Source organism: Xylocopa sonorina, unplaced genomic scaffold (assembly GCF_050948175.1).
Source record: "Xylocopa sonorina isolate GNS202 unplaced genomic scaffold, iyXylSono1_principal scaffold0273, whole genome shotgun sequence".
Classification (NCBI taxonomy): Eukaryota; Metazoa; Arthropoda; class Insecta; order Hymenoptera; family Apidae; genus Xylocopa; species Xylocopa sonorina.
Genome location: NW_027490344.1, coordinates 470,029 through 534,878, shown reverse-complemented (window position 1 = coordinate 534,878; position 64,850 = coordinate 470,029). Strand labels below are relative to the sequence as shown.

At 37.4% G+C, this 64,850-nt stretch overlaps 2 protein-coding genes and 1 pseudogene across 2 annotated transcripts; 1 reads left to right on the top strand and 2 right to left on the bottom strand.

Moving 5' to 3' along the window:
- Positions 1-23,232: 23,232 nt before the first annotated feature.
- Positions 23,233-23,841, bottom strand: LOC143432452 (uncharacterized). The gene is made up of 3 exons (XM_076909120.1): positions 23,730-23,841; positions 23,298-23,653; positions 23,233-23,244 (listed from the first exon to the last, which is right to left on the bottom strand). The coding sequence occupies exons 1-3, from the start codon at positions 23,839-23,841 to the stop codon at positions 23,233-23,235; spliced, it is 480 nt and encodes a 159-aa protein (XP_076765235.1).
- Positions 23,842-30,521: 6,680 nt separating this feature from the next.
- LOC143432453 (5S ribosomal RNA) lies at positions 30,522-30,640 on the bottom strand (annotated as a pseudogene).
- A 30,571-nt stretch (positions 30,641-61,211) lies between these two features.
- LOC143432451 (histone-lysine N-methyltransferase SETMAR-like) lies at positions 61,212-61,946 on the top strand. The gene is made up of 4 exons (XM_076909119.1): positions 61,212-61,269; positions 61,327-61,370; positions 61,416-61,760; positions 61,824-61,946. Exons 1-4 carry the CDS (start codon positions 61,212-61,214, stop codon positions 61,944-61,946), a joined length of 570 nt encoding a protein of 189 aa, XP_076765234.1.
- Positions 61,947-64,850: the final 2,904 nt, after the last annotated feature.

Genomic DNA, 64,850 nt, shown 5'->3' with positions numbered 1-64,850 from the left:
TCTTCAGACTACTGTCAATATACAAATTTTAACTATTTGTTGAAATCTTTTTGTCAAACAAACGTCAATACACGAATTATAATACTAGGTTGGAATTTTTTTCTCCAAACTATCGACTATATACGAATTTTAACTCTCGATGGGAATTTTTTGGCAAACTACCGTCAATGTACGAATTTTAACTCTCGGTGGGCACTTTTTTCTGCAAACTACTGTCAATATTCAAATTTTAAGTCTTGATTGAAATCTTTTTGTCAAACAATCGTCATTATACGAACTTTAACTCTAGGTTGGAATTTTTTTCTTCAAACTATCGGCTATATACGAAATTTATCACTTGTTGGTAATTCTTAGTCAAACTATCGTAAATGTACGAATTTTAACTCTCGGTGGGAATTTTTTTCTTCAGACTACTGTCAATATACAAATTTTAACTATTTGTTGAAATCTTTTTGTCAAACAATCGTCAATACACGTGGGTTAATACTAGGTTGGAATTTTTTTCTCGAAACCATCGCCTCTATACGAATTTGAACCCTCGATGGGAATTTTTTGGCAAACTACCGTCAATGTACGAATTTTAACTCTCGGTGGGCACTTTTTTCTGCAAACTACTGTCAATATTCAAATTTTAAGTCTTGATTGAATTCTTTTTGTCAAACAATCGTCATTATACGAACTTTAACTCTAGGTTGGAATTTTTTTCTTCAAACTATCGTCTATATACGAATTTTAACTCTCCATGGGAATTTTTTGATCAAACTACCGTCAATGTACGAATTTTAACTCTCGGTGGGAATTTTTTTCTTCAGACTACTGTCAATATACAAATTTTAACTATTTGTTGAAATCTTTTTGTCAAACAATCGTCAATACACGAATTATAATACTAGGTTGGAATTTTTTTCTCCAAACTATCGACTATATACGAATTTTAACTCTCGATGGGAATTGTTTGGCAAACTACCGTCAATGTACGAATTTTATCTCTCGGTGGGAATTTTTTTCTTCAGACTACTGTCAATGTACAAATTTTTCCTATTTGTTGAAATCTTTTTGTCAAACAATCGTCAATACACGTGGTTTAATACTAAGTTGGAATTTTTTTCTCCAAACCATCGTCTATATACGAATTTTAACTCTCCATGGGAATTTTTTGATCAAACTACCGTCAATGTCAGAATTTTAACTCTCGGTGGGCACTTTTTTCTGCAAACTACTGTCAATATTCAAATTTTAAGTCTTGATTGAAATCTTTTTGTCAAACAATCGTCATTATACGAACTTTAACTCTAGGTTGGAATTTTTTTCTTCAAACTATCGTCTATATACGAATTTTAACTCTCCATGGGAATTTTTTGATCAAACTACCGTCAATGTACGAATTTTAACTCTCGGTGGGCACTTTCTTCTGCAAACTACTGTCAATATTCAAATTTTAAGTCTTGATTGAAATCTTTTTGTCAAACAATCGTCATTATACGAACTTTAACTCTAGGTTGGAATTTTTTTCTTCAAACTATCGTCTATATACGAAATTTATCTCTTGTTGGGAATTCTTAGTCAAACTATCGTAAATGTACGAATTTTAACTCTCGGTGGGAATTTTTTTCTTCAGACTACTGTCAATATACAAATTTTAACTATTTGTTGAAATCTTTTTGTCAAACAATCGTCAATACACGAATTATAATACTAGGTTGGAATTTTTTTCTCCAAACTATCGACTATATACGAATTTTAACTCTCGATGGGAATTTTTTGGCAAACTACCGTCAATGTACGAATTTTAACTCTCGGTGGGCACTTTTTTCTGCAAACTACTGTCAATATTCAAATTTTAAGTCTTGATTGAAATCTTTTTGTCAAACAATCGTCATTATACGAACTTTAACTCTAGGTTGGAATTTTTTTCTTCAAACTATCGGCTATATACGAAATTTATCACTTGTTGGTAATTCTTAGTCAAACTATCGTAAATGTACGAATTTTAACTCTCGGTGGGAATTTTTTTCTTCAGACTACTGTCAATATACAAATTTTAACTATTTGTTGAAATCTTTTTGTCAAACAATCGTCAATACACGTGGGTTAATACTAGGTTGGAATTTTTTTCTCGAAACCATCGCCTCTATACGAATTTGAACCCTCGATGGGAATTTTTTGGCAAACTACCGTCAATGTACGAATTTTAACTCTCGGTGGGCACTTTTTTCTGCAAACTACTGTCAATATTCAAATTTTAAGTCTTGATTGAATTCTTTTTGTCAAACAATCGTCATTATACGAACTTTAACTCTAGGTTGGAATTTTTTTCTTCAAACTATCGTCTATATACGAATTTTAACTCTCCATGGGAATTTTTTGATCAAACTACCGTCAATGTACGAATTTTAACTCTCGGTGGGCACTTTCTTCTGCAAACTACTGTCAATATTCAAATTTTAAGTCTTGATTGAAATCTTTTTGTCAAACAATCGTCATTATACGAACTTTAACTCTAGGTTGGAATTTTTTTCTTCAAACTATCGACTATATACGAAATTTATCTCTTGTTGGGAATTCTTAGTCAAACTATCGTAAATGTACGAATTTTAACTCTCGGTGGGAATTTTTTTCTTCAGACTACTGTCAATATACAAATTTTAACTATTTGTTGAAATCTTTTTGTCAAACAATCGTCAATACACGAATTATAATACTAGGTTGGAATTTTTTTCTCCAAACTATCGACTATATACGAATTTTAACTCTCGATGGGAATTGTTTGGCAAACTACCGTCAATGTACGAATTTTAACTCTCGGTGGGAATTTTTTTCTCCAAACTATCGACTATATACGAATTTTAACTCCACATGGGAATTGTTTGGCAAACTACCGTCAATGTACGAATTTTAACTCTCGGTGGGAATTTTTTTCTTCAGACTACTGTCAATGTACAAATTTTAACTATTTGTTGAAATCTTTTTGTCAAACAATCGTCAATACACGTGGTTTAATACTAAGTTGGAATTTTTTTTTCCAAACCATCGTCTATATACGTATTTTAACTCTCGATAGGAATTTTTGGCAAACTACTGTCAATGTACGAATTTTAACTCTCGGTGGGAATTTTTTTCTGCAAACTACTGTCAATATTTAAATTTTAAGTCTTGATTGAAATCTTTTTGTCAAACAATCGTCATTATACGAACTTTAACTCTAGGTTGGAATTTTTTTCTTCAAACTATCTTCTATATACGAAATTTATATCTTGTTGGGAATTCTTAGTCAAACTATCGTCTATATACGAATTTTAACTCTCCATGGGAATTTTTTGATCAAACTACCGTCAATGTCAGAATTTTAACTCTCGGTGGGCACTTTTTTCTGCAAACTACTGTCAATATTCAAATTTTAAGTCTTGATTGAAATCCTTTGGTCAAACAATCGTCATTATACGAATTATAACTCTAGGTTGGAATTATTTTCTCCAAACTACGGTCTATATACGAATTTTAACTCTCCATGGGAATTTTTTGATCAAACTATCGTCAATGTACGAATTTTAACTCTCGGTGGGAATTTTTTTCTTCAGACTACTGTCAATATACAAATTTTAACTATTTGTTGAAATCTTTTTGTCAAACAATCGTCAATACACGAATTATAATACTAGGTTGGAATTTTTTTCTCCAAACTATCGACTATATACGAATTTTAACTCTCGATGGGAATTGTTTGGCAAACTACCGTCAATGTACGAATTTTATCTCTCGGTGGGAATTTTTTTCTTCAGACTACTGTCAATGTACAAATTTTTCCTATTTGTTGAAATCTTTTTGTCAAACAATCGTCAATACACGTGGTTTAATACTAAGTTGGAATTTTTTTCTCCAAACCATCGTCTATATACGAATTTTAACTCTCCATGGGAATTTTTTGATCAAACTACCGTCAATGTCAGAATTTTAACTCTCGGTGGGCACTTTTTTCTGCAAACTACTGTCAATATTCAAATTTTAAGTCTTGATTGAAATCTTTTTGTCAAACAATCGTCATTATACGAACTTTAACTCTAGGTTGGAATTTTTTTCTTCAAACTATCGTCTATATACGAATTTTAACTCTCCATGGGAATTTTTTGATCAAACTACCGTCAATGTACGAATTTTAACTCTCGGTGGGCACTTTCTTCTGCAAACTACTGTCAATATTCAAATTTTAAGTCTTGATTGAAATCTTTTTGTCAAACAATCGTCATTATACGAACTTTAACTCTAGGTTGGAATTTTTTTCTTCAAACTATCGTCTATATACGAAATTTATCTCTTGTTGGGAATTCTTAGTCAAACTATCGTAAATGTACGAATTTTAACTCTCGGTGGGAATTTTTTTCTTCAGACTACTGTCAATATACAAATTTTAACTATTTGTTGAAATCTTTTTGTCAAACAATCGTCAATACACGAATTATAATACTAGGTTGGAATTTTTTTCTCCAAACTATCGACTATATACGAATTTTAACTCTCGATGGGAATTTTTTGGCAAACTACCGTCAATGTACGAATTTTAACTCTCGGTGGGCACTTTTTTCTGCAAACTACTGTCAATATTCAAATTTTAAGTCTTGATTGAAATCTTTTTGTCAAACAATCGTCATTATACGAACTTTAACTCTAGGTTGGAATTTTTTTCTTCAAACTATCGGCTATATACGAAATTTATCACTTGTTGGTAATTCTTAGTCAAACTATCGTAAATGTACGAATTTTAACTCTCGGTGGGAATTTTTTTCTTCAGACTACTGTCAATATACAAATTTTAACTATTTGTTGAAATCTTTTTGTCAAACAATCGTCAATACACGTGGGTTAATACTAGGTTGGAATTTTTTTCTCGAAACCATCGCCTCTATACGAATTTGAACCCTCGATGGGAATTTTTTGGCAAACTACCGTCAATGTACGAATTTTAACTCTCGGTGGGCACTTTTTTCTGCAAACTACTGTCAATATTCAAATTTTAAGTCTTGATTGAATTCTTTTTGTCAAACAATCGTCATTATACGAACTTTAACTCTAGGTTGGAATTTTTTTCTTCAAACTATCGTCTATATACGAATTTTAACTCTCCATGGGAATTTTTTGATCAAACTACCGTCAATGTACGAATTTTAACTCTCGGTGGGCACTTTCTTCTGCAAACTACTGTCAATATTCAAATTTTAAGTCTTGATTGAAATCTTTTTGTCAAACAATCGTCATTATACGAACTTTAACTCTAGGTTGGAATTTTTTTCTTCAAACTATCGACTATATACGAAATTTATCTCTTGTTGGGAATTCTTAGTCAAACTATCGTAAATGTACGAATTTTAACTCTCGGTGGGAATTTTTTTCTTCAGACTACTGTCAATATACAAATTTTAACTATTTGTTGAAATCTTTTTGTCAAACAATCGTCAATACACGAATTATAATACTAGGTTGGAATTTTTTTCTCCAAACTATCGACTATATACGAATTTTAACTCTCGATGGGAATTGTTTGGCAAACTACCGTCAATGTACGAATTTTAACTCTCGGTGGGAATTTTTTTCTCCAAACTATCGACTATATACGAATTTTAACTCCACATGGGAATTGTTTGGCAAACTACCGTCAATGTACGAATTTTAACTCTCGGTGGGAATTTTTTTCTTCAGACTACTGTCAATGTACAAATTTTAACTATTTGTTGAAATCTTTTTGTCAAACAATCGTCAATACACGTGGTTTAATACTAAGTTGGAATTTTTTTTTCCAAACCATCGTCTATATACGTATTTTAACTCTCGATAGGAATTTTTGGCAAACTACTGTCAATGTACGAATTTTAACTCTCGGTGGGAATTTTTTTCTGCAAACTACTGTCAATATTTAAATTTTAAGTCTTGATTGAAATCTTTTTGTCAAACAATCGTCATTATACGAACTTTAACTCTAGGTTGGAATTTTTTTCTTCAAACTATCTTCTATATACGAAATTTATATCTTGTTGGGAATTCTTAGTCAAACTATCGTCTATATACGAATTTTAACTCTCCATGGGAATTTTTTGATCAAACTACCGTCAATGTCAGAATTTTAACTCTCGGTGGGCACTTTTTTCTGCAAACTACTGTCAATATTCAAATTTTAAGTCTTGATTGAAATCCTTTGGTCAAACAATCGTCATTATACGAATTATAACTCTAGGTTGGAATTATTTTCTCCAAACTACGGTCTATATACGAATTTTAACTCTCCATGGGAATTTTTTGATCAAACTATCGTCAATGTACGAATTTTAACTCTCGGTGGGAATTTTTTTCTTCAGACTACTGTCAATATACAAATTTTAACTATTTGTTGAAATCTTTTTGTCAAACAATCGTCAATACACGAATTATAATACTAGGTTGGAATTTTTTTCTCCAAACTATCGACTATATACGAATTTTAACTCTCGATGGGAATTGTTTGGCAAACTACCGTCAATGTACGAATTTTATCTCTCGGTGGGAATTTTTTTCTTCAGACTACTGTCAATGTACAAATTTTTCCTATTTGTTGAAATCTTTTTGTCAAACAATCGTCAATACACGTGGTTTAATACTAAGTTGGAATTTTTTTCTCCAAACCATCGTCTATATACGAATTTTAACTCTCCATGGGAATTTTTTGATCAAACTACCGTCAATGTCAGAATTTTAACTCTCGGTGGGCACTTTTTTCTGCAAACTACTGTCAATATTCAAATTTTAAGTCTTGATTGAAATCTTTTTGTCAAACAATCGTCATTATACGAACTTTAACTCTAGGTTGGAATTTTTTTCTTCAAACTATCGTCTATATACGAATTTTAACTCTCCATGGGAATTTTTTGATCAAACTACCGTCAATGTACGAATTTTAACTCTCGGTGGGCACTTTCTTCTGCAAACTACTGTCAATATTCAAATTTTAAGTCTTGATTGAAATCTTTTTGTCAAACAATCGTCATTATACGAACTTTAACTCTAGGTTGGAATTTTTTTCTTCAAACTATCGTCTATATACGAAATTTATCTCTTGTTGGGAATTCTTAGTCAAACTATCGTAAATGTACGAATTTTAACTCTCGGTGGGAATTTTTTTCTTCAGACTACTGTCAATATACAAATTTTAACTATTTGTTGAAATCTTTTTGTCAAACAATCGTCAATACACGAATTATAATACTAGGTTGGAATTTTTTTCTCCAAACTATCGACTATATACGAATTTTAACTCTCGATGGGAATTTTTTGGCAAACTACCGTCAATGTACGAATTTTAACTCTCGGTGGGCACTTTTTTCTGCAAACTACTGTCAATATTCAAATTTTAAGTCTTGATTGAAATCTTTTTGTCAAACAATCGTCATTATACGAACTTTAACTCTAGGTTGGAATTTTTTTCTTCAAACTATCGGCTATATACGAAATTTATCACTTGTTGGTAATTCTTAGTCAAACTATCGTAAATGTACGAATTTTAACTCTCGGTGGGAATTTTTTTCTTCAGACTACTGTCAATATACAAATTTTAACTATTTGTTGAAATCTTTTTGTCAAACAATCGTCAATACACGAATTATAATACTAGGTTGGAATTTTTTTCTCCAAACTATCGACTATATACGAATTTTAACTCTCGATGGGAATTGTTTGGCAAACTACCGTCAATGTACGAATTTTAACTCTCGGTGGGAATTTTTTTCTTCAAACTACCGTCTTTATATGAAATTTAACTCTTGTTGGGAATTCTTAGTCAAACTATCGTTAATGTACGAATTTTAGCTATCGGTGGGAATTTTTTTCTTCAGACTACTGTCAATATACAAATTTTAACTATTTGTTGAAATCTTTTTGTCAAACAATCGTCAATACACGTGGTTTAATACTAGGTTGGAATTTTTTTCTCGGAACCATCGCCTCTATACGAATTTTAACTTTCGATGGGAATTTTTTGGCAAACTACCGTCAATGTACGAATTTTAACTCTCGGTGGGCACTTTTTTCTTCAAACTACTGTCAATATCCAAATTTTAAGTCTTGGTTGAAATCTTTTGGTCAAACAATCGTCATTATACGAATTATAACTCTAGGTTGGAATTATTTTCTCCAAACTACCGTCTATATACGAATTTTAACTCTCGATGGGAATTTTTTGATCAAACTACCGTCAATGTACGAATTTTAACTATCGGTGGGAATTTTTTTCTTCGGACTACTGTCAATATTCAAATTTCAACCATTTGTTGAAATCTTTTTGTCAAACAATCGTCATTATACGAATTTTAACTCTAGGTTGGAATTTTTTGGCAAAGTACCGTCAATGTACGGATTTTAACTCTCGCTGGGCACTTTTTTCTTCAATCTACTGTCAATATTCAAATTTTAACTATTGGTTGAAATCTTTTTATCAGACAATCGTCGATACACGAATTTTAACTCTAGTTTGGAATTTTTATCTTCAAACTATCGTCTATATACGAATTTTAGCTCTCGGTGTGAGTTTTTTGTCAAACTATCGTCGATATACTAATTTCGACTATCGGTGGGAGTTTTTTGGTCAAGCTATTGTCAATATACGAATTTTGACTCTCGGTGTGTATTTTTTTGTCAATCTATCGTCAATATACCAATTTTGACTCCAGGTCCGAAGTTCGCATTTTGCTGTCAGTCTCGAGCGCTATTCTTTACTAGCCGAACCCAAAGCCGTATCGTCGGGTACTTGACTGTGAATAATGCGACTTGTACAACGGGCACTTTGTATTACCCGGTCTAGGTTTGGTTATCGAAGTACGCAGCCGCCGTTGGGCGGCCGCCTATGTTTGAGCATGTTCTTCAGTTCTCTTTTTTAAGCGTGTTTTTTCTGTTCACGCTGTTGGCCGTCTATTTACAAAATGCCGACGGTGTGTTGCTTTCTCCATGCGCGTCTGTTCCGACGTGACGATCGTCTATTTTCCAAGTTCCAGCTGCGTACTGCTTTGCGACGAGTTGTAAATGAAGCCGCTGGCACTTGGGGTTTAATATTAGTATTATTAAACACCAACTGCCAGCGGCTTGTACTTCTTTTTTTTTCTTTCTTTCTCTCGCGCTATGCGCTTCCTCCTTCCTTTTACTTTTTTTCCGTTTAACTCTCTCTTTCTTCGGGAGAGTGGTGAGTGGAGTCTCGTTTAGCTTACAAAACGAATCCCCAAGCATAGGGCTGAGTGTCAATTAATTGCATCGTGGCAACTGCTCTACCGAGTACAATACCCCGCCAGGGACCTAAGTCTTCTACAGGCGATTCCATGTCTCGACGTCGAAATTGGTGTACCCGTGATCAATCGTTAGAGCGCCGTGGCCATCGTTCGGCGAAATCCCGACGACGGATCCAAAGACGCCCGTACGACAAATTCGGGCTCGTACGATGATCGACCGCGCGGACACGACCGACCACCTAGTAGATTCACATTGTTTTGAGCCTTTCGACCCACTCGAGAGTCCTAGAGATATCGTTGCCTCCTTTGACTAGAAAGGATACGGCCTTAGAGGCGTTCGGTCATAATCCTACGGATGGTAGCTTCGCACCACCGGCCGCTCGACCGAATGCGTGAACCAAATGTCCGAACCTGCGGTTCCTCTCATACGGAGCAGGATTACTATCGCAACGATTAGTCATCAGTAGGGTAAAACTAACCTGTCTCACGACTATCTAAACCCAGCTCACGTTCCCTGTTAGCGGGTGAACAATCCGACGCTTGGCGAATTCTGCTTCGCAATGATAGGAAGAGCCGACATTGAAGGACCAAAAAGCGAAGTCGCTACGAACGCTTGACCGCCACAAGCCAGTTATCCCTGTGGTAACTTTTCTGACACCTCTTGCTGAAAATTCTTCAAGCCGGAAAATTCTTCAAAAGGATCGATAGGCCGTGCTTTCACAGTCTCTATGCGTATTGAGCATTGAGATCAAGCCAGTTTTTGCCCTTTTGCTCTACGCGAGGTTTCTGTCCTCGCTGAGCTGGCCTTAGGACACCTACGTTACTCTTTGACAGATGTACCGCCCCAGTCGAACTCCCCGCCTGGCAATGTCCTCGAATCGGATCACGCGGGAGTATAATTGACGATCGGTTGTAGACCACACGTCACTCGTATACATTTGACTCAAGAATTCCGTGACAACCGGGTTGAAACACCAGCGCACGCGCTCCGCCCAACTGTATAAGTAAAGAAACGATGAAAATAGTGGTATTTCACCGGCGATATTACCATCTCCTACTTATACTACACCTCTCATGTCTCCTTACAATGCCAGATTAGAGTCAAACTCAACAGGGTCTTCTTTCCCCGCCAATTTTTCCACGCCCGTTCCCTTGGCAGTGGTTTCGCTAGAAAGTAGATAGGGACAGGACTATTATAAATCCGGCCCCGGAAGAGGGCTCGAATATGTTACCTCGTCTACTAGGGCATATGCAAAATCTTTCAACCTGGACCTACCTCTCGGCTAGCCAGAGCTTCCAGTAGGGGCCAGGACATGCACCACATTTTCGTCATTTGCTATAAGCCATCTCTTATAACATCCGCCCATGCACTGAGTGTGTTCTCCATCAACACTTTAGCAGTGAGAAGAAGATCTTTTCTGTCTTGACTCTGTGTCAATTTTGTTTTACGATTTGAATGGATTAGTGTTGATAGTGTTGCGCCCCCGGGAGAGGGCGCGAGTCTGTTACCACGCCACAAGGCCATACGCCGAGCTACACCATTGGAGAATCTGGTCAATAACTTTTTGACCTTGATTTTCAATTTCGCGTCTACTATTACCGCCCAGGAGAACGATGAAATCATCCGCGTAGGCGACAAACCTATTCTCAACTGTGGTCTCGAGTGACCGCAGGAGCAAGCAGGACCGAGGACGGAACCTTGCAGGCACCGCCTCGTCGCCCGCTTCGAAATCCGTTCAGAATCTATGGCGATGCTAGCCCGCCAGAGGGTACTGAGTACTCTCCCGACTCGGAGTTTTTTCGTCTGGAGTTAATATACGAGACTCCAGGGCCCCGATTTCCCGTTCGACGTTACAAATTGCTGTCAGCTTTCGAGTTTCGTCCGCTTCACCTTCCTAATGTATTCTCGCAAAGAAGTGTGATATTTTCGTAGTTTTTCATAACGACGGATCTCGTCTCTTTCCCCCTGGAGAGCACAACGTAGACGGTACACGAACTTCTTTAGTTTCCTTAATTCGCGGGTCCACCACGGGTTGGACTTCCTAAAAATTCTTTTTCGTGGCATTGATGCGGCACAGGCATCGGAAATGACTTCTGCGAGCGTTGCTGCCATCCTTTCGACTTCTGCCATAGACTCGAACCTTAAGGTTTCGAGCCTCGATCAAGACTGATCGGTCAGGCGTTCGGAAAAGAGCTCCCAATCGGTCCGACGAGTGTCGAACCGAGTGCTCGCTTCACCCCGTCCCGCCGCATCGGCTCTCGGCACTCTCAGCCCGCTATTTATGGCGTTATGATCGCTGTTTACCCAGCCGCTCCTGACCCTCCAGCCCTGGACAAAGGGGAGCATGGATGGCAACACTAGAGTAACATCGATAAAAGACGAACCCCTGGTCAACCAGTAGGTAGGCGGCTGTTCAACGTTGTTCACAACTTCCATGCCGAACGCTCGAATGAGCTCCTCGAATTGAGCTCCCCTATCGTCTGTGCTCTGTGGCCCCCAAAGTAACGACCAAGAATTGGCATCTAACGAGACTAAGAGCCTCTTCCCCCTCAGGGAACGAAACACCACTTCGTGCCTGAGGTGCCCCTCGATATCGCACCTCCGCGCAAACACAGTGCGGGGTGCTAAGCTGCGAGACAAAGACCATTTCAGCGTATTTAGTGTATTACAATTCAGCGTCTCAAAGTAAATAAACTGCAATTTTCTATGCATTGCAATATGCTTATCTGCTTCTACAAAGGTATGTTAATTCTACAGTTCCTTGATACGGTAGGGCGCTTCATAATATCTGCGCGTCAAAGCAACGGAGTTCCAATGCTCCATGCTATGCGATGGTGTATCCCATTGCAATGTTTTGAAGTAAGATAATTGTGTAGAATTCACATACATTTAATGTGTAGACGCAGATAAGTGTAATGCTATGCATTGAAGACTACAGCTTACTTTAAATGGTGAAATGAGATGCGTCACCGCATTGCATGGAGTAATGGAACTCTATTGCTCTGACAGGTAATCTGTATGGAGTGCCATCCCGGTGCTAGGAACTGTAGAATTCACTTCTTTTGAAGTGTAGAAACCGATAAGCATAATGCTATGCTTAGAAGTTTTCAACTCAGTTGCTTTGAGACATCGAGAAGAGATGCGCCATCGCGTAGCATAGTGCATTGGAGCTCTATTACGCTGACACGTAGACCCTATGATTTGCATGGAACTGCAGAATTCACATTCTTCTGAAGTGAAGTAGCTGATAAGTATAATGCTATGCATAGAAGACTACAGCTTACTTACTTTAAATGTTGAAATGAAGTGCGTCACCGCATTGCATGGAGTATTGTATCTCTATTGCTTTGACACGTAGAGACGACGAAGCGCCATGCCGTTGCATGGATCTGCAGAATTCACATTCTTTTGAAGTGTAGAAGCATAAAAGCATAATGATGTGCATAGAAGTGCTGGCATCTGGGGTCTGGTTTAAGTCATTGCCTGCTCGTCTTGAGCGGGTGACATAAAGCAGACTCAAGTGCGCGTGGGAAAGAGCCCACACGGAAGTGGGGAAAATTTCTCCAAAAGGACACGTTTTTCCTTAACCGTGTCCTCTTGGGTAGTATACAGTTGGCAGTGAAGGCGATTACATTGGAAAGGAAAAGAGCAATAAAGACTTTGAAACTGAACGTCTTCCTAAATCACCTTCCACAAATATCGGAAGTGGGATTCGGACAAAATTTTGGATAGTGCGTGAAATTTTGAGATTTTTTCGTCACTCTCAACTTTTGAACATGCGAATTGTTACGTTTTGTTTCGTGCGACTTTTAGTGTCGTTTGACTAAGGAGATAACGTGGAAATGACGTTCTATTTAGTGGACTGTGTTTAGTCGCATTCGTGAAGTAGCTTCTCTAATTCATCATGGTGGGTAGCAGGAAAGAATTGTGCGATTTGACGATGGTTGAGCTAAAAGATTTTTTAAGAGCCAGAGACTTGAAGGTGTTTGACAGTAAGAATAAGTTGACTAACCGTTTATTGATGTCCGATCCAGGTATCATGACTGCCATCCAAAAGCAACTCGAAGAAGAACATGCCGAGGACATGCCAAGTCGGAATCTAACGAGCGCCGAACGTTTAGAGCGAGACAAATCACCTACACCCAGTTCAGGCACCTCGCTCATGGACAGGGAGGTGAAAATCCTCCGATATGAACGCGATCTGTTGCCGTGCGAATTAGAACTATTAAGAAGGGAAAGAGCGTTATCAACGACACCGCAGTTGGTCGAAAGTAATGCCAACGTCAGGTCTACCGCCAGCATTCGTATGGTTGCAGACTTGTTGAACGAATTTTCGGGAGCAGAAAACACGTTTAAAATTTGGAAACAATAAGTGAAATGTTTGAAAATCATGTACCACTTGGATAATTGCGTGACCTCGACTATTATCACCTTACAACTCCATGGCAGAGCCCTAAAATGGTTCCACTCAAAACCAAGTCTGATGGAATTATCGGCATCAGCTTTATTGGATGAAATTAGAAAAATGTTTGACCATCGCGTGGACAGATTAGCTGCCATGAGAGAGTTCGAAAGGCGAGAATGGCAGAAGAAGGAATCATTTGCGGATTACTACCACGACGAAATTTGTTTAGCTAACAGAATTTCAGTTCCAGACCCTCGGTTAAGGGACCAGGTCCGTATGCAGCGGTTGGAAGCGGCCGATGAATTACTCCAGGCGTTTAGAAAACTGTCATTTAGAGACGAACGGGAAGTCAGGGAGCCTAAAAAGTCGAACGTGGCGAAACAAGCAGCCAAGAATGGTGGGTAAGAAGAAAGGATTCGTTCCTTTAATTGCAACGAGACGGGGCATTGGAAGAAGAACTGCCGGAGACCGAAGCTGGATTGGGGTTCCTTCTCCACGATTGAAGAAAAAACGCACCGAGCAAAGGACTCTCCGCAGCGACCCTCGATATCGCAGGTACAACGACCACGACGAGCACCGACATCCGCACTAGCCCCGACTCCGACGCAAGGCACCACGACGGCATACCTTGTTCAACCGGATGCAGAGACACTCTATTTGACGACGATGACCTGCACAGTCCAGGACAATTGCGAGATGATAACCAATTTAGCCGTGACAGCAATTCTCGACTCGGGATCGTCCATTAGTTTAATTAAGGAAAGCCTGCTGCCCTCCTGCTACTCCTCCTTTCAATTAGAACCGGTCAAACTAAAGAAATATTACGGTATCAACAATTCCGTAGTAAATATAGTAGGCGCAATGACAACCGTTGTTTGCATAGATAAGACAAGGGTAGCGATAAAATTTCACGTTGTACCGGACTCAACAATGACCTACGCCGCATTATTAGGCCGAGATTTTATTCATTCACCAACAATCTCGGTAGTATTCGGGAAACAGTCGGTAGAGGTTAGAGTAAAAGAAAATGAGCGCTGAGACTCAGGGATGAAGACTGTTATTAGACAAATACTACAAGTAGAATATCTGGGAAACCCAACTTCAGCGAAATACGAACTGCAGACTGATCCTTAAGTAGACAGCGATAGTGCTAATACAATAAAACAAATAAATCAAAATAGCTGCAATGAAATAAACAGGGAAGGGCACAGTCCATGTTCAATCGAGGCCGTAATTGCATTAAAAATGTATAAGCCAATTAGTTTTAGACCACGGAAATTAGCTTCTCCGGACAAAGAAAAATTGCGGACACTTTTAGATGATTTGTTGAAGGAGGGCATCGTCTGACCGAGTAACACGCCATGTGCCAGCCCTTACTAATAGTATTAGTAAGGAAGAAAACCGTAGAAATTCGACTTTGCGTAGATTATGGCGAAATAAATAAAAATACAATTAGAAACAATTTTCCGGTATCACTAATCGATGACTATATAGATCAGCTTAGAGATAAATTATATTTTTCAAAATTAGATCAAACAAACGGATTTCACTACGTGAAAGTCTCGGAATCATTTATTAAATACACGTAATTTACGACACCTTTATGAATACCTGAAGATGCCATTTGGCTTAACCAACGGACTCCATATTTTCTAAAGATATCTGAACGAAATTTTCAATGACTTAATAACACAGAATAAAATTTTATTGTACCTTGACGACATTTTAATAGCAACAGAAACTGTTAACGAACATCTGGATATTTTGAAAGAGGTATTTAGACTAGCAAACCAGCATAATTTATAATTTATTTCGTTTTTATTCCAACAGATTGTTTATTTAGGATACTCAATTAGTAATAACAGCATATCACCAACAAAGGAAAACATCGATTTCATTGTAGATTACCTGGTATCCAAAAACGCTAATGAAGCGCAACGCTTTATAGGTTTAGGAAGCTATTTCCGGAAATTTATTAAGGATTAATCAATTACTGCAAGACCAATATGTGATTTACCTTAGTACAGTAATCTTTTAAGAAAAATTACCGTTTTTCGTGTTGGGCCAGAGGAGAACCAAGCACTCGTCGCGTTAAAACAATGTTTGACAAAGGATCCGGTGTTAGCAATTTATTCGCCGAAGTTGGAAATAGAACTGCATTATGATGCGAGTAGTAGTGGATTCGGTGCAATTTTGCTGTAGAAACAGCCAAATAAGGTTTTTAAACTAGTATTTTATTTTAGTAAAAGAACGGCGACGCAAGAAAGAAAATACCACAGCTTCGAACTTGAATGTTTAGCAGTAATTTACGCAATTAAAGGATTCCATATTTAGTTATCCGGTATCCCACTTAAAATAATAACTGACTGCGATAGATTTAGATTAACACTCAGCAAACAAAATGTTAATCCGCGAATATCACGTTGGGCAATGTCTTTGCAAGATTATGATTATAAAATCGAACATAGAAGCGGAACTAAGATATTGCACGTAGACACATTAAGTCGCTATAACGCGATGCTGATACTAAAATCAGACACACTGGAACAAACGCTCTCAAATAAACAATACTAAGATCAGACTATTCGTGAACTGCGAAACCGATTAGAAATAAGCGAAGATAAATATTACGAATTAAGGGATGGGTTAGTCTACAAGAGAATAGGAAACAACAAGTTATTATCTTATATACCGGCTTGCTTAGAAAATAATATAATTAGAACATGTCATGACAATTTAAGACACTTAGGAGTCGATAAAGTAGTAGAATATCTAACCAGAGTGTATTAGTTTCCGAAAATGCGGCAGAAAGTCCGACAGTACATTGGAAATTGCTTAAAATATATCGAATTTTTCTCCACTTAGTGACAAACAGGAAGGTAACTTACATAGCCTGCAAAAGGGTGACTTGCCGGTACAAACGATCCATGTCGACCACTATGGTCCCTTGGAAAAGAGCGACAGAAACTATAAATTTATATTAGTTATCATAGACGGATTTACGAAATTTGTTAGATTATATCTTTGCAAAACTACAAAATCAGAGGAAGCGATAGAGTTTTTAATAAAATACTTCAGAACATACATTACACCCAGACGACTGATTAGTGATAGGGGAATAACATTTACGTCGAGTGCATTCAAAGAGATCATGGAAAACAACCGAGTAGAGCACGTGCTACTTGCAGTAGGAACTCCGCGGGCAAAAGGACAGGTTGAGCGAGATAACAGAATTATTACTCCAATCCTAGCAAAATCATCGGAAACACCTGGGAAATGGGACCGGATCGTAGGGAAAGTAGAATATGCTTTAAACAACACGATCTGCCGATCGACGGGCAAATGCCTCTCGGAATTACTATTCGTTATAATTCAGAACGGCAACGTGCCAGACAACCTACGAGCGAACCTAGAAGTCGAAGGGGAAGCACATAGGGATCCTCAATCCGTACGAAGAGAGGCGGCGATGAACATTGCAAACTCACAGCTAGCAAATGAACGCACATATAACATAAGCATAAAAAAGCAACCGAATATAGAGTTGGAGATTACGTAGTAATTCGTAATGTAGATTCGACACTGGGAATAAACAAAAAGCTAATACCGAAATTTAAGGGCCCCTATAGTATAAAGAAAATATTAGATAGGGATAGATATATCGTAACAGACGTAGAAGGATTCCAGCTAAACCGCGTACCATTTACAGAAATCGTAGGACAAGACCAGATGAAGTCATGGATTCAGGCGAACTAGGAGGTTAACACCTAAATCATAGTTGTTTTAATACATATTTTAGAAAGCGGTTAAGTAAGATTATATATTTTAAGATAGTAACCATATTTGTATGTGTTGTAGGTAAACATATGTATATTGGTATGTTAATGTGTTATTAGTTTGTATATCAGTATATTAGAGTAATAGTTGAGGTGCGCCATCGCGTTCCTTGAAGCATTAGAACTCCATTGCTTTAACACGCAGACGCTATGAAGCGCCATCCTGTTGTATGGAACTGAAGAATCCACACTGTTCTGAAATGTAAGAGCAGATAAGCATAATGCTATGCATAGAAGATTACAGCTTACTTACTCTGAAACGATGGAAAAAGATGCACCATGGCATTGCATGAAGCGTTAGAACTCCGTTACTTCGACTCGTAGACACTATGAAGCCCCTTCCTGTTGCATGGAACTGAAGTACGAAGCGCTTACTAAGCGCACTTACCGTATGAAACTCTGTCTATCTGATATCAGGTAACATAAGAAAGTAGTTAACGGACCAAAAAAGTGGGTCACTGAGTCTCTCTTTTCTGGTGAAAAGCTAATACTGTCATAGGGGATATGATGGCAATCATAAATTCCATATTGGGCCACATTAACCACTCTTTCTTGACTGCTCGGTCTAACTAATGACATCTGATGGTGTCCAAAGCGAAGTTCTGTTCTCCTTATTGCGAATCCGGATAGGAAGTTTAACAAGATACCTGCAATCCTACACGAATTGTCAGTGGAGTCTTGAGCATAGTGATAAAATGGTATCCCTTTGAAAAGATTAACATCACCAACGATCATAACAAACAATACACGTTTGGAAAGTATTGTAATACTTCAGTGCTAATGACAAAAAATGGAAGGAAAAGAAAATCGCATCAAAGCTTATTTCTGCTGTGAAAATTAAACAAGCGACGCTTAATGCGCAACAAAGAATTCTAAAGCTGGCTAGCAGTTACATTTACATAGCCACAAGCCAGTAGTTGTCACGTACAGTGCTATCTACACGTACTATGTTAATCCAGAGAACAATTTTCGTACTAATTGGAAGATGCTTAGGTGATTTTTCGTTGTCCCATTTGAAAATGTGAGACGCAAGATAGGATATCAGAAGATCGGTTATTTACAGTAAAAGGTTATTTACAGTAAATGAAGACTGTAACGAAAAAATTTTGAAGAATAAATTCTAAGGTAGAAAATATCGTAGGCAGACATTTTTCTTCGATCCCGGAATTATCTGGATGCAGTATATTGGTCGTAGCATTTGAATATGAACCAAATAAATTATTGCTTTCACTTTTATTAGATAACGAAAACTTATCGGTGTGGCAGCAAATGTATGTTTTTGCGAAGAGCATGTCCTGTTTCTAAATAATTGTGTAGTATATCTTCTTGCAGTAACAGCGTTCTACCTTAAAAAATGTGTTTCGTTCTGATGAAAAAAACGATTTTGTGATTCCAGAGCGTTACGATTTATTTTTAAAGATTGTCTATAAATTGGTATTATTTCGGGAGAGTGCATATATGTTCATAATGCACTCTGTAATTACGAATCGCGAAATCGTGAAGCATAAACAGAGTTATTGATTTTAAATTGAAAAATATTGGTTTAATTCTAATCATATTTAGTATCATCGATGGATTTTAGATGGTCGATCTTTTGCTTATTTACGATCAATATTGATCGAGTTTTACAGACACCATACACATATGTGCCTAAAAAATACTATCATTTTAAAAATATGTATCGTGATCTGTTATATCATATCACACAGGAAATATTAATTAAACTTGTGAGTTTATTGTATTTTACAATTATTGCATTACATATTTTTTACTACAATTTATATTAGTTTCTATTCACAGTACGTACATATTTACTTTTGAATCCTCAATGATCTTGGCGGAAATCAAGAATGGTCAAGTTAATGAAAACCAAAAGCCGATGAACCAACAAGTTTTGGTAGTAACTTTATTAGTACAAATTATTTCTTCTTTTTCCTGTAATATTGTTGTCAATGCATAAGAGTATAGGTCAATAGTATTTAATGTTTTTGAATTACTTTCCTACTCTTTGAATTTTTTTTTGAAATTTCTTATCTATGAATATTCAATTTTGAAAGAAATTTTATAAGCTGAGTAGTGCGGGATCCCATGGAAAGGATGGGACGTTCAGTGGCAGGCCGCTGAGCGCCAAGTTAGTCCTACAATTAATATTCTATAATATATTAAGAGCTAATGATACATTTGGTACAATATTGCAAAAAAGTTTCATACTTATGCGAAGATTACCGGGTCAATTTGACGAATTTTCTAAGGTTTGAGAAAAAAGCTCATAAAAACCAAAATTTCAAATGGTATTTACAAAAATCACATTACGAAATAAAGAAAGAATAAAGTAATGCTAATTATATTTCATTATTTGTTAAAAATCATATGAATGTTATGACGAAGTTCCGGCGTATCCTCGCCCGGGGAGCTCGGGGAGGGATTAACTACGCGAACACAGTATCGGTTAAAACGGATTTCAATATAACTCGATCTCTCGCTATGAGATACTCGTCTACGTACAAGTTTGGGTGTGTTCGCAGACACAAAATAGTCGGCTTATTGGGAGGACTTCAAAGCTACGAAGTAACTCAAAACGCGAGGACGCTAGCTACACGAAGTGTAGCACTCAAAAGGGACTACGCGAATCTGAAAATTACGAGAATGGATGAATCTCGTAACTTCGAAGGGCTCCTTATCTCGGCCACAGCTAGTCGAGTACGCAATTACGACCCGCGGGATACTGACGTCACGGCTTCTTTAGCATAAAAGAAGGTGCCAAATGTTGTCTCTTAGTCAACCTGAACAAGCACTCACACTTGCACTCATTCAGTATCGCATCGGGATAGTGGACCGAAAAGAAGGGACAACCAGGAAAGGGAACAAAGAAACGGTTAGATGTACAGCGTTTCATGGAGCATCGGCACACGGGATGCTTTAAACACGTATTGCGTGTCTTGCTCCAACTCAATAACTATCTCGATACTGATCTTTGTTTTTTCAATTACCCTAATTATTCCTTGCGCGGCCCGATAACAGGGACGGGAATAGGAAGTCGGATACTTACGGGTACTAATAAGGATAACAACGTGGTCTCGCTCGACAACGAGTGCTCACTCCGCCCTGTCCCGTCGCTAATAACAAATATGATACTATTGTGGCAGCTATGATTCCGAGTATTTTCTACTCCTAAAATTTTCTAAAGAGATAACAATGCGTTCCCACGACACAGCGCAGGTCTGGTCACCGCGGGTTAGCACTTCGCGACCAGGCCCGCGCGTTTCCTAAACCCGATACCCGTCTGGTTTGTGTCCATCAACTGGGCCAAACAATTGTTTCCTTTAAGATTTCGTCGCGACAGAGCGTTGCCCAGTCGCGTACGGCAGAACCTTAACCTTGGTTTATTTATGACCAATTTCCGTCCGTTGCGTTTCGTGGAAACGTTCACTCTCCTCGTCCGTGCATCTATCCTTTTCATTCTGGGATTTCCCATCCTCTTCTATACGCATTTTTAAGGGACGACATTTTCGTCCTCGCGATAGTTCGGTTATAACGATTCGGTCAGAATAGTTCGGTTAGAACAGTTCGGCTAGAACACCCGGTTCGTCTAGAACCGTTCGTTTAGAACAACCTCCATATTCGTTTAGAATTGTGAGGTCGATTAGAGTTTCATTAGAGTCGCGTAGCGCCGTGAAAGGAATCGTGGCCATAGCACCGCCCCACATATTTAAAGACTTGTTGTTTCGCTATTGTTGACTGTTTTATATTAAATTGAGAGCAAAAAGGTTGAGGGTGATTCCTTGTTCCCGTTACATTGCCCTCACTATCTTCGACCAGGTGATGAGTACACATTCTTCATCTTCTGGTTTCTAGATTTCTGTATTGGTTTTTAATGTTAGTTTCATTTTTCTAAAGATATTAGATACAGGCCGACTTGGAAGAAACCATGCACGTGTATGTTCATCTGATCGCAATCTCTGGTTCAACTAACCAGCCCTAACAGGCATATTGTTCAGTCCTGTAAGAACCAGTGAGTAATTGTGGCTTCAAAATTCTAATCCTGAGAACTTTGTTGTCATGTTCACACCACTTTTTTCGGCCGATCTAACGCTTTTTCTCTGCCTTCTCAAGGGCTTTTCTATACCAGCTTCTATGAGGTCTATAAGTCTAGCAGGCCCGATGATGATTGTATCACAGTATACAGTAGCGAAACTCTCTGTCGGCACCTTTGATGTCGGTGTACCATAAAATTGAGTACGCATGCGCGACAGAAGCAACCAAATCGCAGTGCCACCTGGATTTCAATCTCACTTGCATTTTTTTACTCTCTATCTGCCCAACTTATTTTTACGTTTAGTTAATCAAAATTTAATAAAAATAATAAATGTATTATTTCTAATACACTGAAAAACAAGGAAAGAAAGCAAAAATCGAAAAAATATAAAATACACATGTTACTATAACTATAAAAATGTAAGAACATAAATATTATACAAGATAAACAAGAAAAAATATAATGAAAAATACAAAAAATATATTATACATTGTATATTTTATTTTAAAATTTATTTTAAAGTTATTTTATATATACTTAATACCTATGTATACAAATATATCGGTAACAAACATATAATATCTTAAAAGTAAAGGTTTCATTAATGAAAAAAACGAAGATATCATATTTTTAATAAATAATATATATAATATATATATATTATATATATAATAATATATATATAATATATATAATATTATATATAATATATATATATATATATATATATATTTTTTTTTTTTTTTCTAGCTGAAATTTTGTTTATTAGAAGTGTATGGCACTAGATAAAAAGTACTCTGTATATATATATATCACCCAACAGTATGTAGTGTAACAGGCGACTCCTTGCATCCGAAAATAGATTAAATCTGTGACCCTCTTCATTTAGCTCTTCCAGCTCTTGTAAATTCTTGCCCACAAGTAATCGTCGTTTTCTGTCTTCTTCTTCTTCTTCGGTTCGTTCTTTGGTCTACACGTGAAGTAAATCCCCCCTGACTGTCCCAATCTCCATAAATCTATCTGATATAAGCACTCATCATACCATTGGTCATTAAGTTCAATATACTGTCTTAAGGTGTGGTCAGTATCCAGGATGTCAGTAGTCCCTTGATAGTTAATGGCAATGAGAACTTCCTTAGTCAATAGCCTACCATTACCGTGTAGTGACTGACCATACGACGAGTCAGTTAGCTTCATCGCTTTTAATATCTTTGAAAAGTTGCCATGGTCCATATGTCCAGGATCAACATCATTTCATACAGTATTTCATACCCATCACCGTATATTTTGGCACTGCTGCTCCCCTACAACCAATTACTCACACTTGGGCTGTGAGTCCGTTTAACTTTAGTTTAATATATTCGGCGGTGTCTTTGTATTTTCTTAGTGCCTAAAGGAGTTTCAGAGACTCCACGGATGTCGGTGTCATGTCTTAAAATGAAAAGGAAGCCAGAACTACTCTCACTGAAATGGCCCAAGAAGGTTAACACTTTGACTGCCATGTTGGTCATATATGACCGGCCACGATATTTCTTGTGACGCGACGGTTGTCATTGGTGGCCGGAGCGCTTCAACTGTTTACAATTGTAAAAAATGAATGAGAATTGACAGTTAGTGCATTTTGAATATGGCCGATATATAGAAGATACTTTGAAATAAAAAGTGCCTTATTGAACAATTGAAAATTTTTATTAGAACATCAATAAAAGAAAACATTAGAACTAGTCTTGCATCTAACGGTGCACTTTGTTAAAATACTTTAAACACAAATGTGGCGTCAATCAACGCAATCTGGACAGTAGGTGGTCACCTTTCTGGTCCGATTTTTAGCAATTTTTGATTCTAACAGTTTGACTTTTTCTTTATAACACTCTTTGCAAAATTTTCGTTCCAGGTACGCTTGCCCTTCTTTCTTCTGCATTTCGTGCAGCAATCTTCGTCGAACAGGTGTATTTAACAGTGTTGGTGAATGGCACTGTGTAAGGTACATTGCGAGTGCCATTCTAAATTCTGGTACCTTGATTTTTGTTTTCGTTGCGAGTTTATAGAGTATCGGCGCGTTCGAGACTGATGTATTCAATAATAACTCTAAAGCTAATTTTATGTACCACTTGAGGTTTCCTCTATATGGTGTAGAATACGCTATTATTTAATCTGATAAATCTACAGTACATTTTCCTTTGTTGTAGTCTACACCTACTACTGGTTTATCACAAACATAATTTTTTTTTGCGAACCTCTACCATTTCGGCCAAATGTTTCGTTGAAAGCATAAAAATGTCTCTTTTGTCTTTCCACTTGAGGACCGTAATCCCCTTCTTATTTTGCATAACGATAAGTTCACCTTGTTTCAATTTTTTAAATTTGACGTCGACAGGTATTCCCTTTCTATCTCTTCTTAGAGTTCCTACTAAATGAATATTGCAATCAATTAATTTTTATTTTGCCATTATATGCTGTAAATAATAAAAGGACTCCTGTGGCGTCCCGAACAAAACATGATTTTGGCGTAGCAGTCAAAGTGTTAACAGGAAGACAAATTTTGAATCTTCAATTCCTGTGAATCCGACCTGGCAACCGGCAGTCAACAGTAGCGGCCTTGAAATATTATACGCCGGAGCGATAACGCATGTGGTGATCCTCGCTCGAACAAAGAAAAATGGTAACGTTCCCAATGGGTCACTACGACCCGTAAACAGAACTCTCGAACGTTACAGTTCAAATCTCTAATACCGGTTGTGTCCCGTCGAGGCGAGCACTTTCTTGTCGAAAATTCTCAGGGCCCAAATTGGGCGCCAAATTTTTGTGACGGAAATCCGTTACAATCCGCAAAGGGAGTTCGACAAAGAGGTTACAAATTAAGCGCGGGGAACGGGAAACATATCTTTAATATAATGTATCGAGATTTATCATTAGTCTAGCACCCGGACGGTGTCCGACTTGCCACCTCATCGATACGGGTATATGCCAATTGGTTTGTCCTCTACCTCCCAGTTTACACCGTGGCACTGAAACGGGCGATGGAAAAATCCAGATGTGCTACGGTGCCTTTTCCGCGGGTGAGTCCTTCAGTTACTCCGCCTCCAGGGACGTGTCCTAACCGACGGAGCATCCACGGGGAAACTTGGGGAGGCGAACTCACTACATGCACGCGTGCTCGCTCACTCGGATCCTGGTCTTTTTATTTCATGAAAGAAGGACTTTGACCGACTGAGGAATTGTCGGTCGAAGCAAATTTCGACTGGATTTTTTGAACGATGTATTTCTCGTTCAGAAGACTGTGAATCCTAATACAAGAGAGGAGAATCGCTCGACGCAAGCAGTTGGCAGTGAAGCTATGCAGCTATGCACTGTTTCTACAGTGAGCAGAGATATACGTGTTAGGGTCTCGTTTTTCTGGTATTACAGAGCGAGGCCTTTTGTGTATTTAGATCATCACTAATTTTCAGTCTTCGACGATTTGTACGACGAATTTTGTTCTTCGACGATGTTCCTCATATGCCGTTAGCGGGAGTGGGATGTTTATGACGTTCATCAGACGCTTGCCACATAAGAGCTATTTGGTCTAGGACACCGACTCGTGGCAATTGAGTGTTAACTTCATCTTTCTCAGCGTCTCTTCGATGCGTGCCACATCTGGGCCATTCGGTCTAGGACACATCATTGCAGAGCCTATTCTAGTGTTCCTCGGGTTGAGGGGTCTTCTTAATTGATCAAGTTTTTGACTCTTCCACCGTCGACCCCTCATGACTTCACAGTCAGTCAGCCCTTTCATAAACCCGCGGTCTGATAGTTCGCCAGAAGGACATCTTTTCCATGGTCGTTCCTTCTTCCATCTTGTCAGACGAAACCATAAAATAGAGAGAGAGAGAAAAGAGGGGGGAAGGGAAAAGGCCCTCACAACGCATGTTTTACGCCTTTCGTAAATACTGCTATCCTGATGGTCCGTGTCGCGCTCCTCCCACGGGTGGTGATCAGCGAGCTAAAGCTAACAAAAGGGGGGGTCCAGTCTTCTGACATCACCACGTCACAATATAAATAAATAAATAAAGAAATAAATATGCTATAAGATATATATGTGTATGTAAATATAAGTTGGGTAGATAGAGGGTAAAAAAATGCAAGTGAAACTGAAATCCAGATGGCTCTGCGAACTGGAATTTTATATGCTATGGCGCGCATGCGCACTCAATTCTTTTGCATGCCGACATCGAAGTTGCTGACAGAAGGTTTCGCTACAGTATATTTGCTTATATCGACAAGGCTCGCCGTCTTAACGAATTCTTCAACGACCATATCCCTCTCATCGTCGGGGACAATGCCAATCGGGGGGACAATCGGGGGTATTGTACATTGTAAATCATGAGGGTAGGTGATTGGGTTCGGTTAGGAATCATTTTGTTCAAATATGTGCCTGTATTTTAGGATTGCTTTTGCTTTGTCGGTATCTGAGTTGGCTTACTTCTGAAGCGGCGTTGCTTCGGTTTGCTGTAAAAATGGAGGAAGAAAGAAGGAAGGAAAAGAGAGGGGAAGAACGTATCGTCCTGGGCCTGCTAGTGGACTCATCAGTAAGGCTACCTAGCAGGCCCTGCCTTAAGACGCTGGGATATTAGGGACAGGTCAGAACTTCTATATATTGGAAAGGATGGGTCATCGAGTACTTTCAGGAAAGTGTAAACGGTGCTGTCCCTCTGGTGGCGAGTGCCGCCACACTTCTACTCCCTGATGAACGCTTTAATTTCAGAGATGATCTGGGCGATATTCAGGCTGTTCAGTTCCTTATAAAGTTCTAGGAGTTCCGATGGGTGTCCAAGAGATGGTCGTCGGGGGTTCTACCTGGTTGCCTTCGGAGGGTTTATGACCGGTAGAAGGTTGATTGGCTGATGAGTGGTGCACAATCCGGGTCCTGGTTGCTTCCGCGTAGGAGAGGTCGTCCGTCCTACTCCGGTATTGTTGGGATGGAACTGGTACGCCAGTATTGTTGACGATTGTGAGGTTATATGCGCTAGTGACTCTTATGGTTTTTTTTCCACGTAGTTTTTCCTCGTTGGTCATTGCCTGTAGCTAGCAACGTGTTGCTGATTGCAGTTTGCGCATCTAACTTGCGTATTTGTGCGCTCGCAATGCTTTGCGGCGTGGTCTTTTCCGCATCTGACGCACCTTTGTTTCAAGTTGCAATGCACGCTGGGTCTGTAGCACTGGGTGATTAACGCCCATAAATAATAGGAGCTACTTTTTTGTGTCATCATCGAGTGTTTTGGTTATTTGATGGATTGTTGTAGCGGCTAGCAGTATGGTACAATAGAAGACCTTTCGCTACAAACGGCTAGCACGGTTTAGGGTATGCGCAGCAATAAAGCCATTTTTGAGGAACCGTTTTAAACTTTTAACATTTTCCAGACATGCAGTAATTAACTTTCTCTAACGGCCTCGATGGCACATGCGGAAGCCATAAACCGGGGATTTCCGAAGGGCCCACTGCCCGAGGCCAGGCTACCCTTGGTCACCCGGCGCAGGTATTAGGCCCAGCGGAAATCTCGCTACATAACCAAATATGGTAACATACAAAGTAAGCCCCCACCAGAAACACCACCACTCTTCTCTAAGAAGGCGGTGGCTTAAGATAGGGAATATCCAATCAACAGGCGCGAGGTATGTAACGCGCCTACGAGGAAAATAGGAAAACTGCAAGACAGCAGTCTCCGCAGAGAATTCCTCGAAAAAACAAGAAATAAAAAAGCTCTTCAAAAGATTCTTGACTTTTACACTTTGTTCGTAACCTCCTGAACACGCATACATACTACACATACTCCTTCATTGTGATCTGCTTGTTAGTTTGGTGCTCGACGTCTTTTTGTATGTCGCATGGCTGAAAGGTGGATGTGAGACCTCTGAATATGTATTTCCTCTGAAGTCTGATTTGAGTCCGTATGTGTGGAATTCTATGTTTTTGAGTTTGAGCATTGCTCTGACGTGCTGGTGGTTCTTGGGATTTGTGGTATGGATCTGGGTGGCTCTGCCGATATTCTTTAGCTGGAACTTTTTCGTTATTTTTTTCAATTTGCTGATGAATAGGTTGATGCCAGCTGGGGTTCCATTGAGAATTATTGGCGGAGGTTTTTCCTTGGACGCGAGTTTCGGCAGCGATTTCAGGACATTCAATAACAGCGCAAAGAAGTTCGATGTCAATGCCCATTTCAGATTCGGTTTCTGCTCTTGGCCGTTTTTTACGGCGTACTTTGGGAGTTAGGGAGGCTTGTATTACTTGTTTCATGATTTCTTATGCTTAGTTCGGTGGGATGATGTTCTTGTTTTTGGCTGCGACAGTCGATTTTCTCATGGTTAGCAGCTCGCAGAACTGAGGTTCCACATTTTGCGTTTGCTTTCCCTGTTTTGTCAGGTTTATGCGGTACTGTCACTGGGAACGCTTGTTGTATAATTTGTTTGACGTGAGTATTGTGGGTTCGCAGATTTCGCGAGCATTTATGGCGAGATTTTCCGTGCGGTCGGAGGTAATTTTCCGGTCGGTCGCTAGGGATGACTGTACCCTACGAGAGTTGGGACTGCGACGGCAGCGAAGCAACAAACACTCTCCTCCTTATCTGTGTGATAACATTCTATTATTTTGTTTTATCTGAGGGCGATGTACCGGGAGTAAGGATGATACTCAACCTTTTGCTTTCAATTTTAATATAACAACAACAATAACAATAGTAGTATAACAAGTTCTTTATAGTGGGGGCGGTGCTATGGCCATGATTCCTTCACGTCGCTACGCGACTCTACTAAAACTCTAATCGAATTCACAATTCCCAACGAATGTAAAGGTTGTTCTAAACGAACTGCTCTAGACGAACTAAGTGTTCTAGACGAACTGTTCTATCCGAACTGTTCTAATCGAACTGTTCTAACCGCACTGTTGTAACCGAACTGTCGCGAGGGCGAAAACGTCGTCCTTTAAAAATGCGTACAGAAAAGGATGGGAAAGCCAAGAATGAAAAGGATGGATGCGCGGACGGAGAGAGCGAACACTTCCACGAAACGCAACGGACGGAAATTGGTCATAAATAAATCAAGGTTAAGGATCTACCGTACGCGACTGGGCAACGCTCGGTCGCGACGAAATCTTAAAGGAAACAATTGCTTGGCGCAGATGATGGACACGAACCAGACGGATATCGGGTTTAGGAAGCGCGCGGCCTGGTCGCCAAGTGCTAACCCGTGGTAACCAGACCTGCGCTATGTCGTGGGAACGCATTGTTATCTGGCTAGAAAATTTACGACGAGAAAATACTTAGAATCGTAGCCGCCACGTATCTATTTTGAGTCCAATAATTATGTGTTGTTGGTATTTGTATTATTGGTGTCGTTGATGTGGTTTTAGTTCGTTGTGTTCTTTCCAGTTCTGGAAAATATGCATGAGTTTTAGATCGGGTTTGTAAACATCTTCTTCCATGTGTTTATTTTTACTATCTTGCTTTGGCGTTTTGGATTTGTCCAGCCATGTTATTCTATTTTGATATGCAATACAAACTGTGGCATTGGTCGGATGATCCTTACCGCAGTTTACACATTTTGCTAGTGTTGTTGGTGGATCTTCAAACTCCCTTATATGGTGCTTTGCAGCACACTTCATGCATGCCGGTTTCGCGTAATAGTTAACGGCTGAATGTCCCCATTCTTGACATGTGTGATACTGTGTTATTTTTCTTTCCGCAATATAGTTATTCCATGTGATTTTTGTGTTGTAAATATGAGGTATACTTGCATGCAGTTGTTTGATGTGTATACTGACTGGCACTGTGATCATGTATAATGCTCCTGTAGTACCCTTCATCTTGTTTAATATTGTCCACGCCGATACCCTTTTCCTGTAGTTCCATTTTGATTTCATCTATGTTCTCGTATAGTCCATTTATGACATAGGCTTTCTTTTTCTCATCCTTCTTCGTGTATGTATAGAAGCTTAGATTCCTTTCTCTCGAAGCTAGTTTTAGTTTTTCATAATCCGTATGATCCTGTAGATGCACGCAAATTGCATCCTTCTGATATTTTATAAAAAATTTGTTACTCACCACATTCTTTATTAGTTCTACGAACTTTTTATGGTCCTTTACTATGCCGTGCATCATAGGGGGTGGTAGTTTCCTTGCAATGTTTTTATAATTACCTTTTGTTTCGTTTTGTTTGCTGTTCGTTGTAACATCTGTTTCCATATTCTCGCTTTCTGTAAGCACTGTGAACCTATTCACAGTCTCTATTCTATATGATAATAGCCTTTTGCGTTCCTGCTGCATCATTTCAGGTTCTCTGGACCACTTCCTCTTTAGAGAGTTTTCTAACCCTTGTTTATAAACGTTTCTTATTCCACTTAGCAACTGATTCCCTGCGGGATTACTGTTTGTTTGTGCTGCATCGCTATCGATTATACTGAGAAGGTTAGTCGACCGCGTGGTCTGTACTTGTTGCTATGTGAAAAGGTTATGTCTGGTTTAGTAAATCAGCTAAAGAGAATTCGACCGTTTTGTTTGTTTTATTACGTAAAACAAAAACTGTATAGTAATTTCGCATTCTTTCTCATTCGCATTCAGTTCTCCATATTTACTACTAAGACGAACCGCACTCTTCGCACAACGCCATGAAACTCCAAACGAGAACCGGTGAGTTATTCGTGGTATGATCGTTGACGAAAGTCAAGCAACAGATGTCACCTTTGCTGCTCTATGCTGCCAACGAGTTCTTTGTCGTACGTTTCCTCTTTGTCGCGCGCTCTTGTAAGGTCCTCGTGAATTCGAGTGGGTCATGGCAGGATTGCTCCCTTGTTCAGTTAGGTACCTGACGATGCAAGAAATAAAATTGCCGAGCCCTCGCTGGTGTCTCGTTTTATAGTCGACACAGCGAGCGTTTCTAACCCCCTTTCACCCTTCGATCGCGAAATTCGAGAGAAGTGGACGGAAAATGAAACGCAGAAGTGACAAAGAAGATAGAAACGGCAAAAAAAAAGGATGTAAGCGAACAAAACGTGGAGTTCCCAAGCGGTCAGCCATCTAAGTTCTATCCACGCCCAACGCATCTTAACTTCGGTGATCGGACGAGAACCGGTGAGTCATACGTGATATGATCATTGACGAAAACGAAACAACAGACTGTAGCGGCTAGCAGTAGAACACAATAGAAGGTCTTCCGCTAAAAACAACTAGCACATTTTATGGTATGCGCAGCAATCAAGCCATTTTTGAGGAACCGTTTTGAGTTTTTAACATTTTCCGTGTATGCGATAATAAACTTTTTCCAGCGGTCTCGATGCCACATGCGGAAGCCATAAACCGGGGATTTCCAAAGGGACCACTGCAATGGTCAAGCTACCTTTGGTCACCCGATACAGGTATCAGGCCCAGCGGAAATCTGGCTACATGACCAAATATGGTAATGACAAAGTGAGCTCCCACCAGAGGCACCACCACCCTTCTCTGAGAAGGGTAGAAAATGTTAGCGACTAGCACTTAGTAAAAACGGGAATATCCAATTGAAAGGCACGGGAAATATATCGCGCCGACGAGGTAAAGAGATCTCTCGGTAAAGCATTAAATAAAAAAGCTCTAAAAACGACTTCGTATCCTTGCACCCTGTCTCGAACATCCTGAATATGCAAAATAAACTCTTAGTCGAGAGAATCTTTCATAGGCATCTGGAGATGCCTATGATGCCTGGAGATGCATTGATATATGGCGTTGCCTGTCCGTCTTGAACGGGTGATATAGACCAGATCCAAGTGAACTTGAGAAACGGCCCGTACGAAAACGGGGGAAACTTTCCCAAGAGGACATGTTCGTCTCTTACCGTGTCCTCTTGGGTAGTCAACCTTTAGTCTTGGAAGAAGAAGTCACATAGACGCATTTGAAAGAAATAAGCATTTAATACATCATCCTGAACATATATGCATATATTTATTCCCTGCATTTACTGTTATGTATAAGTAGGAATAATTTAAATATTATGTTAAATATTTTGTAAAAAGATAAACTATGTATTTATTGTAGATTGAAAATACAAAACAAATTTATTTCCAAAAGTAACATTTTATGATATAATACTAAAAACAAAAGGTTGTATCATTTTGATGTAACACTAAGATTCTAACACTTCTGTAGATTCTACTACGTAGTAAATTAAAAAAATTATTAAAAGAGCAAAATAGCTTTGTTTTGTATAAAAGCTGCTGAAATATAAATTTACCTTAATAGAAAGTTGTATCTCAGATTATTAACATCTGAAATTTAATACATAAAAAAAAGAATTATTTTGAAAAAGGGACAACTTGTAATTTATTATAGGGGAAAAGGTAAACGTCATTATAGAATAGTACAATTGTTTGTAATAAATGAAGTTATAGTCATGAATATTGTTAATTCACGACGTTTGATTTAACGTGGGTGTGATTAAGGGATTAGACTTTGTTGAAAAATGATCCTTAACCACTTATGTTTTTTATAGTTTGTATTTCGGTGACTGATGGGGAGTGTAGTCGACAAGGTTTGTGTATGTATATCGTACGGTTGTTACTCCCTTAAGACTCTCGACAAATTCCTTTTGAGTCTCGACAAAATCTTGTGATTCTCACGACACATTGATTCTCACGACAAATTGATTCTCGACAAATACTTGTTGTTCTCATGGACTCTCTAACTATTCCGGCGTATATAAAGACTCGCCGGTGGGTATGTTATTTAGCTAGGACATGCGGATTCGTCCTTACACATTTCTCGAAGTTTGGTGAGGAAAGCGGCTGTAGACTATTATTGGTTACTGCAAATTCTGATAAAGTAACCGCCCCAAACCGTCGGTCACCCGCAGGTACCCAGTCTTACTCTCGAATGACGCACACGTGAGTTCCGCATGTCCTAATCTTGACCGTAGCAAGCAATACACCCAAAAAGCGCATCGACTTGATTTATAGGAAAACTGCACAAAGATTTAAAGAAACGACGACTACCTTTAGTAGGTATGTGGAGTAAACAGTAATTACCTCGACTTCGAAAGTAGTGGCTTTTTGGAGATTATTCCTGCTACGGATATCTGTTTGCCAAATGTGGCTATATTTCAAACAGTAAAGTCCACTGGGACTTAACAAATATTGTTAAAACATATGAAAGATAAGACCAGATTGAATTTTGAAAACAAAACCATCCCAAAGTTTTTTGATTGAAAGGGAAATACTTTAATGACGTAGACAATTAAAAAAATCTGCGTGTAAATACTTCACACAATTGGCTTTAGAAATGCATCATAAAAATGTGGAAAAACTAGTGTGAAACAATGCATAAAGTAACGAGTAAAATAAATTTAATAGATTTAACAACCCAAAGTCAAATGGCAAGAAGAAAGCCATATATAAATGAAATAAATAGAAGAAAAGGATTGACTTTTGCCAATGACTTCATTGAAAAATCTCAAGATTGATGGAAAAATATTACTTTTGCTAACAAGAGTAGATTTTTGGTTTATAAAGAAAAAGTATAATAGTTCATGTATTCAAATTTGATCAACATAACGATCCTAAGCAAAAAACAAGAATTGTATAGGAATATTCGTTCTATGACGGCTTGAAAGTTTTACATCCATGTCCATAATCTCTGGTTTCAAATCCCATAGAAAACTTGTAGGATAAATTAGACAAATGTAAATAAATTCCAAAATTGAATTACAAACAAAACGAAAAGAATACTACTGCCTCATTTTCACAACTTCAAATCAAATGAAGACTATGACTTCAGCAATATTTATTCAAAACATTAAAACAAACTTGTGACGTGGTGACGTCACAAAGCTCGCTTCACCCCCCCCCCCCCTCCCCCTGCTTCGGTTAGCTTAGCTCGCTGATCACCACCCATGCGAGAAGCGCGACGCGGACCATCGCAATAGCTGTATTTGCGAGAAGTGTGAAGTACGCGATGGTAGAACCTTTTCCCCCTCCCCCACCCTTCTCTTCTCTCTCTATCTTACGGATTAAACTGGCGAGCTGATGGCAGAAGCGTCCCAGAAGACGTCCCTTCATCGGATAGGCAGACCGCTGGTTCACGGAAGGGCTGTGCGCCAAGGTAGCGTGACGGGATCGACGGTGGAGGAGTCGGAAAGTGAGTAAAAGGAGGAGACCCTTAAATCCAAGGGATATGATCCAAGGCCCTGCGAAGATATGACCGCTACCATCGTCCATGGAGACACATAGGATGGTTTTTGGGTGTGAGAAGAACCTCCACCCCTCCCCTAAACACATTAAGAGAGAAATTCAAGATATACAGCGGATCTGCAGATGAGCCGTGGAAAGCGCGGCGCGCGATACGCGCCGCAGTTCAAATGATCAGGAGGACCCCCCCTGGAGACATCCGAGAGGGCGAGAAGAGAAGATCTCCGAAATCCACCGATCGATGCCCCGAACAATACCGAAGTATACAGTCTACCCCACCAAGGAGCCCTAAGGAGTATCTAGGAGATCCGAAGACCCCCAGCGAATGCATTAAGCGAGCGAGCTAGCAAGCGACCAGACGAAAGATATAACGAGCGATTTTGTGGAGAGAGAGAGAGAGAGAGAGAGAGAGAGAGAGAGAGGGTGAGGGAGGGAGAGAGAGAGAGAGAGAGAGAGGGTGAGGGAAGGGAGAGAGAGAGGGATAGAGAGAGAGAGAGGGAGGGAGAGAGAGAGGGAGAGAGAGAGAGAGAGGGGGAGAGAGAGAGAGAGAAGAAAAGGAACGAGTACCCAGAAATCTGGAAAAGAGAGCGTGAGTCCTTATACGCTAAAGCGTCCCATTTTCCCTGCCGCATTTCTGATAACGTGTATTGTATTTTATATCGTATAACGGGTGGTGATCTCCGGTCATTCGCGGCGTACCGTGTAACATTCAGTATTCCTTGTTAGTAATTCCGCGTCGAGGCAATATAGAAAGAAGCCGTGAGATCAGTATCCCGCGACCCGAATTTGCGTATTCGGCTAGGCGTAGTCGAACAAAGGAGCATTTCGAAGTTTCGAGAGTTATTCTGCCCCGGAGTTTCCCCGGGTTGCGTAGGCCATTAGTTTTTGCTACTTCTTGAGTAGCTGGCGCCCAAAAAGTCCCAACCTCGCAGCTTCGAAATACCCACTGGTTAGGCAATTAATTTGTTCCGTTACTTGGCGTTGGCGAATCCGCGGAAAGTCTAATCACGCGGATATTTTGTACACCTACCTAACCCCGGATTAAAATTGTTATATACCCCCGTATTACTGGTATAATTACCCCCTTTCTTGCGAATTGTAACGGGAAAACCGTCACAAACTATTTTTAATACGCCTAAATAATATAAGATTATTAATCCACTCATCAAATGATTAGCTATACTCGCAACTGTTCCTACACCATGTAAATCATATGCAATATATACAAATGCATATAGTTTCCTTCCTAACTGATAAATCGCTTTTAAATGTATCTTATAGCAATGTAGAAATGTAAAGTCTTCTCAAAATCATTTTTTTTTTTGTCTGTTACATGGTTTTCTTCATGGAAAAATAATTTCATTCCTTCATACTATAAAGCGCTAACAGAGCAGCTATGAACGAAGTTTAGCTTTGCCATGCATTACAATTGTGTTAGATACCATCATTGATAAAGATTTCACGCTTTCATTATTACACATGCAAAATTTCAGATAAAAATATTTACTGTTTGTTTTTATGTTCTTTTTTAATACTACTATGTTACTATCTCTGTTGCTAAAAAATTTAATTCAGATTTCATAAAAAAACTAGAAGAAATTTAAATATAATGTCATTGAGTTAAACGCAATAGATGCACGATAAAATATTAAAATCATAATTTTTCATAAGCATTATATACAAAGTATTTACTTTTCATAAAATGTCTTAATATTAACCCATTAATCCCAGTCATCCATATTTTAGAATGCTTGGAATAATAAACATGGAATAGTTTTTTTAAATTGTTCATGAATTCTTGTTATCGCTTCGCCTATATATAGAAATGAAATGGCACCAACATAGTATTTAGATTATTCTTACTTATATACAGCAATAAATACGAGAAATGTATAGTGACCGAAATTAGCAGGAGTGATTGTATGTACATATGTGTATGTACAAAATCGAAAGCTCGAATTCACATTGCCATTTTGTAAATCACTTTTCAAGCAAAATATTAATATTCTACATAAACTGTTTCACTAACCTTAAAACAATCGGCATGTCCTCGTATGCATACCCAACAATAATATAATACAGCAAACAACTTACATTAATCAGCTTCTCGAAACTACTGCGACAGTTTCCACTCCACGCGCTTCTAAGTAATAATCATAAATGTGGCAGGCGAAAAAAGAATATACTGTACTGGTATTCGTGATCGTTAATGACGATATTAATTTTGAATTTTGTACTAGATAGCACTCACCGTAACAGATATTTCAATATGGAACGATACAGAGGGGAGAGGTACCATGAAAAGAAAGTTCTCACTAATTTTCGTTTTAAGGCCAAATTGAAGGACGCGGGAAATGTGAAGGAATCCCTCTATCCTTTTGGTTTTATTAGCACCACCTTGAACTACATTTAACCTAGAACGTAACCAGCTTTACAGAACTAGAATTTAATTATTACCAACTGAACTTTTTGCTATTTTCTTCTTGCCCTAAGCATTCTGATACTGTACTTTGGTACTATTGTATGGAGAAGAACGCCGTTCTATTACTGTGGTTTGAGCTTTATTTTTATATTTGTGTTTGCTATTTTCTACTAGTTTTAGATTATTTCCCATCGGTAGATGGCGTTTGAGAAATCATGTTGTGGTGGTTCGTAAAAGTGGGAGATCTTATTCAAAAATGATCAACAAGTGTATTTCGTGTGAACTACTTTTTTATTTGTTATTGCGACGTCCGTACAACTCCAAGGCTTCAAAAGGAATAGGACGTTTTTTTTTATATTTTTTCTAACATTATCCTTACGCTAAGTGTTACCAACTATCTTATATTAAAGTTACTAATGTGGCGGCTACGATTACGAGTATTTTCTCGTCGTAAATTTTCTAGCGAGATAACAATGCGTTCCCACGACACAGCGCAGGTCTGGTCACCGCGGGTTAGCACTTGGCGACCAGGCCCGCGCGCTTCCTAAACCCGATACCCGTCTGGTTCGTGTCCATCATCCGGGCCAAGCAATTGTTTCCTTTGAGATTTCGTCGCGACTGAGCATTGCCCAGTCGCGTACAGCAGATCCTTAAACTTGGTTTATTTATGACCAATTTCCGTCCGTTGCGTTTCGTGGAAGCGTTCACTCTCCTCGTCCGTGCATCCATCCTTTGCATTCTTGGCTTTCCTATCCTTTTCTGTACGCATTTTTAAGGGACGACGTTTTCATCCTCGTGACAGTTCGGTCAGAACAATTCAAGCAGACAGTTCAGTTAGAACGATTCGGTTAGAATAGTTCGGTTAGAACAGTTCGTCTAGAACACTCGGTTCGTCTAGAACAGTTCGTTTAGAACAACTTTCACATTCGTTTAGAATTGTGAATTCGATCAGAGTTTTAGTAGAGTCGCGTAGCGATGTGAAGGAATCGTGGCCATAGCACCGCCCCCACTATTAAGAATTTGTTATACCATTATTGTTGTTTGTTATATTAAAATTGAGAGCAAAAAGGTCGAGTATTATTCCTTACTCCCGGTACATCGCCCTCATTAGCTAAGGACTAGATTTTTTATTATTCTAATATTATGCTATCTTAAAACCAGCCTTAAGCTATTTTATTCTATTTTACTTAAACTAACTTAGCCTCGATGTCACTCTTTGTAACATTTATTTATCGGTTATCACTATGTTGCTTTTAATTTGATCAGTGTCAAATTTTTCTTTTTATTTGATTTCAGTCTTCTTTCCTTGTATTACTTTGGTATTTCACATTCTTCTTCCCTTTTCGCGCTACTTCTTTACTTTGACTCTGCATACTTTTACTCAAACAACACATGGTAAGATGGTTGCGAAACCGTCCTGGCACTTTAGCGGCACTTTCGAGGAGTGTCAGCAGATCTGTAGCCATCTGTGACCGTATTTGTTAGTTAAAATGCTGACATGCGTTGTCAGCACGTTCTAGACATCAACGTAACACGCCGTGTGAATCGCACAGCATCAGCACCATCGTGACACGTGTGTCGTCGTTCCATTCATGAATCTTCTCAGCAGTGGCGTTGGGTCACATTTGCTAACAGGAAACCTGTGTTTTCATACAAATTAAAACCGTTAGATGTCAGTAGGTGTTCAACATATGAGTATTGATAGACATTTTGATAGTTGTTTTCCAATATTTATCGTTATTAAGAGAGCCATATATACTTCTTTCAACTTGTCATAAAATGAAAATATTATTTCTAAGATACAATTACAAAATAATAATTACTTATGAAATAAAAATTCATGCTGTTACATCCCTAACTTCGTCTTGTGTAATTGTTCGGTTGGAATGCTGAAGATGACTTTTTTTGTGTTGATTGAATAGTTTAGTAGTTGGGTTAATGTTTAGTTTAATACTTAATTTAATACTGACTATTTTATATTTGTACAATCTTATATATTAAAAACCGAAGCAGCCACGAGTCGATTCTTTTGCTGCTTCTTCTTCGGTGAAGAGATGATCGCTGCCCGGTCGTTAGAGGTAGGATCCCGGAAAGATCCGTTAGGGTAACGCTTGGGATTACGCGGTCGAACGGAATACTAATTAGGCGTATTGAGTTTATGGCACGTCATAGGTATTGAGTTAAGACACTAAAGATGCGAATCTTTACAAATTCCAAAACAACCTTTAAGACCCTAATCTCTGCATTTAGAAAAATTAAAGTAATAAGGAAAAAGATAAGTAATATTTGGAAGTCCTCAAAAATAGCTACTTAATTGTGTCCGTACCATAAAATTGATTCTGTAATTAGGAAGTCGACCAATTTCGCGACGCGACACATGCAATATTTCTATTACTTCGTTAACAATTTTTTATTTTTTTTTGTAGGAATTATAAGAGATATATAAAATACAATGGAATGAAGACAATTCACTTCAATTCTTTATTCTTTCATTTCCATCCTGCTTCGCGATTCTTTTTTCTAGCGTACTTGTACAGTGCTTTTATGTAAAGTAATCATGCAAATGTTTTACAATAGACTGTGAGACGGGTGCAAAAAAAATGTTCTACTTCTTACTATCATATATGTATTTTAAACTATAAAATTAAAAGATATAACTAATAAACAATAGTAAAGATATAACTAATAGACAATAATAAAGATATAACTAATTATAATTAATAAACAATAGATGAAACCGTCGTATATATATATTTTGCTTTCCTATAAAATAGTGAAATATAATGTTATTTAAAATAATTTTACGTTATTGAGAGTATTTTCGTTTAGAAATAAAATGTACCTCTTAAAATTCTTCGGCGTCAGCTTCATCTCTGTTCCAAAAATGGACAGTAGCTGGTCCCTATCGTTCCGCTGACATTCTGTACCTTTCTTTACAAGCTCGCAGAACCTGCTGCGCATATTCCTGAAACTGCCTCCTGGTAGGCTTTAGAAAATAACTGTTTCAACATGCAGCTTCTGAAAGAAAAAAGTAGTGAACATGCATTACTTGCAATACAACATAGAAACAAGGTATGAATACGAAGGAAAATTAATACGTACTATATATTGCAAATTTCAACCGCCTGACAGCTAATGTTGCTTTGTTTCTTTCCTTGTCGTACCAGGAGAGGTGCGGCGAAATTGTGTCGTGCAAGGTCTCCTTCATTGGTATGGCTATTGCTTCTTTTGCACTGAAGCCGCCTAATTGTTGGAGGTACGCAACCTATGCAAACATAAATATGCATATTAAATGTATTTAATAGCAATTTATAACAATAAATAATTCTATTCTTCCTATGTTTATACTTACAAGCTCTGAAAGCGTATTAACGCTTCGATTCTATGAAGCGGAATCTAGGACGGCTTTTCCATATTTAATGCTCGTACATCCCTTGTATTTAAGGAATAAATAGCTTCCTGGAGACTTCTATGAACATTTATAGAAAAATGCTATAAAATGGCACAACAAATTTAGAAATTTATTTTATAATATATATATTGTATACTTACCTAGTTTGCATTTTTATCTCCTCCATACTGTCGAGGATGGAATCCAATTTTTCCATTAGAGTGGGTGTGTGTGTTGGTAATTTCTAGAAGTTGATGGAAGTGTGTGAGGTGCGTATGTCGATGTATGCGTGGTACGAAGTGTGTGAGCTGCGTATGTTGATGTATAAATTTGTATGGTAGGAAATGTGTGAAGTGCGTATGGCGATATGTAATTTTGTGCGGTTGATAGTGTATGAGTTAATTGTGTACTTGTGTTTTTGGAAAATTGCATTTTTTGAAATATGTTAATGTCTCTCTCTATATCCAATGTTATGTTCCTGGTCCTTTTCTTCCATGGCGCTTCGTCCTCCGAATCCGGTGTCACATAGCGCGTCAGTTTTGCTATCATACGTTTTTTTCGTTCCATGTTACTTCTGTGATCTCCAAATTTTAACTGACGGATGATCGCGTTCCGCTCGATCGCGTAACGCATTTTTTGTTTATTCACCTCCCTCTACATTTTAGGGCAACCTATCCTTGATGCCGGAAAAGATGGTTAAGGAATATCTCAATGTCACTCTATTTGCGCGCCAGATTGCGTTTTTTGAAGGATCCTTTGCTTCTAGCGAGGGATGTTTATGCAAAGGACACATACAAATATGCGGGTCTTAAAAGAGAAATCCAAGGAGGTCCTCAAGAGCAGGCATTTAAAAGCGAGTTAAAGTATTTTTGAAAATGTAGGAAAACACGTTAGTTCATTACTAAAGAATTATTATAGAATTAAATTTACAATAGACTTGTAGGTTGTCTCAGTGATTCTTAGAAAGAATAGCTGTCCTTGCATGGCAATCGCGCGGTCCTCTTTTCATAATGGAGCGCAGCAGAGAAGGGCCTAATTTATCGTTTTCCCTTTTCTTCAGCTTGGCTCGAAGGTGACGAAAACCAGGCGGCACCCTGGGCCGCTTCAATTCCAGCTTTCTCCACAATAACGAAGATGAAAATGTATGAGAATCTCTCTCTCTCTCTCTCTCTCTCTCTCTCTCTCTCTCTCTCTCTCTCTCTCTCTCTCTCTCTCTCGCACATTAAACTATTCCTTTTCCTTACGATTTAAATTCACAGAAATGAAATTTACAGACTATTTATAATTTAAATGCAATTCCGTGCTCGGGATTATCACAAAATCAAAGGAAAATATTGTACTTTTGACATTAAACCTACTACGACCAGTTAAGTGATCATTTTCTAAATTTCGATTACAATTTCCTACATAAAATGTAATTGGATCACCTTTAAACTGAACGATCTTTCCTCTATATGCGATATACGTACAATACATTTTTCAGGATTCGCTTCTTCTTTATTTTTACCTTTCTGGAAGAAATGTGTAGTCTGTCTTACCTACCATGAGCGGTTATTTGACCTGTTCAACGATGTATCTACGTTTTCTGAGTTTTCGCAGTTTCTGAGATATATGTAAAAAGCATATCGAACTTTGAATTGCTGCAGTTTGTAAGCAAAACATTTCCATTATCAGTAAGATGTTTTATAGCTGCTGCACCAACTATAAAAGCTCGAGCTTTTATCTTAAATCATCGGGGACATACGTCTTACCAACCTTGCTCTAAGTGCAAAGTAAGCAGTGTACGTCAGAAAGGTAGATATATTTTCACTGGTGTATACCATTCTCTCAGAAATGATGAGACGTATGTTAGACGTCTTGATGAGGACCATCACAAAGAAGGTCTAAGTCCACTATCTTTGATACCGTTTGGAGTGGTATCACAATTACCTTTCGAATACATGCATCTCGTATGCCTAGGTGTAACGAAAAAATTATTATCTCCCTGGGTAGACGGCAAATATTCCTATTCTTCCAAATTATCAAGTAAAGATATTCCAATAATATCTAGTAGGTTAATGAGATTAAGAAAGTACTACCCCTCCGATTTTACAAGGCGTCCCAGGGAAATCGAAATTTTTTCTAAATTTAAAGCTACCGAATTCTGGCAATTTCTTCTATATACAGGACCACTAATATCGTTCATTAAATTTGCTTGAATAACATGCTGTCATCGTATTTAATATACCCTCTATTGCATGAATTTCTAACGATGAGTTGAAACCAATATTTATAAAATAAGTGTATATATTTTTACGATAAAGTAATTAACGACTTTACAAAAAATCGCGGTATCGAGTTATAGATTATAGAAAATTATAAAAAGAAGTTTTTATATCTTTGTTTCGTATCAGTGTATCTATTTTAAAATCAAAATAAATAAACTGGTTAGTTTAGTCATTTTTAATTTTTATAATTTTTATGGAAACAACTCCCCCATTAGTAAATATCAGCCTATGCCACTGCCACGCGTGTCACTATGATGAGCTGATAGTATCATTGCCACTACCGCGTAGCTCCTGTGCTATATCGTGGTGCTTTGATAGTGCCGTGACACGCGTGTCGCCCCAGTGCTAAGCTTGTGCCGTTACGGAGGTTGAGTGGCAGCACCACAGTATACAGTAGCGCAGGTAGCACGATTTTATGTCACAAAATTTAATGCGCATGCGCGTCAATAAATTCCGAATCGCAGTGCCATCTGAACTTCTGCCTCACTTGCTCTTTAGTTTTTCTTTCTCTCTCTTTCTTAGCAGACAAAATAACATGTGCAGAAGATGTGCTGTAAAAGTTGAAGGCGAGACTAAGTAATATATATTAATAGAATAATTAAAATTATATTTTACATTTTTTTGTAATTTTCTATAATATATATATTTTTTGTTGTAGTAATATATGTGTGGAAAAGGCTGTAAAAGTTTCAGAAAGGAGTAGGTAATATATATTAATGGAATAATGAATTTTTGTATTTTTAATTATTAAATGTATAAATTATATCTAAATTGTTTTCAGCAATGCAGAAACCTATAAATAATAAAATAAAATAATTCTGCTAACCTACCATTCTGCTACCAGTAATTTTAAGATAGAAGTAATGAAATCGTAAGTTTATAATTTTACTGTATTTTATTTTATTTTATTTCATATTATTTTGTTGTTCATTTTGTGTCAGCTAATTTATAATTATATAATTGTATATCATATATTTAAAAGTCCTTTTTATGAATCTGATAGACTTGAATATTACAGAGGCTGAGGAGCCTGAAATGAGCCTGGTGACGACTCATACAAAGAAATTGTTAGATAATAGTTTCAGAATAAAATATTATGCGAACAAGATAAAAAATTATCAGCGCAAAATAGAACATTGCGTGAACAATTTTGGCGACTGTATGTGAAGGAAAAGAAGGAAAAACCAGTCACCACGAGTAGACAAGATGAATATAACAATTTGAGGGAACTAGGTTATAAGTTATTACTAGAAGATTTTAATAGCTAGACAAATAGGCGCACAATGTAAAAGTAAACGTGGCAGAAGATATGATTCACAGTCTAAAAAATTTGCCTTGTCATTATTTTTTTCAAGCCCACGAACTTACAAGGAATAACAAAAATCAATGGAATTACTTCAATCCGTACTTTGCAGTTATTTACATCAGGTAGCTGAAATATGAAATATGAAAGGAGTTGGAAGAAATAAAAATTATATATTGTGACGGGGTTTCCCGTTACAATCCGCAAGAAAGGGGGTTATATCGGGGTACAAAATATCCGCGTGATACGACAACGCGAAGTACAGAACAATAAATTTCCTATCCAGCGAGTATTTCGAAGCTGCGAGGCTGGGACTTTTTGGGCGCCAGCTACTCAAGAAGTAGCAAAAACTAGTAAACCACGCAGTCCGGGGAAACCCGGTGCAAGATCACCCTCGAAATTTCGAAATACTCTTTCGCTCGACTACTTCTAACCGAGTGCGCAAATTAGGGTCGCGGGATACTGAACTCACGGCTTCTTTCTAGATTGCCTCGAAAAAGGGTATACGACACGCCGCGAATGACCGGGGATCACCACCCGTTATATAATACAAAATACAATACGCAATATCACAAATGCGGCAGGGAACAAATGGGACGCTTTAGCGTATAAGGACTCACGCTCTCTTTTCCAGATTTCTGGGTACTGATTCTCGATCCTTTTCTTCTCTCTCTCTCTCTCTCTCTCTCTCTCTCTCTCTCTCTCTCTCTCTCTCTCTCTGAATCGCTCCGTATAATCGCTTGCTTGGTTGCTCGCTAAGTAGTCGTTAAGTCGCTGAGAAGAAGAATAGTAGTAGAGTAGGCCGTCTTCATGCTGGCTAGCTCATTATATAAGTTTTCTGGGGGTCTTCGGATCCCCTTAGATCCCCCTTGGTGGGGTAGGGCTATACGCTTCGGTATTGTTCGGGGCATCGATCGGTGGATTTCGGCGATCTTCCCTGATCGCCCCCTCTGGTGTATCTAGAGGGGGTCCTCTGGATTATTTGAACTGCGGCGCGTGTTGCGCGCCGCGCTTTCCACGGCTCACCTGCAATTCCGCTGCGCATCTTGAGTTTTCCTCTCCATGGGCTCAGGGGAGGGGTGGAGGTCCTTCTCACACCCGAGAACCATCCTGTTCGTCTCCATGGACTATGGCAGCGGTCTTATCGTTGCAGGGCTCTGGATCGTATCCTTCGGACTTCAGGGTCTCTTCTTGCTCACTTCCCGACTCCTCCACCGTCGAGCCCGTCACGCTACCTAGGCGCACAGCCCTTCCGCGAACCTGCGGTCTTCTTATCCGCCGAAGGGGCGTCTTCTGGGTTGCTCTTTCCATCAGCTCGCCAGTCTGATCCGTAGAACGGAGGGAGAGAAAAGAACGGGGGGGGAGTTCTACCATCACGTATTTCACACTGTTCGCAAGTACAGCTATCGCGATGGTCCGTGTCGCGCTTTTCGCATGGGTGGTGATCTGGGAGCTAGTCTAACCGTAGCAGGGGGGGGGGGGCGAGCCTTGTGACGTCACCACGTCACAATATATATAACGAAGATATCATATTTTTATCTGATATATTTTTTATATGATATCTTCGTTTTTTCATTAGTGAAATCTTTACTTTTAAGATATATGTTTGTTACCGATATATTTGTATTAAGTATATATAAAATAACTTTAAAATAAATTTTAAAATAAAATATACAGTGTATAATATTTTTTGTATTTTTCATTATATTTTCTCTTGTTTATCTTGTATAATATTTATGTTCTTATATTTTTATAGTCATAGTGACATGCGTATTTTATATTTTTTCGATTTTTGCTTTCTTTTCTTATTTTTCTTTGTATTAGAAATAATACATTTATTATTTTTATTAAATTTTGATTAACTAAACGTAAAAGTAAGTTGAGCAGATAAAGAGTAAAAAAATGCAAGTGGAATTGAAATCGAGATGCCACTGCGATCAGAATTTTTCTGAGGCGCATGCGCACTCAATTTTTTGGGACACCGACATCAAAGTTGCCGACAGAAAGCTTCGCTGCTGTATACTGTGGCAGCACTGTCCTAGCACAGTGCTTCGTTCCACCGGGTGTTTTTTATTTCCAAATTTTTTATATTCGCTATGTAGATGATAGAAACCGATAATATGAAAAGTTTTAGTACTTCTTTTAGTAACGTAAGTGCAAAGTTTTAGATTCTTTATATTTTCAAATTGCCAAGTTTCCTTGTAAATTGGAAACGTCTAACACATTTAATATTGGAAACCTTTTCAATAAAAAATAAAACATTTCTAAAACCGTAAACCCTCCTATAATATAGGTTGACTGTATACTAAATTTATAAAAAACAGTTGTATATAAAATAATTCTGGCAAATATTGGAGAGGACATCCAAGTGTAAAGGTTTAACAGTACCAGCAGTTAAAGTGAAAAACCATTTTTCCACTGTTGTAACTTACTGTCTTTCATAGTAACATATACATGTGTATCATTAACTTATTTCAGAAAATAAATATCATATACTATTCTTAATATTTTATACTATTCTATCTATTACTTCTTTCAAGCTCCTCTCCACGTAACAAATAGAAAAGGTGTGCTATCATAACGAGAAACGAGTACTTAATACTGTAAGTAGAAACGTGGACTCATAGATCGTTGGTCCAGGCAGATGAAGCTTGAACTTGAGGTACAACGAAAAACTTTTGTTACCCCGCTAACGTTATTAACATTTGATTTATTTAGCAAGCGTAACTTTGCACTCGCAAACAACGTTCTTGTATTATTAGTACTTAATAAAGAACTTTAAATATTTAGTGGAACTTTGAATATAAACACTTAAAACTTTAAATATAAGTGTACAAGCCCTTGTTGTACTGAATACTTGTACTGTAACAGTAATTGAAACGCGTTATACTAAAACTTGTAATTCACGTTGCTTCATACCATTTACATATTTTTTTTTTATTTAAAACTGGCACAAATATTAATTCGAGTGATTCAAAGTGGCAAGTTGAATGATGAAGTATTCCTCTCTCTGTCTCTCTCTATGACTTTTCGAACAGACCAATATTAAGATAATGAATTTTTTAAAAAGTATTGGTTCAAAATGGAGGGTATATAATTTAATAAAATGTTTATACACTCTATAAAAACCGTGTTTCATTTCCACCAAAAAAAACCGAAATGACTTTCTGACCAGACCAATGTTAAGATGCCCATAATTGATTGCATATCCTACGCATTTATTGTATCCCTTTATTATTTCCTTTGTTCTTTTGCGTCGACCAAATATTTTTACTGGTCAGTATTTCAATCCCTTTGGGCGGTATTTAATTTATACAGAAGGACTGAAAATGTAAGCGTTATTTGCGAAAGGATAAATGCAATTTTCGAAAGGATGAATGCAATTTGAAGGAGAATAAATTTCATTCGAGAAACAAATCGGGGGGGGGGGGTATATATGATTTACAAGTGGGGAGACTTGAATTGCAAGAAAATTATTATTAAATAATTATTAAATTGCTAAACGATGAATTTGATTTCCAACGGATAAATTTAATTTGTAGAAAAATGTATTTGTTTATATATATTTACTGTAATGTAATGTAATGTAATGTAATATAAATGTAATAAAAAAATGTATTTAATTTACAAAAAACTGTATTTGACTTGCCAAAAGATGGATTTGTGGCGGCCTTTCGACTATCGCCACTAGAGGGACAGCACAGCCTACAATTTCCTGAAAGTACTCGCTAGCCTCTCCTTTCCAATATATAGAAGTTCTTAACTGTCCCTAATATCCCAGCGTCTAAGGCAGGGTCTGCTAGGAAGCCTTACTGATGAGTCCACTAGCAGGCCCAGGACGAAACGTTCTTCCCCTCTCTTTTCCTTCCTTTCTTTCCTTCCTCCTTTATTCTATAGCTACATGAAGCATGCCATCTCAACTGGAAATTGTAGGCTGTGCTGTCCCTCTAGTGGCGATAGTCGAAAGGCCGCCACAGATTAAAATTGTAAAAGCATGAATTTATTTTGCAAACGGATGAATTTGATTTCCAGAAAGATGAACGCGATTTGTAAAAGGATAAATTTAAGTTGCAAAAGGATGAATGTGATTTGTAAAGAATGAATTTAATTAGCAAAAGAATAAATTTGATTTGCGAAAGGATGAATGTGATTTGTAACAGAGTGATTGCCGCCACCTTCGAATGTAAATTAAATTTGTAAAAAACTGTATTTAATTTACAAAGAACTATATCTGAGTCGAAGAGATATGAATTCAATTAGCGAAAAGATGAATCTGTTTCACTAGATGTATGAATTTGCAGATACTAAATTTAAATTGCAAAAGAATGAATTTAATCCATAAAAAATTCTATCTGATTCACAAAATGACGATAGACTTTTAATATACCTGTATTATCATATACTAACACATAGGCAACCTAATGGGTAGATTTTTAAGTAATATTTTTGTAATATTTTTAGTAATATCTTTTTTTAAAGCAGTAATTTTTTTAAAGTAATAATATTACTTTTTTACTAATAATACTTCTTTTAAGTAATGGTATTCTTTTTTAAGCAATAATATATTTTTTTTTGAGTAGTAATAATTTTTTTTAAATAATATTTTTTTTTAATTATGATATTCCGCAGGGCCTGGTGGCAGGATCGTGCGACTGAGAATGTCAACGATGGTTTGTACGTGACCACGAGCGTTTGAAGAATGGAAACCGGTGGAATGCGAGCGGAACAGGGTGAGTTGTGGGTGTAAGAGGTTCAGTATTTAGCGAGCCGCAATAGCGTAAGATTAGTCAATGTTTAGTGAGCAGCGACGGAGTGAACATCGAGCATTATAGCGAACAGCGATTGAGAATAGAGCGAGTTAGGGTTGGGAAGTACAGAGCGTTTAGTGATTAAGACTATTAGTTGACAATATACACAGTTATTTATTAACAACAGTGAAGATTTATTTGTCCTTCTAACACCAATGAGAGATTTTCCTACCAATTTTTGGTGCTCATCCGAGATTGTGAAATTTTTTCTACATTAATTACATACATTACATCAGACAAGTATGATTATAAAACTGCTTATCATTATCATCAACAAAGCATAACAATATCTAGTAACACTAGAATAGCCTTGTAGAATGTTAACGGTTTGCATCAACACAAACGAGAAGTAGAACTAATCCTAACTCATTTTACCGGCAAAATCTACTTTAATATTTACAACTACAAAATATATAGCATCAATTATCCTATCCACACGGAACTGCTCACGGAGGAACTGCTATTATTATTAACGAAAAGGTATCACGAAACCGTCAAGGGTCTTAATTACATTTCGCAACACGGAAGACTAAAAAGGAACAAGCCAACCTGCAGAAGTAAAGAATAGAAACATCATATACATATAATGATCGCGGTAATCACTATGAGTGCTTACCACATGCAAATCCATTAAATTTTCTGGTTAGCTCAGTGAAACTAGTTGTAGACGTAATATAGTAAAAAAAGAATTAAAAAATAAATTACATACCTACAAGCTGTGGGAAGCAAATCCGCGTATAGTATAAGACATAGTACATATAACCCTGCGCTTTATACTTATCGCAATTTCACCTATTTTATAGATGGAGCAGTCCGAACAGAACCAACGCATGCTTCAGACGAAGTATATAGGGGATAAAATTGAGAACTTTATAGCAAGTTATGGGCCAACAACCGTCGACCAGTTCCGCTAACAACAATGCAGCTGTTACTTACCAATCACTAATGGATAAACGAGTAAGTGTAGCTATGACCAATGTAAAGAAACAGAAGACGGTCATAGATAGGATCATTACGGATAAATTAAAATGGAATTTTGAATAAAATGGAAGAAATTGCATTGTTATACATGAAACAATCGATATTATCTGTATAAAGAGAAATATTCCGAGCTACATGATTGTTATCCGAGTTTTGTACGTTTGGTCCTCGTTACATTTGGCCAGATTAATCTCCCTATTTGTTAAAGAATTTGTCATATGGATAGTAATATCAAAAGTCCCAATCGAAGTTCCAATTCCGCGTGTAGTATTTTATCGTCTATGCCTTTACGAACAAGCAGTGATAATAGTTACTCCAAACGGATCCCTTTTTGCCGAGAATGCGCTGAGCCCAGTTACACCACATATTTATTTTCCTCTTGCAGAGAACCTATACTCGATGGAGTTGACCAAACGACTCTTTACACCCGTCGAAGAGCCAGTGGTGATGATGAACGCACGCAGGAGATAATAACGACATAGAGATCGTTAATGAAATTACACAACGCGAGAACCTGCACCGAGCAGTATCGCGCAACCGGCTTGGAAACCGATGCTGTTCGTATCAACAAACGAAAATTAGGAACCGCGTCTATAAATTTGTTGCAATTTATTCACATAATATGGAGGGAGTTTGAAAAGACGATAGTTCAAAGTCCACAATGTAAATTTTTAGACCATTTGAAATAGATACCGGGCGGCAAAGAACTGCTGAACCGAAGCAAAAGAGAACGAATCTTTAAGAAGAACGAACTAAGGGACAAGAACAAAGCTGAAACTAATTCTGGAACGCATGAACGAAATCGAAACTGCAAACATCGCTATTGAATTTTCAAAAGAAGCGTTAAAGTGCTTTCTTGCTACATATTTCGGGTTTATCACACTTAACGATTTAATAGACCCAGGCACGATTGGAAGGAATGAAAAACGTGACAGAAATAATACCCCATTGCCACCTGGTGGTATATTATTGGAATATACCAAAGATTTGAAATCGTTTCACAACAAGAGCAGTCGTGCCGATAAAGTTAACATACAAACTTTACGCTTGATCGTTGCAACATGAAATTAAATTACCCTCGACTGTTTACTATGATCTGAAAAACATTACATTTACGGACATTGTGTACGAGACTGATAAAAAAATGTTGACGATGTCAATTACGTCAAAATTCAAATGTCGAATTTCAAACGAAGGATTATACGAAAGGATATACATTCGAGTTTGATGATTATCTTAAAAAAAAAAAACGAGTATGTGATATTCGATATACTGTTATCCAGGAGGAATAAAATGCTGGACATTATAGATGCGAAAATAAACGGACTTGATACTATACCCGACAATTACTTGGAACGATTAAAATTAATATCGAAAAGGTTTCCAAACATCAAATGCATTTCCACAGCCCGCAAATTAAACGATGCTAGTTATATTCGGAAAAGGATTAATGGTTCAGGGACCGCGCATACTTATAACAAACCAAATTTAACCGGAGCAATTGTAGCTTCATCCGGTAAACATGTTCATGTTGCGTTTAGAGAGGACGACGAAAAGTTGATAATAAGTACAAAGTGTAACGTATCTGGGCCAATGATGTATATGATTGCGTGTGCTGCTGATCGAGCGGAGGAACGGTCGGATAAAACGGACGTGACTACCGCCACGATATCATGTAAAGGCAAACGATATCAACTGATCGCTGATTTAAACTTCATTCGCGTCTTTACCGAGGCGACAACGATGGAAATTAAAGATCGTAACGAGTTAAGTAATTCAAGCGTCAACAATATTTCGAACGTTTACGAATATATGCTGAAACGTAAAGAGTAAATAGTAATAGTATGTAGTAAACGTAAATAGTATAACTATAGGCTGAAATCAGTTAGCTTTTAAACCGTTATTGCTCAAATACTAAATTGCTTTAAAGTTACTATAATAGTAAGATATACCTGTAATGATGCGAGATTTGTCAACTTTACCGTCTTACTATATACAAATAAGGATACAAATTTTATCGTATTCTCGAAACACGAGAGACTGTAGTGAAATCGAATAGAAAAATTAATCTATTATTCTCAAGTGAGATGAGATGGGACTTTTTACGACGTATATATTACTAAGCTCCGTTTATATGAAAGACGATAGGGCCTCGCAATCCTCCAACATTAATCTCCAATGCTCCATGTCATCGACTCTCTGTTTTAAAGAAAATAAGGAATATTATAAACTATAAATTGGCATTAGTTGTATTCTAAACCCATTTCCAACAATATCGGTGTCGTTTTTCCGCATTCGACAGTTACAGTCGCACAGAAGTACCTTGTGATTGATCCAGCCCAATTAATTCCCGGAATACCTTACTACGTGCGTTCATAGATTAATAGTAAACGCGTATAACGATACTATATATTATTTATTAATTACATACATACAAAATGTGAAAAGGAAATACTCGTATAGTGTAACGCATAAAAGATGTGACCCTGTATTTTATATTGTCTATCGTGTTTTTCCTTCAAGTCCTTCAGTCTAAACTGTTTGCGGACCTCTTGAACCGATAAATCTCTTCTTCTGTTTATATACAGGATTCTATTTCTTAACGCAAAATTCATTTTTGGTTCTACATTCACACGTTGAAATAATCCAACAAGCATACGCTAATACACATACACGTGGTACGTACAAATGTCTGTATAATAACATAATCCATCACTATGTAACAGTCAACATTATATAATAAATATAGCACTGAAATAAAGCTACGCTGTTATCTTTCGTAACAAATTTTACGGTTCTGAAGTTTCGTTTCGCTTACGCCACGCCATATGTCGTCCATCTGAACCAGATACGTTCAATTTCGATTAGTCGATGAAAATAAAGTCGCTCCACCACGGTATATGGTTTCTTTATTACCAATCTCTCACTATAACAATTTTCTTTAAGCAATCGTCGAACTAATCGCGCATTTATATTATTTCGATCGCATATTTATATAGATTTGTCGCCTTCACCTCGAAACGCAGATGCTACGGCAGGAGCACTTAGTCCCGAGATTTTGTCCACTTTACAAATAATATTCCGATCAAATTCTATTCTCGTTCTTAAATCTATTTACGATATCTACCACCGTGCTTTTTTTAAATTAAACCATAGCAGCGATTCGTCGGTACGATTATCCTTTTTCGCGATTAAAATATTAATTTTAAAGATATTATAAAATCAGATGACGTATCTATTGAGATTTTCTACGATTGGAAGCCAGACAAAAAGCCAAAATGGCGTTCCACACGCAGGACAACCTTATTTTCAGCGAAAAAGCTTCCACCTAAAATTCCAGCCATTTGAAGGATAAAGAGATTTCTATTGGAAAGGAAACTCAATTGCTTCAACAAATTACATAATTGAGAAATTCGTGCAAAAGTTCTTTGCTCGTTCAATATTTTGTTTAGATAGGCATTTTGAAACGCTTGTCAACGTATCCGACATTGACTACGATATCGCATCTTTCGCATCTACTCGGCATAATTCTCCATATAATACGGTGTTAGGCCCCTGGCCTTGAATAATAGCGTGGATTTATGACACGGACACTCGACCGTAACACATTTCAGAATTTTAGACATTTCTATACTTCACTGTTCTTTAGTCTCCTTTTTTGCAAACCAGAAATCAAGGTACATGAGTTGGCCTGCATGTCTGCAGGCCACATGTACGCTCTAGCCTTCGTTTCTGCGCTCCATGGTAACTGACGTGTCATAAATCCAAAACAACGGTGACCCTGCAGTGAGCAAGTACAGTATCACTTGGGCTTGAACCCCAACCCCACTCCCTCACCTTACGAGGATTTTGGGTGGACATTTTGTCTTTGGACCGGTCAGTTATACATCATGGGGGGTGAAACATTCCTCATTCGCCAGCTTGGTCACCTTAGTTTTAAAATCGTCTATTTAATGTATATACTCACTAGTTTTAACACATTCGTTTAGAAGTCTCGTAGGCACCTAAACATATACACATAAAATAAAATATCCTTATCGTATAGAATAAACTGTTCCTAAGCAAAAACTGAAAGTAAATAGTTTCGTCTAAAATACACTAGTTTCTCATTTCAAAGGTGGTCCGTCGAACTGAGTACTAAATCCACCAATAGTTTAACATGCAGCAAATACTTATCCGATCGACTCATTTTCTGTTGTGGAAATAGAAATTTACTGATCGTTACATATGTACAAGCGCTATTGTTCCGATAGGACATCAACATCTTTCGAAAATTTTTTTTGTACGAAACTTTGAACGGTCCTTCTGAGACGGCCACCATGTATGCCCGATAAAATACGTGCTGTAGGGGATAATATATATAAGAAAGGATATCGTCAGATGAGTCGGTTAAGCTCAGGGATTTGGAGAAAGGCACTTCAAAGATAGTGTTACATAATGTTCCATTAATGCTATATTCCTAATGTTCCAGTGTGAATATTCCAGTGTTCTATGAATGCTATATTCCTAACTCTACAGTTCTACTCTACTCTCTACAATACCTTTTCTGAATCTACCTTCTTCTTCTTTCGCCTACGCTTTAACTCTCTACTAGCCAGTAGACGTTGTCTTCCTGGCCAATTAGGTGCTTTCGTAAATTTTAACGCCTACTCCCTTATCCCCATCCAAGGTGCTCTCATCCCTTGACGGGAATTTCCCGGCTCTCTGACAATGATCAGGTTTCATGGTACTCGCTTCACTCGAACCCCGTTTTGATCCCTTTCTGGCAGATCGAGTACTGTAGCGGTTAGCAGCAGTACCAATAAAGTAATATTTGCTGCAGGAATAGTTAGCGCGGTTTACGGTGCTTCCGTAAAGAATGGCCTCAGCCATCTTTGAGGATACGTTTTAGTTTTTAATATTTTTAAAAAGTCTAGGCAAATTTCGCGATTTCAGAAGGGTTCTCAAAATTTATAGGAAAATCTTCACTGCTGCTAATAAATAAGTGTGTTCTTTATTAACTAACAGTCCTAGTCACTAAACCCTCTGTACTTCCTAATTCTAAGCTTGCTGTTTACTCAGTCGCTGTTCACTATTCTCCTCGATCTTAACTTCGTCGCCGCTCCCTAAATACTGACTCTTTCGCTCCTCGGATTCACCCTGATCCCCATGGATTCCATAGAGCTCGCGGTCAGAGGTCCACACCACCCTTATTATTCTAATTATTATCAGCACTTTTCTTTCTCTCGAACCCAGTCGCACACAGTCACTTTATTTATTGCATTCGCACACACTCAGAATCATTCACACTCTACAGAAGCAATAGAAGTAATAAACTTTAATCAATGTCTTCGACAGCACATCCGAGCGACATAAACCGAGGGACCATTAGGTTCCAGGTAAGCGAACCATTGCAAATCCTGCTACATTATCGAAAATTAATATTTTGCAATAGACTAACCCGCTAACGTCCATGTCGCCCTTCCCAAACGATGAGAACGGCGGCACCAATGTGAAGAAATAAGGTGATTGGCTTACCCAAAAATGTAAGGTGGCCAATCACCGAAACGAACGGGTGAAAGAGAACATTTATAAGCGGATACATAAATTTCTCAAACAAAATATTCGCAGAGATTTCTTAGTGGAAGTTAGAATCCGCTATACCAATAAATATATCGAAAGAAACTTGAGACTCATTTATCATTCAACACAGATGACAGTCTCCCTCCAAAAAAGCTCAAACCGGACCACCATAATAATAGAGCGGCGTTCTTCTCCATACAAATAGTATCAAAATGCAGTATCAAAATCGCTAGGGTAAAAAGAAAATAGCAAAAAGTTCAGTTGGCAATAATTAAATTCTAGTTCTGTAAAGCAGGTTACGTTCTAGGTTCTAGATTAAATTGTTCCAGTTTAAGGTGGTGCTAATTAAACCAAAAGGATAAAGGAATTCCCTCTCATTTCCCGCGTTCGTCGACTTGTTAAAACGAAAATTAGTGGGAACTTTCTTTCCGTAGTACTTCTCCCCTGTGTATTGTTCCATATTGGGATATCTTTTACAGTGAATGCTATCCAGTACAAAATTCAAAATTAATATCATCATTAACGATCACAAATACCAGTACAGTAAATTCTTTTTGCGGAAAACTGCTTCTTTTTTTGGAAACTATTGCAGTAGGTTCGAGAAGCCCATTAGTGTAACTTGTTTGCTGTATTATATTATTGTTGGGGATGCATATGAGGACGTGCCGATTGTTTTAAGGTTAGTGAAACAGTTTATGCAGAATATTAGTATTTTGCTCGAAAAGTGATTTACAAAATAGAAATATGAATTCGAACTTACGACTCTGTACATACATATGTACATACAATTACTCCTACTAATTTCGAACATTATACATTTCCTATATTTATTACTGTATATAAATAAGAACAATCTAAATACTATGTTACTTGTTTTACAAAAAAATACATTATTTATTGTAGTTTGAAATTTACAACAAATTGGCATTAATAGGTTAATACTCAAACATTTTATGAAAAGTAAATATTTTGTACATAAAGTTTATGAAAAATTGTGATTTTAATATTTTATCGTGAATCTATTTCGTGCATCGTTTAACCCAATGAGATTGTATTTAAATGTCTTCTAATTTCTTATGAAATCTGACATAAATTTTTTAGCAACAAGGATAGTAGCATAACAATATTGCAAAAGTCATATAAAAATAACCAATAAATATTTTTATCTGAAATTTTGCATATGTAAGAATAGAAATATGAAGTCTTTATCACTGACGGTCCCCAATACAATTATAATGCATGGCAAAACTAAACTTTGCTCATAGCTGCTCCGTTAGCTCCTTACAGTATGAAGGAATGAAATTATTTTTCCACGAAGAAAACCATGTAACAGACAAAGAAAAGATGATTTTGAGAAGACCTTACATTTCTACATTGCTATAGGATACATTAAAAGCTATTTATCAGCTAGGAAGGAAACTACATGCATTTGTATACACGTATGCATTATTGCCTATTTGTATATTTATATATATTGTATATACAGGGACAATTGTAGGGACTAATCATAGTACAGCTAATCATATGATGAGAACGGATTAATGATCTTATATTGTTCAGGCGTATTAAGAATAGTTTGTTTTAATGTTTTGAAGAAATATTGCTGAAGTCATAGTCTTCATTTGATTTGAAGTTGTGAAAATGAAGCAGTAGTATTCTTTTCGTTTTGTTTGTAATTCAATTTTGAAATTTATTTGAATTTATCAAATTTATCCTACAAGTTTTCTATGGGATTTGAAACCAAAGATTATGGAAATGGATGTAAAACTATCAAACCATCATAGAACAAATATTCCTATAGAACTCTTGTCTGTTACTTGGGATCGTTATATTGACCAATTTGAATACATTTTGGATTTCTAAGTTATTTGCTTATTGTTTGCATTTATTCCTATATTATTTTTAGTAAATTATTGTTGGTTATTTTGAGTCTTTTAATATCAGCAGTTGAGCAATTACGAACAAATAGAACAGTAACCATTTTTCTAGGTTATTTTTATGTAAAACGATTTTCGTTATTTGCAAATAATTATTTTTCCGATCAAGCGTTCATTTTATAATCGTTAGATCAGAGTTTCTTAAACTATGGGTCGTGAGCCCAATTGGGGTAGCTAAAAATGATTGTTATTGCAAATTTTCACATTGTCTTACGGTCAAAAGTGCAAAAAATATTTGCCAGCAATGTTTATGGGGTCTTAGAACAAATTTTCCTAAATATTATGGTCTCCTCATACTAAAAGTTTTAAGAAACCCTGGTGTTAGACAATCGCGGTACTTAGGAATCACTATATAAATGTAAAATACCAATTTCCGTTCCTGCAATTTTGTTAATTCGTTTGCATCGTAAGTTCATATTTGTGCAGAATTTTTTGAGGTATTTCTCTAGGTAAAGGCAAAAAGTTTCGATAAAAATGGAGAGTTTCGATTGTAATGGTAATAAAAATGTAATTAGATCCACAAAAACGTAGACATATTATTACAATATTAAATTCTGGCGATCTGAGTTAGTTTTTCACTTTTTTCAATAAAGCAAATCAGTTAAAAAATATAAGAATTTGTTTAAAAGAAGAAATATTAGATAAACCTAATTTTTTTAATTAAAATATTGCTATTTTATATATAATAACAATAATTCAGCAATAGTCTCTATTTTCTAATTTTAGCAACAGCTGCTATTTCCTAATTTTGTATTTTCTAATTTCCTGTTATTAAAATATTACTATTTTAGCATTAGTTTTTATGACCCACATCTCCCAATAATAGAAAATTAAAAAATGGAAGCTATTCCTAAAATATTGCTATTTTAGAATAAACAGAAGCTATTGTTAAAATATTACTATTTTAAAAAATATTGCAATAGTTTCTGTCTTCTAATTCTAGTTTCAATTTTCTAATTTTAGGAATACCTTCTATTTTCTAATTTCCTATCAAAATATTGCATATAGTTTCTATTGTGAATGTCCGAAAGGGAACCGAGTGCAAAGCATTACTTCAATGATTGCATCCAAATGATACACATATCATGGTACATACTGTATATCTTAAAATCAATTTCAGTTTTTAGAAGAACATCCAGTTCAAACAGAAAATGTACTACTACATCGAGAAACAAATTAAAAAATTACAGAAAACTTTCAAATATAATTTCCAAGATTTAATTCATATCGCTCATGTTTATGTTTATATAAATTAGGAGAACAAGAGTCGGTTGAACCTCAATATAGCTCAAAATTCAATTAATTAGGCTCTGGCAATATACCACCTAACAAAACACTTGAAAACCTGTTGGAATTCAACGATGGCGGACAAAAAACCACACTCAAAGATTGTCCATGGATTAGACCTGAGTTTCTTAAACTGTGGGTCACGGGATCCACACCAGGGTGTGGCCAAAAATTATTTTTATTACTGTATTCTATTTTTTAAGACTGTTATTTATTGAAAGCTTTCACATTCTCATATGTTTTGAAATCAAAAATTAAGTTAAAGTTGAAGAACTCCTGGATGAGACAAAAGTATTTTTTTCTTAAACCTTGCCCGTGAAGAAGAGACACAGAGGTTAGTTATACGAGAAACACCAGGCACCAAAAAAAACCTACCTCTTATTGTTATGTATCTTCTTTATTGTAAACAATAATATTCTGCTAAGATATTTGTAAAAAATATTGTGTAACACTGTAACATGAGCTGCCGCAAAGGGCCACGTATATTTCCTTGCAATCTCTCTGGGACCTTGCCTAAACGGATTCAGATGAGCTATGGTGTTGGGGGTGTCATCGAGGTCTAAGAAGATATTCTTTGGTTGTAAAGGAAGGAGATAATGTAGTAACGGTAGTGTTGGATGTAGTAGCCTTGATCTAAATTAAGGACGCACGCAACTATGGGACAGTCCAACTGAAGAAGATAAAACTGAACACTTCAACAAGATCCACCTTGACCTGACAATGCAAATCCAGGTCCTCATAGAGAAACACTAAGAGCTGGAAAAATACTCAAATCTAATGGCATCTTATCTACACCATTCCACATGACAGTATTTAACTTAGATTCAGACAACTGAACACTGGAGGGAATTCACCTCTTAATGCTAACATCTTTCCTAGCCCTAATTCTATATCAAAACGCGACAAGAAACAAGATCCAAAACAAAGTACAAATGAGAGCGGCTTGAGAAGATACTCTTGAAGAGGTCTGCAACGACCTGGAGATGATCAAGGAAAAATCATTGAAAAGAGAGGAAGCAAGAAGGACGCACCATCCTTTCTACAGGAAGACCTCCAGGAGGTAAGCACTGCACAACGACAAGGAAACTTTGGAAGAGAAACACCAGAAGCTCGGATGATTGACGACCTACAGAGACCAATCAACACAATCCCAATGACTTTAGCAACGTCAAGCCTAGGCCACAGAATGCAGGACAGTCCTTGACGAAGACTGACATAACGAGGAGATTCTTTAGGTGGCCAGTGAAAATGCGACAACCGCATGTTTCAGGAAGATTTAAGTGTCGTCAATCGCCTCATGAGAGAACTAGCTACTGACCAATATCGAAACGCACAGTTCAGCCCATTAAGAACACCCAGAAGATCTTGGAAGAAGAGGACCCGACATCCAAACACTTCCACAGCACGAGTGCGAGCAATAAGACGAATATTGAACCGAGCCAACAAACCAAAAAGAACTAACGTGAATGCTTAATCCCTAAAGCGTCAACAATTTGTATTGTTCCATCTTTAGAGCTTCAATATTGTAAATTGTATGTTAAGATTTTGCGCAACGTGCGCAATTCTTGTTCAAAGAGATACAATTTTATTGCTGTTATAGTCGTCTGTCCCATGAAATCGTTGAGTAACTTCCATGTGGAGATCATAATTAATAACAAATTGTTTCGCGCTTTTGAATTAAAAATATAAACGTTGCCACTTACAGAGCATCACTACTTATTATGAGCAGATGAAATGAGTTTCAAGGCTCACTTATTCTATAATGTATCACACGATGAAATAATTGGCTTCAAAAATTATAGAGGTTACCAGACATCCAAAACTGCAAAGAGTACTTTAATTATAATTACACGTAGTATTGCAGGTAATTGAAAAATACCAATTTACTTTTGTTTCGTGGAGTCTGCATGCCCTAGTAACATATTAAAGAATCTTATATTTGATATAATAATTAAATTGAACGGTTACGGTGTTTATGATGCAGAATGACGCTTCTAAGTGTCTACGTGTCAAAGTAATTGTGTTCTAAAGTTGTATACAATACGTTGACGCTTCTCAGTTCAATGTTTTAAAGCAAATACATTGTAAATTTCTATACAGCGGAATACTACTTAGCAGCTTCTATACTAAAAAATATGTAATTTCTAGAGATCGATGCAACAGGATGGCGCTTCTAAGTGTCAACGTGTCGAAGTAATTGAGTTCTAGTACTTTATGCAACGCGATGGCGCTTCTCAGTTCATTATATGGTGCATGCACTAATTACAGTACATGGCGTCTCTAATTTTGTACAGTTGTTCCGTAATTTAGGAATATCCATTAAAAATTCCACGTTTTCGGTTAATCAATAAAATGTGGCTTATATGTTTGACATGCTACACTTAAAAAAAGCTACACGAAACAATTGATTCAAACATAATTTTTAAATTAATTATAAAAGCGCTTCGTGCTCGCATATTGTTCAATTTTATAACCAAGATAGTAAACAATGAATAACTTTTTCAAAATTAAAGTCAAATACGCTGTACAAGCATTTGGTAACCATGTAGCTGCAGGTATGTACACACTACTGCTTACCCGTTTACTTCCAAATAAGGTCGACGGAACGGTAGAATTCATTGATCATTTTGATAAATTATTTCATATTTTAAGTTCGCCAACCAGAACTAATTGTAAAGAACATGGTGTAAAGTCTTTGTTGGAAGTAAAAACCAGACAGATTTTTTGCATAAATCATTGCTACGTTTAAACAGTATAAAAGTAATTAGTAGTAATAATAAACACGTTCGAGTGAAATGCTTTAACTGCTGGCAGATAAGAATAGAAGGATTGCAACATCTGCTCTCGAAGAAATAAACCTGGCAAAAATCATTAAACAAGATAGTATTGCGATAATTATTCTAAAAAACCAGGCATGCATTTTGACAATTGTTGTATAAAATATCATACATCACTAACTTAGAATATAGATGCGTTAAATGCGACCAAAAACATAACCCAGGCGAATCCGAAAAAACAATCGCAACTCTAAGATACCTTCGCCAAAATCCAAGAATACCTCCTTACTTGGAGGCTCAAAATTAACCCTTTCAGTACTACCGCCGCCTAATAATGGCATCCACGAAACATTTTCTGCGTTCTACCGCCGCTCATTGGCGGCATTCACGAAACGTTCTCTGGGTTCTACCGCGGCTCATTGACGTTATCCACAAAACGTTCTCTGGATCCTACCGCCGCTTATTGGCGGCATTCTTAAAAAGTTACGTGGGTACTACTGCTGACCCTTAACGGCACCCACGGAAAGTTATGTGGGTATGATTACTCTCAATAGTGCGAATTACTTTACTATATAAGCTACGAAAAACAAATTGGTATGTTTGCTCATATCGTATGTTTGCTTAATTTTTGAAATATATAATGTACAATTTCAATTTAGTTCCCTTCAGGATGAATGTAAAACGTTTGAAAGGAGAACAATGGATAAAGGAAATCATTGGTTCAAAAAGTGATTCTGATGAAGAAACCGAATATTATTGCCAATGAAGTGATCTGATTGAAATGAATTTTATATGCTTTCCACTATCCATACCGCAGAATTTGCAGAAGTACCGAAAAAGTCGAGAAAAAATGAATTTATTCTAAAATCCAAATGTGTAATAGTACATATTAATAGTACATATTCCAAAAGATGATAACCTCGGCCATACTTGGAAAAAGGTTTAGTTACGATTCGTTAATTTTTATCAGTTTTATACGCCATAGATTATGGTAGCAAATAGAGTGCATTATTGGCATTTCATGCTTTTCTTTTTCCGAAAGGGTAAAAATGCTACACAGGCGGCAAACAAGATATGCGCTGTTTATGGCGAAGATGCTGTAGCTGAAAGAACTATGCGGAAGTGGTTTCCTCGGTTTAAAGCTGAAAATTTCGACCTTGAAGATCAAGAACGCCCAGGTAGGCCGTCCACCACAGACGAAGATATGATTAAAACAGAAATCGAGAATAACCCATGCTCAACATTACGTCAATTAGCAAGAATGCTAAATAAACCAAAATCAACCATCTACGATCATACTGTGAAGCTTGGCTATGTAAACCGTCTTGATGTATGAGTTCCACACTAATTAACAGAGAAAAATCTGTCAGCCCGCATCTCTATTTGCGACTAGCTTTACAAGAGCAACGAGGGGACACCATTTCTGAAGCAATTAGTGACGGGGAATGAAAAATGGATAATTTATAAAAACGCTCAGCGTAAAAGGTCGTTGAAAAACGCGATGAACCACCTTTAGTCATCCCAAAAGCCAGTCTTCATTCGAAGAAGGTAATGCTCTGTATCTGGTGGGATTGGAAAGGAATCCTTTATTATGAGCTTTTACAAAATAATGAAACAATAGATTCTGCAAAGTATTGCTTTCAATTAGATAAGCTGAAGACATCAATCGAACAAAAACGTCCAGAAATTGCGAATCGAAAAGGCGACGTATTCCATCAGGACAATGCCCGACCTCATGTGTCTTTGACAACTCGGCAAAAATTGTTGGAGTTTGGTTGGGATGTTTTACCCCATTCACCGTATTTGCCAGACCTTGCGCCTTCGGATTTCCACCTTTTCCGATCATTACAAAATTCTCTTAATGGAAAAAAATTTCAACTCTTTGGTTGAGATAAAAACTCATTTAGACAAATTTTTTGCCGAAAAACCTGAGAGATTCTGGAAGGACGGAATCCTCAAATTGCATGAAAGATGGAGAAAAGTTGTGGAACAGAATGGTGCCTGTATAATTTAATAAATGTATACCTATATTTAAATTAGCTGCGTTTTAATTTTCCTAAAAAATCGACACGAACTTTCCAGGCAATCCAATATTATCGACACAACTCGCACAAGTTTGAAGTGGTATCACAAATACTTTTTCCACTTGATAGATGTTTGCGTCTGGAACGCATTCTGCCTGAAGCGGCATGCTTCAGGTCGCTATAGAATAAAGGAGGAAGGAAAGAAAGGAAGGAAAAGAGAGGGGAAGAACGTTTCGTCCTGGGCCTGCTAGTGGACTCATCAGTAAGGCTTCCTAGCAGACCCTGCCTTAGACGCTGGGATATTAGGGACAGTTCAGAACTTCTATATATTGAAAAGGATAGGTTAGCGAGTACTTTCAGGAAATTGTAGGCTGTGCTGTCCCTCTAGTGGCAATAGTCGAAAGGCCGCCACATGCCTATATAAGGATACCACAAAAAAACAAATCACAATGGCGAAATTTCACCTTCAATTGATTAGGGAAATATTACAAGAATACCACAAAAATTAAGAATATCATCGGTGCAGCAGGTCAGGAAATAATTATGTCACAAAGCTCACAGGAAGACATTTTCCTTCGATATACCGGTCGGGGAAGAAAAATCGAAAGCGAAGGTGCGCTGTATGTACGGTTGGTGGTGAGACGCGAATCTAAGTATCACTGTGAACAGTACAATGTGTCATTTATTATATATTATTCCACTCTTAGTTTTGTTATTTATTACGTTCCACTCTTGGTATTGTTATCTATTTTAATTTATTGTTATTAATAATATTGAAACATATTATTTACTTAATGCGTTGTAAAGAAATAGATATGATTATAAAACGTTAAGCGCCAAGCCTGTTTTGTCTGTCTTTCCGTCTGATCCGCGAGATAACATTCCGCTGAAATCGGATTTCGGCCGAGGATTTGTTTAGGTTACAATAAAGTAGTATAAACATTTTAAAAATATTTTTTAAATCAAGATTGCGCCAAGAATTTCTTTGGATCTATCCAACAATAAGACAATAATTGCGCTAATCCAATACCTATACAATTTATGCGCGTTTGGAGGGAGAGAGTTGTGTTGTGTACTAAAGTGAATCACAAATTCCTTCGATAGCTTTATTTGGTATCTCTGATTCTCGCCTCCAATTCTATATTTCTACCTTGTAACTTGTCGAATGTTGTTTGCCAATTTTTACATTTGCTTATAAGCATTTTGTTGCACCCGTACGTTTCGGTGATTGGCCACCGTACATATTCTGGTAAGCCAATCACCTTACCTGTTTGTGGGTGCCGCCCTTCTTGTCGCTTAGGAAGGGCGACACGGACGTCGACGGGGGAATTGTTGTTAACTATTAATTTTCAGTAATGTAGCGGGATTTCCCGAGGTTCGCTTACCTGGAGCCTAACGGTCATGGCCATATGGGCCGCCGGGCCCAGGTCCCCGGTAATCCTCGGTTTATGGCGTTATGGACGTGCTATCGAGGACGTTGACTAAAGTTTATTTTTCTATTACTTAAAAATATTAAAAAGCTAAAACGTCTCCTCAAAGGTAGCTTGCTTATCCTGCACACCGTAAACTGTGCTAGCTATTTCTACAGCGAATATTACTTTATTGTTACTGCTGCCAGCCGCTACACGCGTTTTAATCAATTTTTTAGTATGAAATTTATGGAACATTCGGAAGCGCAGAATTGTACAACTGATCTTGACGAGATATTAAATGTTGTCGACGCGTTAAATTCTACAGAGTTCACAGAATCCGTAGCATCATCCAATTTTAAACATTTGGAAACATGATTATCGTGCAATGGATCTGCCAGAATCAAATGCATTCGAATATGTACACGGTTATTTAAAAAAAAAAATTTAGTATACAAATTGTGTATACAATTTATAAATAAAAACAAGATTACTTTAAATTGTAATTGTTCCTTCCTAACTGATGAAAATCAGGAAGGCAATAATATTTGGAACTTTGAATATGGCAAGCAGTTAGTTTTGTGATTACATTAAAAAATTAGAGGAAATATTCGTTAAAAATATTGAGAGCAAGTGTTCTCATAAAAATATTGCTTGGTTATTTATTTCATTTAGTGCAACAGATAAACTTTGAACAATTATGCCCAAACGTCGCAATGATTTTTTTAATAAAATTATATCTCCGCATGCGCATATATTAAGCATTAACGGGATATAACAAAGCGTAGAAAAATAGTAACAGAAACGATGGAAAATTATTAACTATTTTACATTTATAAATTTTCCTTTCAACCGTTATTCTCTTTTTTTTACAATACGTTGCAACGCGTTAACGTCACAAGTTAAGAATTTAGAGAATGATTGTTCTCAAAAAAAATATTGCTGGTTATTTATTTCAGTTAACGTAAAAGATAAACTTCGAACTAT

Bases quoted from the DNA above. Each gene is read 5' to 3' on its own strand.
- LOC143432452 (XM_076909120.1), bottom strand. From the start codon at position 23,841: ATGCAAAATAAGAAGGGGATTACGGTCCTCAAGTGGAAAGACAAAAGA. The intron at 23,654-23,729 runs GTTTGTGATAAA...ATTAAATAATAG, and splicing joins GGTTCGCAAAAAAAAATTAT to CGTATTCTACACCATATAGA.
- LOC143432451 (XM_076909119.1), top strand. From the start codon at position 61,212: ATGAATTTTATATGCTTTCCACTATCCATACCGCAGAATTTGCAGAAG. The intron at 61,270-61,326 runs GTCGAGAAAAAA...ACATATTAATAG, and splicing joins TTTGCAGAAGTACCGAAAAA to TACATATTCCAAAAGATGAT. The intron at 61,761-61,823 runs GTATGAGTTCCA...ATTTGCGACTAG, and splicing joins GCTATGTAAACCGTCTTGAT to CTTTACAAGAGCAACGAGGG.